The sequence below is a fragment of the Triticum aestivum genome, chromosome 6B (assembly GCF_018294505.1).
Source record: "Triticum aestivum cultivar Chinese Spring chromosome 6B, IWGSC CS RefSeq v2.1, whole genome shotgun sequence".
Lineage (NCBI taxonomy): Eukaryota > Viridiplantae > Streptophyta > Magnoliopsida > Poales > Poaceae > Triticum > Triticum aestivum.
Genome location: NC_057810.1, coordinates 709829371 through 709901459, shown reverse-complemented (window position 1 = coordinate 709901459; position 72089 = coordinate 709829371). Strand labels below are relative to the sequence as shown.

Here is a 72089-nt window from a genome sequence, read left to right as displayed (position 1 = left end):
GGACGTCGTTGCGTTTACAAATCCCCCCGAGGCAACCATCCATTGCAACCCGATTCCAGCGGGCTATGCTCGTGTCTTGGTTGATGAGGTGGTGGACCCATATTCGGAGCTACAGCTTGACATTCCTGGAGGTGACGACGAGCACTTTCTCGGAGAGGCCAAACATCGTATCATCCTATGGAAAAAGGATTGCATCATCTTTCGAAGGCCACTGACACCGCGTCAGCCGACTACTCGTCGAAGTCCGCCACCGAGTCAGCAGACTCCCGCTCCTGCAAGTCCACCAAGTCTGGCAAAGTGTCAGGCCACTCCTCCTCCAAGTCCGGCAAAGTGTCAGGCCACTCCTCCTCCAAGTCTGCCACAGCGTCAGACGTCCACTCCTCCTCCAAGTCCGGCACAACCTCAGGCCACTCCTCCTCCAAGTCCGGCACAGCTTCAGGCCACTCCTCCTTGTCCAACTCAGCCCCGTCAGCCGTCTCCGCCGCCTCAGCAATCGCAGAAGAGACACCCCGCAACTATGGTGCGTAGCGGTACGAGTCGGGGTAGTACAGGAAGTACAGGCGAAGGCAAGCGATATAAATATGGTCCAAGCCTCACGCCTCTTCCGCAGAGGCCTTATGACAAGTCCGAGGAGGAAACCGCAGCCATATCGAAGGCCGAGGTGGAAGCCCATTTTGCACTGAAACCGCCACCGCCGCCAAGGGAGAAAGTGCCTGAGGAAACGATTGACCACTTCATTCGTATGGCTCAACCACCAGCTCCCAAGCCTGTTGACACAGACTATGAGCGCCACATCAGGAAGTTAAATCGAGCACGTCTATGTAAGGAGGCGAGCTCGGGATCGAGCAAACAACAAGCAGCTGTCAAAAAATATGGAAAAACCATTCCCCAGCTGGGAGAACAGGCGGCGCAATCGATCCCCTCGCTTGTTGTGCCAACAACACGTGACATTACGCGCGCCCAATATTATTGTGGGCAAACAGTTTACGTTCCCGAGGTGGGCAATGTGGTAATAACCAAGGACCATATAATGCAGGCTGAAGTTCTCAACATCACTGTTGGATAACTCCTCGAGATCGAGCCCATGCCTGTGCTTACAGAGGATGAAATAAAACGGAAATATGTCCCGGGCCAACCTTTGGTCGAGCCAGACAAGGTCAAGAACCTCCCAACGAGAATGTATGAATTGCATCAATGGTACATGAACATTACCAAGATTTCCAATCGACTGTCCCTCATGGTGAATGTCAAGGAGGAGCATTACTTCCATGAGAAAGCTCTGTCCGTTGAGTATTCTGAACTGTTTCAGTTATACAATCAAGACGCACTCGACAAATCTATCGTCAGTTGCTATTGTCTGTAAGTGATTTCTTTCTGTAATTTAAGTCTCAAGCTAGCTGTAGTGATCCTTTTGATCAATCATTACCTGTAATTATCCTCACTATATTCTTTTCTGTGGTATTATGCAGGATGAAGATGTATGAAATGAGAAAAGGTGGACTCTTTGGCATTGGGTTCATTGACCCAAACACCGTTAATGAATACACATGGCTAATAAATCTACATCATGAAAAGGCCGTAGAGGACAACATGCTAGAGTTCTTGAAGCGCCTCAAATACAATGAAGATATACTACTTCCTTACAACTTCCAGTGAGTCACACTGTCTTGTACTACAAATTCTCTGTTTTTGCCTACTAGCTAGCTACATGTTTTTGCTTACATATGCCCGCTTAATTAAGACATGCAAACGTGTGTGCATGCAGATTTCACTGGATCTTGTGTATCATTAAAGTTGACGCCGGAACAGTTGAAATACTGGACTCACTACTCAAAGCAAATACTGACTATAACATCTTGTTTGGGATAGTCAACAGGTAATTTCAATCATTATTAACTATATATCTCGGCCTATTTAGTTCGTCATTTCATGATATGAACTATTTAATAACCCCTTTATTCATTTTCTTCGTCGGCGGGCAGGGCTTGGGCAAGGTTCATCAGCGTCACGGAAGGCGAATGGAAAAAGAAGCTTAAATGGTTTCGACCCAAGGTAAGTAAAGTAGTACTAGCTAGCTAGCTAGCTGCCATCTCTTTAATTATCATGCTTGATTAATTATTATCTGATCAAATTTCATTCTCGTAAAGGCCCTGAAGCAGACGCAGGGGACTGATCTGTGTGCATTCTGCGTTTGCGAGAACATTCGCATGATGGCGTTCGAAAGGAGCAGATCTCAAAGACAGGAATGGGTACGCTTGTCAGAACACTATTCATAATTTTTACACCATTATCGATATCTAGTCACACAACTAATACACATGCATATTGATCTTCTTCTTAACAGTTCAAAGAGGTGCGGGAGAAGCTCCTAGAAACGGAGTGCGTAGAAGCACTTTAAGAGGAAATAGCGGGATCTTTGCTCGACCAGGTCATAAATCCGAAGGGAGAATACTATTACCCGCTACCGCCCCCATCAAAACCACTTCCAATTGTCATCGTGCTCCAAAGGCACCAATTAGGCTAATGCCACTGGCTCCGAGGCAACATGGATATGTAGGAGAAATTGTATATAGCTATACATGTGTGTATGTGTGAATTAATTAATATGGTGGTTTGTGAGACATTGATGATATATATATGCATTATTGGTTCTACTAGAAATTCTATATATATATATATATATATATATATATATATATATATATATATATATATGTATGTATGTATGTATATATATATATGCATAACGTGTACAATGTGTAGTATCGTAAAATATCAGCAAACGAAAAAGAATTAAAATGGAAACATAAAATTAAATAAAAAAGAAATCATAAAACTAAAAAAAAAGAACCTTATAGTACCGGTTGGTCTTACCAACCGGTACTAAAGGGCGCCAGGCCCCCGGAGCTGGCTCGTGCCACGTGGTTGCCCTTTAGCACCGGTTCGTGCTGAACCGGTACTAAAGGGGGGGGGGGGCTTTAGTGCCCACACTTTAGTGTCGGTTATGGAACCGGCACTAAAGGGCCTTACGAACCGGTGCTATTGCCCGGTTCTGCACTAGCGAGTGTAACCTTCGTATGTAAATCTTCAAAAGGAACTTCTTGTGTGCTCTCATAAAGCATGATTATTTCTCTATATCAATTCTTCAATGGGTCTATCTTGCAGACCGTGCATATTCTGAATTAGGAGAACCTGAAACCTTTGTGAATCCGGATCAACTCATAAACCAGTGATTGTAAGGAACACTTGCATGCTTGCTAAGATATACCTCTATCTCTCTAAGGGTGGAGCCAGCTCATTGCCATTGGGTTCAAGTGATATACTCCTTTCATGATTCAAGTTTGTTCAAGCCAGCTCATTTGAACACTTGCACGATTCAAGTTTGTTCAAATATGAAACATAGTATAGCAACATAATCCTTTCAAGATTATGATAAAAACCATATAAAATTTGTCAATATCGATCCAAGTATCAATTACTTATGATTTTAACAAAGTATAGGGACCTATATGATTCTAACATACTCAAAAATAAAAACAAACTAGATATTCATAATCTATGGAAAATTCTACCTCAAATCGATGTATAATTTGTGTATGTTTAAGCTTAGAGCAGTAAGATGTACATTAATCAAATTTTAACTTAAAAAATAAAAACAATTTAAAATAAAAAAGAGATAACATTTATGCCTACGGCCATGCCATAGGCATAGTTCTGTGCTAGGGGCTACCAGGAAGCGTCACGTGGCGAGGCCGTAGGCATAGATGGAAAACTATGCCTACGGCTTTGTCGTCGGCATAGCTCTGTCACGCGGCAGCTCCTGGTAAAAAAATAGATAATATCTATGCTGACGGCTCCCGCCAGGACCGTCGGCATAGATTTCATAGCGTCACCCGGCCGTCTGTCAGGGGTTCTATACGAATCAAAGAGAGGGGGTGTGGTGAGTGCTCACGAAATGCACATGCACGCCGGGGTTGTCCAGTCCAGGTTCGAGCCGTCCACTGGACCTCGTCCTTGCATCGATCTCGCACCTCTCCTCGATCCAATTGAGCCCCTCGCATGGGGGGGGGGGGGGGGGGGGGCTGGACGAACGCTCCCGAACCGCACCACTGGACCCCCTTGACAGGAGCGCATAACCAGAGGTCGGCCTCTGGAGCAGCAGGCCATAGGACAGTTGGCCCACTATTTATCAGACGCCGGATAGATGGCTTAACACAGAGATCTGACGTCCGTAAATGCTCGGATCGTGAAAACGGACAGCCAAAACTCAAATTGTTGTGAGGGCTGGGTTTAGGCTCAGTTTTACTGTCCTTAATATATACTTGAACATCCCCTCTGCCTATCGGTATAAGTTTTGTTTGTATTTTTGTTCAAACATTTAATAATGAAAGTAGCAATAATACTGCACCAAAGAATAAAAAGAAAGTTGTGACAACAAAATACTGGTGGAGTCAATTAGGTCCATATGCCGTAAAAAATCTCCTAGTAAAGGATGTCGAACTTTCAGTAAGTGCGCAGCTGATGTTCCGATTGTGGAGCGCCGAGTATGAAAAACTGAAGACTAGTTAAGGATGTCTTGTTGACGTCCATTTACCAAATGCTCACACCGGCCCGTTTGTAGTCTATTTTTCAGTGCTTGGAACACGAATCGCTTATAGTGGCATGTTTGTGGCTGGACTAAGCAGTCAAGGAATTTTTACCCAACACAGATGGAGATCTGCAGATCGGACCTCCTCCATAAACCTTTTTTCCTTTGTCCTTCGTTGGCTATGTATTTCGCTTTCTTTTCTTGACTATGTTGTATGGTGGTGCTATGAATTAATGTGTAGAGACCGGATGTAAACTTGCTATGCTTGAATCTTGTGTTGATACAACGTTGTGAGCCAATAAAATGGGAAATTTTACGGTACATGATACTACTCAACATAATGGATAGTATTAAGTTAATCTAATGCACTCCTCCTAGCGCACCGTCGTCCAAACGCTGCCAAAAATCACAGCCTCCGCTGCTTGCATGCCGCCGGTGAGGCAGGAACTAACTTAGTTGAATACTTACCATGATATGGCCTCGTATTCTAATGTTTGCATGACGGGCTGTACAAGGTCGGGGTCAGGCGGCCCAAGCGAAGGCTGTCGTCTCTATGTTGGCGACCAGTTCCAGATCCCGGAGGCTCGATGAGAAGACCAAAAACCGTGTAATCTAGCCGCAGACGACGGCCGGCAAGGCGAGGAAGAGGGCATACAGCCGGGGCGACGAACTCGCCTTTGTCGTCTTTGTTGGGTGATCCGCTCCAAATTCTGTAGGTTCGACGGTAACACGAAAGGCATGACAACTCGCTGCTGCCGACGGTTAGCTAGGACGCGACAAGCGATGGCGTCGGCAAATGAATGAGTGTGGGATGGAGAATTACTGCGTGAGTTTTCAGGGGAAGGTGCCTACGGGATGGATACATGTGTGTTGACGTATAATGTGCTGCATAGTCTCTTCCACCAGATCGGTCTGTTGGTTGCATTGGCTAGAGCATGCACTTCTACATGGTATCGAAGCCAAGAGATCTCGAGTTGAAGACTGTTAGACCGTATAGCTCCTGTATATGTGTACGTATATGAATACGTACGATGTAACGTTGTACCCCCTTGTTATATATATATGAGATAGGCCACCCCTAGAGGGTTGAGCCAGTTCTCTAAACCTATTGTTTTACATGGTATCAAATTAGGTCTACGCTTCCGCTACACCCCAAGCCGCCGCCGCCCCACGTCGCGCCGTCGCCATCTTCGATCGCGCCGCCGCCACCATGTCGGGATCCGCCGCCTCGGGCTCCTCCACGGCCAGCTACCTGCCGGCCTCCCTGGCGGCCCTTCTCTCCCGGCCCCTCGACTCCGCCGTGGCTGCTTCACTCCCGATCGGGACGAGGAGCGTCGGCTCCTTCTTCTCCTCGTCGCCGGGAACCACGCTGGTGGTCCGCACTTCCAGCGCCACGACAGACGACTCCCTGCCCGCCTTCGCCAGCGCCAACGCTGCTGCCCCGATGGAGGCCTCTGCCTCGGCCTTGATGGCCGGTCTCGCCGCGTCGGGCGCGGCTCCTGCGCCATCGATCTCCGCGGTTGTGCCTGTCGCCACTGCCCCTATGGCGCCTTTGCCTCCGGCAGTCTCCACGGGTTCTCTACCGCCGCCGCCGTTTCACTTTGGAAACCTTATCACCATCAAGTTGTCGGCGGACAACTACATCTTCTGGCGTGCGCAGGTCCTCCCGCTTCTTGGGAGTCATTACCTGCTTGGCTACGTCGACGGTTCTCTCCCCTGTCCTGCTGCGCTTATTGACAGCGTGCACGACCCGGTCTACAATCCGGCGCACCGTGTTTGGATGGGGCAGGACCAAGCGAACCTCTCCTCCATCCAGGGGTCGCTCACTCCGGCCGTTGCCGGTCTTGTTGTCTTCGCCAAGACGTCTCATGAGGCTTGGACCATCCTTGAGCGCTCCTTTGCAGCACAGTCGCAGGCTCGTGTCTCTTCGCTCCGTCGTCAACTTGGGGAGTGTCAGAAACTTGACTCCACTGCTACCGAGTTCTACAACAAGGTCAAGGGCCTCGCCGACACGCTGGCTTCTATTGGACAGCCCCTTACTGACTCCGAGTTCAACTCGTTTATTGTCAATGGTCTTGATGAGGAGTATGATGCCTTAGTCGAGATCATTAACGAGCGGGACAACTCCACACCCATGATGGCGCACGAGGTCTTTTCCCGTCTCCTTCTCACTGAGCAACGGGTTGAGACGCGTCGCTCCAGGAGCAGTGGCTCCCTCTCGGCCAACACCGCCATGAAGGGTGGCCGCGCATCTTCATCATCTCGGGCCCCTTCGGGGCTGCCACCACCGCCCACTTCGGCCCCCCCTCCTACTGCAACATTACCGGGGGCTGGCGGTCCTCGTGTGTGTCAGCTTTGTGGTCGTGATGGACACTGGGCCTCTAAGTGTCACAAGCGCTTTCAGAAGAGTTTTCTGGGCCTCGGCAATGATGGCAAGGACACACGCAACTTTGTGCGCCAAATGGCCATGGCAGAAAAACCGACGGCCACAAAGCAGCAAGGGCACACTCAGTCCTACTCTGTTGATCCTCACTGGTACATGGACTCCGGGGTAACGGAGCATCTGACGAGTGAGATGGGCAAGCTCCATACTCGCGAACCCTACCATGGCTCCGACAAAATCCACACCGCCAATGGAGCAGGTATGCATATATCTCATATTGGTCAAGCATCTATTCTTACTAGGCATGCAAATAGGAGTCTTCAGCTTCGTAATGTGCTTAGATTTCCCTCTGTGACACGTAATCTTCTTTCTGTTCCTAAACTCACACGTGATAATAATGTGCTTTGTGAATTTCATCCTTTTGATCTTTTTATTAAGGATCGGGGCACGAGGGACATTCTTCTTAGCGGGCGGTTGTGCCAGGGCCTCTATCGTTTAGAGCATCCTGGTGTCGCTCGCGTGTTCAGTGGAGTTCGGGTATCTCCGTCACAGTGGCATGCTCGTCTTGGTCACCCGGCCACACCTATCGTTCGTCATGTTTTGCGTCGTCATGAGCTTCCTAGCATGTCTAGTAATAAAGATGTAGCAGTGTGTGATGCTTGTCAGCAAGGGAAAAGTCATCAACTTCCTTTTTCAGAGTCCAGTCGTGAGGTTACACATCCTTTAGAACTTGTTTTCTCTGATGTATGGGGTCCTGCTCAGACTTCTGTCAGTGGTCACAATTATTATATCAGTTTCGTTGATGCTTATAGTCGCTTTACCTGGCTTTACCTTATTAAACGCAAATCTGATGTGTTTGACATTGTTGTTCAGTTCGAAAAACATGTTGAACGCCTTCTCAAGCACAAAATTGTTCATGTCCAGTCGGACTGGGGGGTGAGTATCGCAACCTCAACTCCTTCTTTCAGTCGCTTGGGATCGCTCACCGTTTAGCATGTCCACATACACATCAACAGAACGGTTCTGTGAAACGTAAGCATCGTCACATTGTTGAAACTGGTCTTACTCTTTTGGCCCATGCATCGGTTCCGTTTCGGTTCTGGAGTGATGCCCTTACCACTGCATGTTTTCTCATAAACCGCACTCCCACTCGTGTTTTGAATATGAAGACTCCACTCGAAGTTCTCCTTAACGAACAACCTGATTATACCTTCTTTAAGGTTTTTGGGTGTGCTTGTTGGCCACATCTCCGTCCTTATAACAAACGCAAGCTTGAGTTTCGTTCCAAGAAGTGTGTTTTTCTTGGTTATAGCTCTCTTCATAAAGGTTACAAATGTCTTCATGTTCCCACAAATCGTGTCTACATATCTCGGGATGTTGTGTTTGATGAGCAAGTCTTTCCTTTTGCGAAGCTTCCTATGTCCACTGCTGAACCATTGCCTTTGCATTCATCCTCCGTTGCATCTGACCAATTTGATGATATTGCATACTCTCCTATTTGGCTGCCTAACCATGGTGCAGGCACTGGTGGTGGGGCTCGGTTGGAGATTCTGGAGGAGCCATCGTCTCCTCCTGATGATCGTGAGGTGTCTCTGCATGGCCTCGGTGATCGTGCTCATGCACATCGGGCCGAACCTCCGCCTACGCTGACTGCTTCAGCGCCCCCGGCCTCTGGACCGGCGCCCTTGATCACCGGGCCATCTTCATCGCCCATGGGCCCGGAGTCAGCTTCTGCGCCGGCCTCGTTGTTTCGCCAGGAGGTTTCGTCGTCTCAGCCTGTCACCACGTCTGCTGAGCCGGCCTCGCCGCTTCGCCAGGAGGCCTCGCCGTTCTCTCGGCCCACCATCACGCCGACCTCGTCACCCACTCGGTCTGGTGCGGCTGGGCCGTGCTCGCCTGGGCCGTGCTCGCCTGGCCTGAGCTCACCTGCCCCTGGAGTCCAGTCGCCGTTGCTCCTTGAGGCATCCCCATCGGTGGTCGAGGCCTCTCCATCATCGTCATCGCCTGCTTCGCCGTCTGTACACTCTGAGGCGTCGCCATCACCGCCACCTGTGCCTCCTGTGGCTCCTCAACGACCACATACACGGAGTCACAGTGGAGTATTTCAGCCCAAACAGCGTACTGATGGTACGATTGCCTGGTTGGCTGCATGCCTGGCTGCCATCCGTGCGGATCCTACCTCTGAGCCTCGTACGTATCAAGCTGCTCTCGGCATACCTCATTGGCGAGAGGCTATGGAACAGGAGTATCATGCTCTTCTTCGTAACAAGACATGGACCCTTGTTCCTCCACCACCCCGAGTTAATGTCATCGATTCCAAATGGGTTTTCAAAGTGAAGAAGCATTCTGATGGTTCTATTGAGCGCTACAAGGCGCGGCTGGTTGCTCGAGGATTTCGGCAGCGTTATGGTCTTGATTATGATGACACCTTCAGCCCAGTTGTTAAACCGACTACCATCAGGCTTCTTCTCTCTCTTGCAGTTACTCGGGGATGGTTTCTTCGTCAGCTTGATGTGCAGAATGCTTTTCTGCATGGTGTCCTGGAGGAGGAGGTCTATATGCGGCAGCCACCAGGGTTCTCTGATCCTGATCGTCCTGATTATCTGTGTCGTCTTACGAAAGCACTCTATGGTCTGAAGCAGGCTCCCCGTGCTTGGCATGCTCGTCTTGCGACAGCTCTCCGTGCTCATGGTTTTGCATCCTCGGCTGCTGACTCTTCGTTATTTCTTCTCCAACGGCCCCAAGTTATCATGTATCTGCTGGTCTATGTGGATGATATTATACTTGTCAGTTCTTCTCAGTCGGCTGCTTCTGCTCTTGTTCGGTCCCTTGGTGCTGATTTTGCAGTCAAAGATCTTGGGAAGCTTCACTACTTTCTTGGTGTGGAAGTCGCTTCTCTCTCTGATGGTCTTGTTATGACACAAAAGAAGTACTGTTTGGACTTGCTGCAGCGAGCTGGAATGCTTAAGCGCAAACCAACTACTACACCTATGTCTGCTACTGACAGGATTACTGCTATAGATGGTGAGCTCCTTCCCTCTGCTGATGCGACACAGTACAGAAGTATTGTTGGTGGGTTGCAGTACTTGACGATCACCCGTCCAGATATTTCATTTGCTGTCAACAGAGTATGTCAGTATCTCCATGCACCACGTGATGCTCATTGGTCTGCAGTTAAGTGCATCTTGCGTTACATTCGTTTCACATTGTCCTATGGATTACACATTCGGCCGAATCCCTCTGGGATCATTTCAGCATATTCTGATGCGGATTGGGCTGGCAGTCCGGATGACAGGCGATCCACGGGGGGCTATGCTGTGTTCTTTGGCTCTACTTTGATCGCCTGGAGTGCTCGGAAACAAGCTACTGTTTCACGTAGCAGTACTGAAGCTGAGTATAAGGTTGTGGCTAATGCAACTGCAGAGATTATCTGGGTGCAGTCTTTACTTCAGGAGTTGGGTATATCTCAATCACAGTCTCCTATTCTTTGGTGTGATAACATCGGTGCTACATACCTATCTGCTAATCCAGTATTTCATGCCCGAACGAAACACATCGAAGTGGACTATCATTTTGTACGGGAACGGGTATCTCAGAAGCAACTACAGATCAAGTTCATCTCCTCCAAAGATCAACTTGCAGACATCTTCACCAAGTCGTTACCTCTTCCACAGTTTGAGCATTGTCGGCGCAATCTTACCCTTCTAGATTCTTTAGGAAGTGGCTAAGATTGAGGGAGGGTGTTAGACTGTATAGCTCCTGTATATGTGTACGTATATGAATACATACGATGTAACGTTGTACCCCCTTGTTATATATATATGAGATAGGCCACCCCTAGAGGGTTGAGCCAGTTCCCTAAACCTATTGTTTTACAAAGACCAGGCTGGCGCAATTAAATTGCAGCCCACTTTCGGTCCACGTTTAGGGCTGAGGGAGCCACACGTGAGGGGGAGTGTTGACGTATAATGTGCTGCATAGTCTCTTCCATCAGATCGGTCTTTTAGTTGCATTGGCTAGAGCATGCACTTCTACGATGTGAACTACTCAAAACGCCCTTAATTGCTTAATATACTACCAAAAATCTAGTATAGTATTGGCTTATGTGAGCTGTTGAACTAAAGAAATAAACAGTCTAAATTAAACGAAACCTACAAGGCTACAACCATGTCCTTTATTTAGTGCTGAACCTGTTGAGAGAACGGGCATCAATAAAAGCATGTCTTGTGTCTAAATTTCTTGTGTGTGGCAGGTCCCACCTTGGAGGGTGAAACGATGCATTCGAACTTGTCTTCCTCGCATAGATTGAAAATTAGTACCCTTTCCCTATGCCACGAGTGACGTGATGCCTTAGCTCGGCTGTTTTGTCTCCAAGCTGCAGCACGATCCTACATAAACTCGCTGAAACAACAGCCCTGGGAGAAAGTAAATCACACAGGGATGCAAGCAAAACTATACCTTTAAAACGCAAGCAAGAGCTCGCTCCATAATTACGATGGCGAACACCACCAAGGTGGTGGCAATCTTAGGCGTTCTTGTGTTCCTGCAGGTTGTATCATGCACCATCGCCCGACACCACGCTGTTCCAGGGTCGTCTCTCGCCAGCGTCCATGCAGGAACGATGACGCTGGATGGGTACGAACAAGGAGCGGAGGGCGGCGGGCCAGCAGCGTGCGATGGCATATACTACAGCGACGGAGATTTCGTGGCAACGCTGCCTACGGAGTTGTACGCTGGCGGGAGCCTGTGCCACAAGTTTATAGGCATCCTGAGCACGCAAACCGGGCAGAGCGCGAGGGCCATGGTTGTGGACGTGTGCGATGACTGCAACGACGACGAGCTGGGGACATCAGCCGCCGTGTGGAATGCCCTGGGGATCGAAGCCAATGTCGGCGTCGCGCCCATCAAGTGGTCTGTGCAATGAAACATCATACGTATCAGTCCTTGCACGTATATCAGAATGATTGAGTGATAAAGATCAACCTAAAATACTTCCTCCGTTCCTAAGTATAAGTCTTTGTAGAGATTCTAGTAGATGGACTACATACGGAGCAAAATAAATAAATCTACACTTAAAATGTATCTATATACATCCGTATGTGGTTCATAGTGAAATCTCTACAAAGACTTATATTTAGGAACGGAGGGAGTTGTAATGAAGTGCTTGCATGCGTGTATGAGGTGTGAAGCATACATATGTAGTACAAATAATGTACTTATAAGGGTGAAAGTCAATGTAAAATGAGACTATTCTCCTGCACTGGCCAATGCATACCGGGCTTCAACATCCTCTTGCAAGCTTTGGTATTGGATTTGTTTAACACACATCTAGATGTGACATAATTATGTCATATCTAAGCTGATTTTCATTCTGTTTGTGGTCTAACTTTTTGTCTTATATTTTTTTGTTTTTTGTTGCTGCATTATAGATTTGTGGGAGCTTAGATGTGACATCCTTAAAAACGTCTAGATGTGAATTAGACAAAATGTTTGGTATTTTGTCTTATTCTCCGAGCTACGCACGGGATGTGCATCAAGCCATCAAAAGGTACAGTGGCCGGTGATTAACCTCGATCGTGTTAAAAAAGATGCTCTATATGTGTCAAGGAAATATTCTTTTCTTAAAGTTGCATTCAGTGTAAGTTTCTAAGTGTGTAACTCACTACTCCCTCCTTTCCTATTTGTTAGGCTTTTTTCAAAAATAAGAAAATGAACGATGTAAGTTGGTATAAGTACCTGCATACATGCATAAGATTTTTCTAGGATGCTTCTATTTCAATCTCTATCCTAGAAAGCATCATCACTCTAGACACGCTTCTTACGACGATGTGCATAGCATCACAAATTCCATTTTTATTGGTATATTATTTTAACCAAAGTCTTGTTGTTTTTAGTGAATTTGAAAAAAAAATTAAACTCATCACCAAAGGAACTATAGTGAGTAGAGATAAAACATATATTGTCGAGGGAACATGCTTGGAGAGCTCCACATGGTCCATGTGATAAGCAAACAAAAAAATTGCTTGGAGAGCAATATGTTGCAGTTTCTGTCCGCTGGGTTACAAATCTTGTAGATGAGAGACTAGCTAGACCATATGAAAAAATCCAAACAGTAAGGGATGATATTGGCTATGTTAGTGGTTAGCGTCGTTCACATGCAAGCTTCTAAAAATACAAGCATTCAGTATGCTTCATACTTAAGGTCTATTAGTTTCAAGAATCGTAGTGATATTTAGGTAAATAAAATAACTAAGACAACCACTACACACAACTACAAAACAGCGATACATTTTTTCTGATAGGTTCATCAACTTTTCATCATGTACATGTTCTAAAGTTTTATGGTCATGTAATTTTTTCTTTGTTAACTTTCTTATCAGGGTAGTTGAGGGTTTAAAAAGAAGTGCATTCAAGGAGTTAGGAGCAGCTGATGAACCATTCTCTAAATGAACAATAATACGGATTTTAGCTCCAGTATATTGGCTCTTTTCTTAATTTCTTTGCATCCTGCATATGAATGTTCCATTTGGTTCAATTGTGAACTACACATACTTGCAGAAGATGTACTTGTTCCTGCTAATTACTCTACTAGAGGCTACAATGGATGTTGTTTTATGAAAACTAGATGATACCCCGCACGTTGTTGCGGGTATACATGTGTATATATCTAAATAATTCATAAATGACACCCTTTATTGAAAAAATTGTTACTCCATTCAAGTCAAGTTCAGTATGATGCTAGTTCTTACTGGTACACTTGGACCTAAATGACTCCACAAATTTCCTAGCATATTTTTAGTTGTTATTGTTTTGATGAAATAGGAATGTTCCTTTCACTACATTATGCTTTGAAGGAAAACGAACCACATAATTTGGGCTAATTTGTAGCTATGCGGCGAAAAATACAACGGAACTTATTAGAGGATGGTGAAGTATATTTCTCATTGAGTAGAAAACTTAGATTGTCTTACATATAATCACTTATACTGTAACAAACAAACATACATGATCGACACCACCATGGGTTTGTGTGTTTTTTTCGCCTATGAACGAGATGGCCGAAATTGGGCTATTTCAGAAGTTCCCGTAAAATATGGGATGGAATAGTAAAACCAAAATTTGAATGTTGGAATGAAATTTGACGGAAAATTGGAAATCAAAACAGAACAAAAGTTTAACAGTCTACCGTAACCTTGAGGAGTACAAATACATTGTTTGGCCTTAGGCAAACCGTGATGGGAAGGCTCCAGTTGAAAAGACATATATCAGGCCCGGCCGAGATGGCAGAATTTTGGACAAAATTTATTTATCTCGGCCAAAATTCAATACTTTGTCACTTACATATAAGCAGATTATACGCTCACATCATCCATATGTATGCACACATCTAGTTTGGCTTTTTATCAACTAGCGTCGAATCTACCAGGGGGGCTTCGACGGGCTCGAGCCCCACGTCCAAAAAATTGAATGTTTTTTACTAGTATTTGTATCAAAACTTTAAACTTATTTGGACTAAAGAATTGGGAGTTTTTGACTTTTTTTCTACACACCGTTACTTTGAGCCCGCTTCATTTTCTTCCAAGATTATCAACTATACTCTCCGTTGTGTGTGGTATATCCCACCATCGCTTTTTGGTTAAGTCTGCCTACGCTAAACATATATCCGGCTCCCCTACGTCCAAGTTCAAGTGTATTTGGAAGGCCCGTATTCCTTCGAAGATAAAAAATTTCATGTGGCAAGCTTTTCGTGGGAAACTTCCCGCGGCCGATCAAATCCGGAAAAGGAATGGCCCGGGCTCTGATAGATGCGCTTTATGTGGGGCCAAAAATACTGAGAATATCTTCTTGCACTGCTCTTTGGCTAAGTTTGTTTGGTGCTGTATACGTTATTGGCTTCAAGTGAATTGGAATCCCTCATCCTTCGAGGACTTGCGGCGTCTGTCCAGTGGCTTATCCGGGGTAGCTAAAAGGGTTTTCTGGGTTGGGTTTGCAGTGATCTCTTGGTCGTTGTGGATTACTAGAAACAAGTTTACTATTGAACATACCTTTCAGGCTAACCCTGTGAGCTGCTTATTTAAATCTGGTGTCTTCCTGCAGCGGTGGAGATTATTGATTAAGGAGGCGGACCACGAGGCTTTTGACGCTATGGTATCCAAGATTCGGTCTACGGCTTCATCTCTGTTGCGACGATCTCGGGCGGCGCCTTAATGTTCCCTCTTTCTTGTCCTCTGAGAGCTAGCCTGCGTGCCCTGATTGGCTAGGTAGCCATGTATGCAAACCTTCTTAGCCGTTGCTGTGATACTATGTTGGCTTGGTGGTGGTTCTGTTACTCTGCCTGGTTGCTTTATTTAAAAAGGCGAGCATATGCCTTTTCTCTAAAAATGTCCCACCTTGAGCCAGAAACAATGAATCTGACTTATCCTTTTCGCATGGATTGAAAATCCATACCAGGTTCCCTATGCCACGAGTAACCAGTTCCCTTACCTCGGCAGTTTTGTCTCCAGACTGCACCAGGAGCATACATAACTCATCTTTGGGAGAAAGCTAGCACATTGGGCAAGCTAGCTAGCTTATAAACGCAAGCGGGAGGTCGCTGAATTACCATGGCGAACGCGGCCAAGGTGGTGGCAATCTTATTTGTTTCTGTGCAGGTGGCGTGCGCCATCGCCCGGCACAACGCTGATCGAGGGACGTTTCTCACCATCGTCCAGGCTCCAGGGGAGATGACAGTGAGCGGGGTTTGACAAAGGAGAGCAACGCGGGCCATCGTCATGCGTTGGCATATACCACGACAACCGGGAATCAGTGATGTCGGTGTCTATGAAGCAGTTCACGAGGGGCTCGTGCGGCATCTTGTTCCGCATCACTAGCACGCAAACCAGGCTCAGTGCGATGGCAGAGGTCGTGGACGAGTGCCATGACTGCCGCGATGACGAGGTGGCAGCGTCGGCCGGTGTGTGGGGATTTCTCGGGCTCGACACCAATGCCGGTGTGGTGCCCGTCATACTGACATGGTGATGGTGAGAGCCTGAGAGGTCGGCAGGTGCACAGGCCTGCCGACGAGATAAATTGTCCATGGTAGATCAAGTTGGGGTTAATTATGTGCAGTCTGAGTTGGGGTTAATTGTTCATGATAAAGTAGTAAAATACCGCCGTACATGACGCATGCATGGTGTCTGAGCAAGTCTACCATGGACAATTTGTGCAAGTCTCTATTACATTATCAATTTTTTAACTAGTAAAGCCATGCAATACACATCTCCTCTTCTCTCTTAAAGAAAGAAAGGAGAACCCGTCTGAATCGTCCCCGTTGGAAAGGCCATAGTCTCCTCCTCTGAGGGAGCGCCAATCTTGGATCTGTGTTGTAGTGATGTAGTTAGAGCATCTTCAACAAATGCGCAAAAGCTGCTCCGCTCACTAAAAACCGTTCGTTTTGGGCGTGGACACACTCCAGCAGATGCTGCAAAGTAGTGTGCGCGCTAAAAAGCGCTATCGCACGCTGCAAATTTGAGGTGCCGGACCGCGTACGCTTCATAATTTGCACTGTGTATTTTTTGGGCGCACGTTTTCTGGCAGCTGAAAAACCAATGTTGGCCGCGGGGCGCTAAAAGTGCTATAGTGACGCTGTAAAACTATTTTAGCGCTCGATATTTTTACACGCCTGTTGAAGATGCTCTTAGGTCTCTTAACAATAAGGTATCACTCTCCAAAGGCGGTGTTGTGGTGGTGACGACAGCGCCTTGTAGATTACAAATAATGCCCCATAATCTTCTTGTCCACCTGGCTGCTCTACTTCTCGTCCACGATATTGATGAAGACGACCGTGGGGTGAGGGGAGGGGAGTTTTAGCTGCTAGAGCGGGAGATCTATGGAGGTTGTCCAGCCCTCTTTGGCGGGGCGGCTACTTATTTCTCATATTTTTTGTCGCTGCTGCCTTCTGGCTCCGACCGTTGAGTTCTTGGCCATTGTGTCATTATTCCCATGGCTATGATTGTACTTCAGAAGTCGAGAGGTGGCCTTGAGCGAATATGACGTCGATTTTCCACGTATATGTGTGTCATTTTATGTTTCTTTAAGGATGAACCTGTAAAGGTTGGTTGACTTTAATATGTGGCCTTTGTCCTTTTAATATAATGACTTATGTGTAATTCCATTTTTATGGTGCATATTGTATTAATATCGAGTTGATATCAAGTATATTAAGCCTATGCAACAACATGATATCAAGAGATTGTAGAAGCACTGAAAATATACACGCCTAAATGAAAGTATCTCAGTTCACTCCTCCTCTTGTAGGCAATTTATATACTTGAACATGCCCTCTGCTTGCCGATGTATGTTTTGTCTGTGTTTTTCTCTGTGCAACATATTATACACCCAAACATTGTATTTTTCTTTTTGTTCAAAGATTTAATATTCAAAGTAGCATTAATGCCTCATCAAAATAATAAATAAAAGTTATGCCAATAAATTACTCATGTGGTCAATTAGGTCCTTGTGCACTAGTAAACGATGCCATTTTTGGAGAACAACTTTCGGCAAGGCCGCTGATGCTCTGATTGTGGACTAGAGCGAGTATAAAAATCCAGGTCTAGTTAAGGATGCCATCTCAACCTCAAATTTACCAATGTTCGCACTTGTTTTCGGACACCGAAAACAAATCGCTTACACTGCCATGTGTGTGGTTGGACCAAGTAGTCAAGGAAGTGGCATGTGTGTGGTTGGAAGAAGCAGTCAATGAAGTTTTTATTCAACACGGATGATGGTGTTCAGGAGATCAGCCCTCCTCCATAGGCCTTCTTTTTATCCTTAAGTGCTATGTATAGCCCACCTTCTTTTCTTGACAATGTTGCTACTTAGATGTATAGAGACCGGATGTAAACTTGTTATGCATACAAACGTGTCCATTTTTTAGTGCTGAACCTGATGGTCATTGACGGGACGTATCAAAGACTCTTTGTCGCTGAAAGAACAGGACCTTGCCAGCCGCCAGCTCCCCCAAAAAGCTAGGGTTTCTCTGCCTCTCGCCGGCCCCGCCGCATGTCCTCCTCATCTTCGGTGGCCTTAGGCCCATGTTGGCAGAGTGGATCCTGGCACAGCGAGACGAGATAATGGCGTCTCCCTGAAGATGGAATAATGTTCTCCCCGCCTAGCCCCCGTCGTGGTGGTGCGTCTAGTATCGACGGTGGGCGTATGGAGTTATGTCTCCGTCGGATCTGTCCTTGGTGGGTTTGCTCGGATTTGGTCATAGTTCGTCTATGTTCATGTGTTTTCAGGTTGTATCCTTATGATCTACACTACTCTTCAATGGCGGAGGTTGCCGTTCTGGTGCATTTGTCCTATATACAGAGTCTTAGCACGATGATTTCTCGACCACGTAGGAACGCCTTCAGCTCGCTTCAGTGCTTGATTTATTTTCACCAAGTGTTGCATTTTTCTAGAGATGGTCTCTTGCATGGAAATGACCTATGTTTGAATCAGATGCTAACTATGTACTTTTGGGTAATGTAGGATGTTCCTCCTGTCTTAGTTGTGCGACTTGAGGGTGCATTGCTCGCAATGGGTTGATCCTGGCATGCGATCCTGGTAAACATCACCAGCGAGTCCGTCGGCCTGCTCCGACGCCTCACTCAGGTGGCCGCTTGTTCTTCTACTCCAACACAGGTAAGCTACCAGTTCCTCTCCTCTCCTCTCTCATGATGTGTGTGCTGACAATTGATAACTAAAAGTTTCGTCTTTTTGGCGAACTGAAGAGTTTGCAAAGGAGCCGGGCGTGCAGGGGCATCCCGGTGAGCATCACAAGCGTGTCTATTGGCCTGCTCTGACGCTCACTCCGGTGCCGCTTCTTCTACTCCAGCATACGTTAGCTAGCAATTCCTCCCTTTGCTCTCCTTCTCTGTCCTTTAATCATGCTAAATTTTAAGAACATAGTACTACACGTCAAGGGATGTGTGATGCATGCATATTATTATTTTTCCATTTTGATCTTGTTGCGGACATGTGGATAAATCCGGTATGGTGGTTTCGTTGGTGATGATCAGCCATAATTATTAGCTTAGCAGACCTCTAATCAGAGTATGCTTTCTTTTATCTCATATTATCTGCCATGGTGGTGTGGCCATGAGACATACAATCAAAGCAATGCATATGTTTGAGTAAACTTTTCTCTTGTTTGTCAATGGCAAATGCTTCGGCAGTGTAGCCCTCGTCGTGGCCATTTTCTGTTGTGGCGGTCCTCTTCACGGATATTGTTATTTTTTGAAATAGTGATGTAGTTGTCTTGTAGGCACATAGATAGACCATGAAGTAATACAGGGGAGCTTGACTGGTCAGAGTTAAGTACATCTGTTATTTTTAGATTGATGTGCTGGGAACTTATCCAAACTAGTCCTTTCAAGATTCAAGATGTATCTCATTAAGTATAACCTTTGTAAGTTCTAGGATTTCTGATGTATGCATTGTGCTTTCAGATGCATGGCAGTGCCGGTCTGGCACCATTGAGATTGAAGACGCATGATGATGCCGCCAGGTGCCGAGGAGGGAAGCACCTCCTAGATCCGAGATTTGCAGGCACCAAGATGAAATGGCAAGCAAGGCGAGTTGGCCGGCCAGACGTGTTAATCGGTTCATTGTTTTTTCTTTTCTGGCGGAGTGCTGCTAATTTTTGACATGGGTGGTGATGTAGTGTTGTGTACATACATAAAATAAAATTCCTGGGTTGTTGCCTGCTGCTCTCTTTGTCAGCTGGCTGGTGGTGTTGCTCATAGTTTTGGGATGCTGGTGGTATTGAACTCCTCATGTCCTAGCTAAGCTAGTGCTGAAAGAAAATCAAATATCATTGTTTTATGTATGACTGCCATGCAATTAATTCTTCAGCGGAAGGTTTGGATAGCTGCTGCAAATTTGCAGTAACACATTGTGTGGCTGAATCTGTTTAGTGGGGACTTTGGAATTATAGGGTTTATCCGCAAGTGGTTGGCTCAATCAGAATCAGGATGAACCGATGAGATGAGCCACTATATTTCAAACGGAGTGTGCATAATATTATTTAGATGACTCATGAACTACTCCCTCCGTCCCATAATGTAATATGTTTTTGACACTACAATAGTGTCGAAAACCGTCTTGCATTATGAGACTGAGGGAGTAGTTACGTTTGAAAATCAACATGCATATCATATCAGATAGTGTGTGCTTGTATGAGCAAATATTGATGGAAGTAGGTTACTGTCTTGATGAAATAGTCTTGATTATCATCTATGTCGAAACAATAAACACAAGGCTAAAATTTACGAGTTTTTTGGACACCGGCGGGTGGGAGATTAGCCAAAGAAATGAACAACCTTGTAAGTAAGAACCGAATTATTGGGAAAATCGCCTTAGTCATTGACCTTTATTTATTTATTTATTGTCTTTCATGTGCCTCTCATTTTATTTATTTAGTTATCATCAGTCTGTGGTATTGGGCTAGCAAGCAGAGTGCAGCCGCGAGGAGTGCCAACCAATCTAGGAGAAAGTCACCAGGAACAACGCGTACCAATCTAGGTAACAGGCACCGGGAAGAATTAATGCCAGCCAGCCGTGAGAAATCTGTGCCTCGTAATTCCTCTTTCAAGTAAAACAATGAATGCCCGCCTGTAGGGATGCCCAACAAGCAGGCAGACTGGCTTGGGCCAGCTCACCGATCCGCGGCATCGCGGCCTCCTCGTTCTCTTTCTTCCTCATGCCTTGTAGAGAGAGACGACCGACCATCTCTATAAATACTAGAGAGAGACATACATCCGCATGCGGGGTGCGCGTGCGACTTAGGACTTGGGACTTGGACGACGGCCGGCCGGCGAGAGGCGATGTTCTTCCTTTCCTAACACTTGTGAGGCGGTTCTCCTCCAAGCTCCTCACCCCATGCATCATTGGTGGTCGCCGGTGAGTGCTTTGTCGTTGTCCTAAGGAGCCATTCATGCCATGGTTGAATCTCTCACATCACAGTATGGGAGGAGAGATGTTGTACTAGACTGCAGTCTTTTGTAGCTCCCTGGACGGTGTCTTATCTTGGAAGAAGTCAGTGGTGGGAGGAGGTCGTCGGCGGATGGAAGGCCGGCGAGAGGCGATGTTCTCCTTTCCTTCTGCGGTGTGGTTGTCCTCCGAGCTCCTCACCCCATGCATCATTGCTCTCTCGCCGGTGAGTGCTCTCTTGAGCCAAGGAACCATGTGATGGTTGAGTCTTGTCTTGGAAGAAGTCAGTGGTGGAAGATATATGCCGCCTGATGGGAGGTCGTCGGCGGGCAGCAGCGGGCCGGGTAGATCGCACTCATAGGCTAGGTAGGTAGGTTAGATCAATGGGGCGTAGTGCGAGGGCCATGGTCGTGGACATGTGCGAAGACTGGCGACGACGAGGTGGGGACATCGGCTGCCGCGTGGAATGCCCTCGGGCTCGACACCGATGCTGGCGTGGCACCCGTCAGGTGGTCGTCCGAGTAAAATGTCATATGTATATCAGTAAGTGTAAGTATATATGCAATCATGAAAATAGATGCAACATAATACTAAAGTGCCTGCATACGTGCATGGTGTGTATGAGCATATACGTAAGTGTGGAGTAATAATCTGCTTAATCAATGTAAATATATTGTCGATGAGAGTGGAAGTCTATGTAATAGGATCATAGCCTAGACAACAAAACAACTATGTAAGGACGATTTTTTCTAGGATGCTTTTCTTCCCATCTCTATCCTAGAAAGCATCATGAATACTAGAAACGCTTCTCAGGACCATGTGCATAGTGTCACAAATTCCATTTTTACAGGTACATAGTTTTAACCGAAGTCTTGTTTGTTTTTGGTGAATTCGAGAAACAAAAGTAAGGTCATAGACAAATGAACTTTCGTGAGTAAAAGTAAAACATGTGTTGTTCAGGAAACATATATACTTAGGAGCAATATGTTGCGGTTTGTGTTCGCATGTTACAAATCTAGTAGATGAGAGACTGGCGTTGTTGGTAGGGGATGCTAATGCATATGATATGGCTTGGCGTGTTCACAAGTAATCCTGTAAAATACAAGCATTGAGTATGCTCCATACTTCAGCTATATTACTTTCAACAATCGTTGTGATGTTTACGTAAAAGAAAAAAAATAAGCCAATCACTACAGCACAACTACAAAAAGCTGGTGCGTTACATTTTTTCTTATAAATGTCAACTTTGATCTTGCACTTGTCTAAACGATTGTAGCCATGTAAACATAATTTTCTTTGTTACCATTCTTTTCTGGTTGGTTGAAAATTTAAAAAGAAGTGACTTGAAGGAGCCAGGAGCAGATGATGAACTATTCTCTTAATGAACAAATATTATGGATTATGTGTATATATAGTAACATCTAGTTCCAATATGTTTACGCCTTAATTTGTTTGCATCTTTCGTATGTTTGTTTGATTTGATTCAACTGTGCCTGCACATACTTCCAGAAGAGGTATTTGTTCCTGCTAATTAATCCACTAAAAGTTTCAAAGGTTTCTGCTATTTCTCCTCCAGAGGTATCCAGCTATGGAGGCGTCGGTAAACGGATAAGGCAGATGGTACAAACAACTACAATGATGAGCTTATGCACTCCGGTGAAAACACAAGATCTCTGATCGGGCTATGTCGTCGTGCGCCTGCGTCATGTCCTTGCTGAAGGTGGTGGATTGAAGCTTTGCTTTGGGGACGAGAATCCAAAGTTAAACCTTATGATAGACTCACCATCATCGGCGCACGTGCGTCGATTCCTTCTTGAATGGGTAGCCTCGGAGTTGTGTATTTTCCGTTTATGTTGTGTCTTGTATCATAGGGTTAGTGGTTATCTGGAGGAGTTACTATCGCGAGGTACAGGGCCTCAGGGTTTGTTTTTCTCTTCTTTTTTCCGGGTCGATGGTGTTCGGCTGCTGGATGTTGCTCTGTTAATAACATAAGATTGCATGCATCGTCCTAGTGCAGAGGCCGGGGGTTATCCTCCGCTTTCAAAAAAATAAAATATAAATTATGTGAACTATATGATACCCCACACATTCTTTTCTTTTCTTTTTTGCGAAATGATACCCCACACATTCTTGCTGGTATACATGTGTACATATATCTATAGAATTAATAAATTTACCCTTGATCGAAGAAAAAATTGTTAACTCAAGTTTAGTACAATGATATTCTTTACCGGCCTACTTGGACCTAAATGAGTCCACAAATATTTTTTCTAGCATAACTTTAGTTTTTATTGTTTTGACGTAGTAGGAATGTTGCTTTCAATATATTATGCTTTAAAGGAAAACAACAACATGGAATTTGTAGCTTTTTTCTTACGCGGAGAAAATACAAACCGAACTTGCTGCTCATCGAGGACTAGCAAACTGAGACCGTGTTACATCCACTGATGGTATACGTCACAAACAAACTTACATTGATTGACACTTACATATAAGCATATTATCCCCTCCCGTCATGCATATCAAAATGGCGAACACTTACATATCAAAACGCGGAGGGAGTACATAACTTTGCCGAGATTGGCATCTTCGCTTAGTCTCATTCTTATTTTATCAACTACTTACTCTGCCGTGAAGGCGAGCGAGTAGTAACGACTATGCTGACACACTAACACTGCTGAGAAGTCGAAAGCGGATTGCTCGATTTACGGTGAAAATTTTCCCTTTTAATCCGAGCACCATGTTGCACTTAGACGTCCGACCAGAGGACGGGAACCTCGCCGATGCTGGTGTCAATCCCCAAGGCCTTCCACACAGCGGCCGCTGTACTGATTCCGTTATCTCCGTAGCCGTCCCCGCAGTCATCCACGACCATGGTTTGCACGGAGATCCCGATCAATCTCTTGATGCTGATCATCTTGCCGCACAGGAGGCCAGGCCCGTACCACTTTGAAGCCATCGACACTAGGAAGAGGTCGTCGCTGTGGTACTGGCCGTCGCAGCTCGTTGGCCCTTCCTCCTCTCCATTCTGGAAGCCGTTTACCAACATCACCACCGGGAGGTCGCGGACCTGACTGGCGGTGCATGACACCTGCAGTAAAACAAGAATGCCAATGTAAGACAATAGGTTTTGGGGGGAACCGGCACAACCCTCTAGGGGTGGTCTATCACATATATATATAATGAGGTGGTATACAACGTTACAGTATACACATGTAAATACAGAAACTATACAGTCTAACACCCTCCCTCAATCTTAGCCACTTCCTAAAGAATCTAGAAGGGTAAGATTGTGCCTGCAAGTGTCAAACTGTGGTAAAGGCAATGGCTTGGTGAAGATGTCAGCAAGTTGATCCTTGGAAGAAATAAACTTGATCTGTAGTTGCTTCTGAGAGACACGTTCACGCACAAAGTGATAGTCAACTTCAATGTGTTTCGTTCGGGCATGGAATACCGGATTTGCAGAAAGGTATGTAGCACCAATGTTATCACACCAAAGAACAGGAGGCTGTGATTGGGATATGCCCAATTCTCAAAGCAAGGACTGTACCCAGATAATCTCCGAAGTGGCATTGGCCACAGCCTTATACTCAGCCTCAGTACTGCTACGTGAGACAGTAGCCTGTTTCCGAGCACTCCAGGCAATCAGGTTAGAGTCAAAGAATACAGCATAACCCCCCGTGGATCGTCTGTCATCTAGATTGCCAGCCCAGTCTGCATCAGAATATGCTGAAAGACAACCAGAGTCAGACGGCCGAATATGCAATCCATGAGCCACCGTGAAACGAATGTAGCGCAAAATACGCTTAACAGTAGACCAATGAGTATCACGGGGTGACTGCAGATACTGGCAAACTTGGTTAACAGCAAAGGAAATGTCCGGTCGCGTGATCGTCAAGTACTGAAGCCCACCAACAATACTCTTGTACTCTGTCGCATCAGACGAAGAGAGAAGCACACCATCAACAGCAATGAGCTTATCAGTGGTAGACATGGGTGTAGTCGTCGGTTTGCACTTAAGCATCCCAGCTCGCTGCAACAAATCGAGAGAGTACTTCTTCTGCGTCATAACAAGGCCAGCAGCCCGAGAAGTAACCTCCACACCAAGAAAGTAATGAAGCTTCCCAAGGTCCTTGACCGCAAAATCAGCACCAAGCGAGCGAACAAGCGCAGTAGCAGCCGACTGAGAGGAGATGACCAAAATGATATCATCTACATAGACCAACAAGTACATAGTAACCTCAGGCCTTTGAAGAAGAAACAGTGAGGAGTCAGCAGTTGATGATGCAAAACCATGAGCACAAAGAGCCATTGCAAGATGAGCATGCCAAGCACGAGGAGCCTGCTTCAGACCATAAATTGCCTTGGACAGACGACAGAGATGATCAGGGCGATCCGGATAAGAGAAACCCGGAGGCTGGTGCATATAAACCTCCTCCTCCAACACACCATGAAGAAAAGCATTTTGAACATCAAGCTGACGAAGAAACCAACCTCGAGTAACGGCAGGAGAGAGAAGAAGTCTGGTGGTAGTAGGCTTGACCACTGGACTGAAGGTGTCTTCATAGTCAAGACCAAAACGCTGTCGAAAACCACGAGCAACCAGACGAGCTTTGTAGCGCTCAATGGACCCATCAGAATGCCTCTTCACTTTGAAAACCCATTTTGAATCAATGACATTAACCCGTGATGGTGGAGGAACAAGAGTCCATGTCTGATTGCGAATAAGCGCTTGATACTCCTGCTTCATAGCCTCTCTCCAATGAGGAATGCGCATAGCAGCTTGATACGCGTGTGGCTCAGAGGATGGATCTGCAAGAGCAGCAGACATGCACGCCGCTAACCAAGCAACTGTTCCATCGTGACGCTGCTTAGGCTGAAAAATGCCACTCCGACTGCGCGTATGTGGACGTAGAGTAGCAGCAGGAGCCGGCGGAGGCGAGGGTGATGGAGACGTCACGGTCGACGGAGATGCCGTCGTCGCCTCGGGAGAGCCCGGGACGGACGGCTCCGGGCTGAATAGCGAGGCCGGACCCGACGACAGTGGCCCAGAGGCCATGGGCGAACCGAGCATGGGCAGGGCCAGCTCCGGTGACAACGGCCCAGACGGCCTTGGCGAGGCGAGAGCAGGCGAGGCCGGCGAGGCGAGAGCAGGCGAGGCCGGCCCTGGTGACAACGGCCCAGACGCCCTGGGCGAGACGGGGACCGGCGAGGCCGGCCCAGTCGCCGGGGTCGCATGGCGCGACGGTGGCGAAGGCAGCCCAGAAGCTATAGGCGACCGGACCGGGACATCGATCGGCCGTGCATGGGCACGGGAACCGAGGCCATGCAGGGGCGCCATGTGCTCCTCATGCACAACAGAAGGTGCCGACGAGGAAGGCGATGGCGACGAAGAGGACGATGGCACCTCCAAGATCTCCAAACGAGCCCCACGACCAGTGCCTGCACCATGGTTAGGCAACAACAGAGGAGAATATGCAACATCATCAAATTGGTCAGAAGCAACAGAGGATGAATGCATGGTTGGTGGCTCGGTAGTGGACACAGGGAGTTTGGCAAAGGGAAATACATGTTCATCAAACACAACATCCCGAGAGATGTAGACACGATTAGTGGGCACATGAAGACATTTGTATCCTTTATGAAGAGAGCTATAACCAAGAAAAACACACTTCTTGGAACGAAACTCGAGCTTGCGCTTGTTATATGAACGGAGATGGGGCCAGCAAGCACACCCAAACACCTTGAGAAAGGTGTAGTCCGGTTGTTCATTAAGGAGAACTTCAATGGGAGTCTTCATGTTCAAAACACGAGTGGGAGTACGATTGATGAGAAAACATGCAGTGGTGAAAGCATCACTCCAAAACCGAAACGGAACAGATGCATGGGCCAAAAGAGTCAGACCAGCTTCAACAATGTGACGATGCTTACGTTCTACTGAACCATTCTGCTGATGTGTATGTGGACATGCTAAACGGTGAGCGATCCCAAGCGACTGAAAGAAGGAGTTGAGCTTGCGATACTCGCCGCCCCAGTCTGACTGAACATGAACCATTTTGTGCTTGAGAAGGCGTTCAACATGTTTTTGAAACTGAACAAAAATGTCAAACACATCAGATTTACGTTTGATAAGATAAAGCCAGGTAAAACGACTTTAAGCATCAACGAAACTGATATAATAATTATGACCACTGAAAGAAGTCTGAGCAGGACCCCATACATCTGAAAACACAAGTTCTAAAGGATGTTTCACCTCACGACTGGACTCCAAAAAAGGAAGTTGATGACTCTTCCCCTGCTGACAAGCATCACACACTGCTACATCTTTATTGCTAGACACACTAGGAAGCTCATGACGACGCAAAACATGCCGGACAATAGGTGTGGTCGGGTGACCAAGACGAGCATGCCACTGTGACGGAGATACCCGAACTCCACTGAAGACGCGAGCGACGCCAGGATGCTTCAGACGATAGAGGCCCTGGCAGAGCCGCCCACTAAGAAGAATGTCCCTCGTGCCCCGATCCTTAATAAAAAGATCAAAAGGGTGAAATTCACAAAGCACATTATTATCACGTGTGAGTTTAGGAACTGAAAGAAGATTACGTGTCACAGATGGAACTCGAAGAACATTGCGAAGCTCAAGACTCCTATTGGCATGTCTAGTGAGAAGTGATGCTTGACCAATATGAGAGATGTGCATACCTGCACCATTGGCGGTGTGGATCTTGTCGGAGCCATGATAGGGTTCCCGAGTGTGAAGCTTCCCCATCTCGCTGGTCAGGTGCTCTGTCGCCCCAGAGTCCATGTACCAGTGGGGATCGATGGAGTAGGACTGAGTGTGTCCCTGTTGCTTCTGCGGCGGCGGATGATCAGCCATGGCGACCTGACGGGCAAGGTTGCGTGTATCCTTGCCGTCATTGCCGAGACCAAGGAAACTCCGCTGGAAGCGCTTGTGACACTTCGAGGCCCAGTGCCCATCGCGGCCACAAAGCTGACACACACGCGGACAGCCAGCCCCCGGTAATGTCGTAGTAGGAGGGGGGGCCGAGGCGGCGGGCGGTAGTGGCTGCCCCGAAGGAGCCCGTGATGATGAATAGGAGCGGCCACCCTTGGTGGCGGCGTTGGCCGAGAGGGAACCGTTGCCCCTGGAGCGGCGCGTCTCGACCCGTTGCTCAGTGAGGAGGAGGCGAGAAAAGACCTCGTGTGCCAGCATGGGTGTCGAGTTGCCCCGCTCGTTGATGATCTCGACTAAGGCGTCATACTCCTCATCAAGACCATTGACAATAAACGAGTTGAACTCGGAGTCGGTGAGGGGCTGTCCAATGGAGGCCAACATGTCGGCGAGGCCCTTGACCTTGTTGTAGAACTCAGTGGCAGTGGAGTCAAGCTTCTGACACTCCCCAAGTTGACGATGGAGCGCAGATACACGAGCCTGCGACTGTGCCGCAAACGAGCGCTCAAGAATAGTCCACGCCTCATGGGACGTCTTGGCGAAGACAACAAGACCAGCAACGGCCGGAGAGAGCGACCCCTGGATGGAGGAGAGGTTCGCCTGGTCCTGCCCTGTCCAAACACGGTGAGCCGGATTATAGAACGGACCGTGCACGTTGTCCACCAGCGCAGGAGGGCAAGGGAGAGATCCGTCGACATAGCCAAGCAGGTAATGACTCCCAAGAAGCGGAAGAACCTGCGCGGGCCAGAAGATGTAGTTGTCCGACGACAGCTTGATGGTGATGAGATGGCCGAAGTGAAACGGCGGCGGCGGCTGCGATCCCATCGAAGAGACTGGCTGAGGTGCAACCACCGTGGAGACAGTCGGAGAGGCAACCGACGCGGTGACAGAGGGCGCGACAGCCGCGGTTGATGCCGCGAAGCCCGCCATCACGACGTCCTCCGCCACCAGCGGCGCGGTTGCCGAGGGCGCGGCGAGCGCGGTTGACAGGGCGGCGGCGGTGTGGGCCGCAAGCGCCTGGCCAAGCGAGGAGGCAGCCGGTGGTAGCGCGAACAGGGAGCCGACGCTCCTCGTCCCGATCGGCGCCTGAAGAGAGGCGGCGTCCAGCGGCCGCGATAGAAGCGCCGCGAGGGAGGCCGGCAGGAACCCGGCAGCGGTGGAACCGGACGCAGCGGTGGACGACATAGCGGCGATTGCAGCGGTTGGGCGACGGCGGCGGCGGTTGCGGCGGCGGCGGCGGCGGCGGTGGTGGCGGTTTAGGGTTTTAGGCGGAAGCGGACGTAACCTAGCGTGATACCATGTAAGGCAATAGGTTTTGGGGGGGAACCGGCACAACCCTCTAGGGGTGGCCTATCACATATATATATATATATATATATATATATATATATATATAATGAGGTGGTATACAACGTTACAGTATACACATGTAAATACAGAAACTATACAGTCTAACAGCCAAAGATCACCACGACCTTGGTAGTTCTCGCCATGGTAAATATGAGAGAGTTCCTCGTAGGGTTTATAAGCTACGCCCTCTGTCCCATAATGTAAAAACGTTTTTTTAGCTTTGTTAGTTTGAAAATCGTTATGGGATGAAGGAAGTAGCTTGCAGTTGGGTTGCCCTGACTGTGTTTTCTCTCGGAGTATATATATACGGCCTTGTGTTGCAGCCTGCAGACAAAGTGAGGGACGTACCTACACATGTGCATGCCGGCCGGCCTCGTGTGTCTCGTCAGAGAACTCGTGGTCCAGGCCGGCAGACAAAGTAATGATTCTCTCCTATCCATGCTTTAGCAAACTCTTGCATCGTTGAGACCACGCTTGTTCTTGGATTTCATGCACGGACCTTACTGACGTAATCCAAACTTGAGCAAGTTTTAGTCTGGAAGTGATCAGTGTTGCCGGGTAATTAGTGTTGGAAAGTCTACCAGTAATACAGGACATGAATGCGGGAGGCCACCATCCAACCGTAGCCATCTACATTTCAAACTCTTTTTTTGAAAAACCGGATGAAATTGATGCAAACATGGCCGGATTTCACACAAACATGGCGCATTTTCCTTAAATTTTGAACATCTGTCTATTATATAATAAAAGGAAAATACAGATATTAGCTACGAAATCTCAGGTTAATAAGAAAATACCGGCACTTCATCTGGTGGACCATGAGATATTAAGGTATTGTAGCCGTTCGATCTTCGTAACATGTGTAAACTAAAGAAAGTTACCCACCTCTGCCATCTGACGTGAACACATCTTCCCTATATGCGAAAAAAAAACCGCATGAGCGTACCAATATCCGGCGGGCTCTAATGAGGTGAACTAAAAACGTTTGATTCCTAGGACACCTGCTGAATAGTCCATCGGCAAACTAGTCCGGCCTCCGCCCGCCATATCAGTCCACATCATTAGAATTATTTTGACAGTTGAATTTAGAATCTACAGCCAAGATTAGATTTTTTTTTTGAAAAGGGGGGGTTCCCCGGCCTCTGCATCAAGAATGATGCATACGGCCATCTTATTAAGCAAAAATTAAATTGTGCCAACAAAGTTTCAAAGTCTCAACCTTAAAGAAAGAAAAAGCAGCTCACACAGAGCGCAAAAGGCTAGATACACAAACTAGCCAGGATAAGATGCCACAACCGGCTGGCTAAAAAAGGTAGGTAAACTAATTGCCTATCCTATTACATGACCGTCATCCAAACCGATTGAAGATATCCCGAGCTACCATCTCCCAACGGATAGACCCAGTAACCAAATGCTCCCTTGCCTCCATCGGAGTGAGTAGCGATCACGAACGGATCACTGCCGTAGCTCGGAAAATAACCTGCAAAAAATGAATCCGTGATGTTCTGTTAAAAACCAAATCATTTCTGCAAAGCCAGACGGTCCACAGCAAAGCGCAGACTCCAACCCGAATATGTCTTGCTAAGGTAGACTCAATCCCATTAAGCCAAGTCCCAAATAAAGCATTAACAGTAGTCGATGGAGTTATGTTAAAAGCAATGTGGACCGTCCGCCAAAGGATCCCGATCACAGAAACTACACCTAGTAGGTCCTGTCCAATTACGCTTTATTAAATTGTCCTTTGTTAGAATAACTTGTTTATGGAGAAACCACATAAACACTTTTATTTTTAAAGGAACTTTGACATCCCAGACATTCTTGGAAGTTGGAATGGAGTTCGAATTAATAATATCAATATACATTGATTTAACTGTAAATACTTCAGACCTAGTCAACTTCCAGCGTAATTCATCAGGTTGGTCAGAAAGTTGAACCTCCATTAGTCTCCTAACTAAATGGAGCCAAACTTCCCAACGATTGCCCGCTAGCGACCGTCTAAACTGAATATTAAGGGGGATAGATTGAAATACCGTGGCAACGAACACCTCACGTCGTTGAGCAATACGATATAAAGACGGATATTGAATGGCCAAGGGTGAGTCGCCAAGCCAAGTATCCTCCCAGAAACGTGTAGTAGCACCATTTCCAATAACAACTCTTGTCCTATTGAACAGTAATTGTTTAACTTTCATGAGTCCTTTTCAGAAAGGCAAGTCAGTCGGCCTAACTGTTACCTGGGACAGTGTTCTAGTCTGGAGGTACTTGCTGCGAAGGATCTGCGCCCACATGGCTTCAGTCCCGGAAGCGAGCTTCCACAACCACTTACTAAGAATGCATCTGTTCTTAAGTTCAAGATTCTCAATACCAAGCCCTCCTTGGTCTTTGGGTCGACAGATAATATCCCATTTAGCAAGCCGGTATTTTCTTTTAAATTCATCACCCTGCCAAAAGAAGCGTGATCGATAGAAGTCCAGTCTTAACCGGCCTCCGTATGACATGAGCTTACCCCTGCAGCAACTCAGTTTCCTTTCAAATCGGTCCTCGATACACTTTCACTCTCTGTTTTTATATACGTACAAGTATGTGCAGTTTGTGTGTTTCGTCACGTGTATGAAATACTAATCCAAAAGCTGCCTAGAAAAACTAATCCAAAAGCTAGCCTACCATTGATAGACTTTGTGGCCTATACGGATCTCCAATATTTTACTATTAAACAATCCAACAAGAATTTTCTTACGTGCACCCCACAATTACCCCAGAAAACCGGACGACCCATTCAGCACCGTTAGATTAGCCCGGCTAAATAAGATCTAATGGTTATAATTAATTAATCCCCAGTCAGATGTGCAATTAGCAATTTAAGTACGACTGAACGCACTCCACCGCGGAGGAATATTCCACCCGCTGCGTCCCGCTGATCCAAGTAATCGCGCTAATCCCTCCGTCAATTTCTCCCTTGCCAAAATTCCCTATCCCCGCGCCCACCGGAGGCACGCACACTCACGCCGTCCAATGGAGTTATCGCCAACCGCTCCTCCGCTCCGCTTGCCCTCCACGGCCGCGCAACGCCATCTTGACTTCCGTTCAGGAGCTCACCGGAAGCACCTCGCCGATTCTCGAGATCTTTGAATGGAGCCGAAACAACATGCACCGGCAGCCTCTAGGCATAACCAGCAGCACGCGGCTGCCGCCCCGCAGCTGGCAACCAATGGTGAGCCACATGTCCGCCTACCCGTCGAGTCTATTTTTTCTCGCCGCCCCGTTGTACGGGTTCCCGATTTGGTCCTGACTGCGGCGTTGAGTTTCTCTCTCGATCTGCTGTTCATTTGATTTTTATCTACGTTTCCAACCAGGACAATCTGATGCGAGCGAGTTTGTTTCTCGATCCGTGCGTCAACCAAGTATCGTTACTCATGTTTCTTTTTGGTGATGTCCAGGTGCCGCAGTACCGGCTGGGAAGCTGAAGGCCGTCGCTGCCGCCACCGGCCGCCTCGGTGCGGGAGGAAACTAGCGGGTGCTCGGGGTCATCAGCAACGTCGCCCACGCCCACTTCCACATCGGCAACGTCGTTCACCAGGACAGTCTGAAAATTAGCACAAGGGTCGAATCCATGTCCTGATTTTCTTTCTTCAGTTCGTTGTCCTAAACTGAATCCATTCTTGTTCGCCCAATCACCAGGAGCTTCGGCGCTCAACTCTTGAATAAGGCCCGGGCCGATCCATGCAAGGCACGGACGCGACCCCCCTTTCTTCTTGCATGACTTCTTAAGAAATTTCTTGATGGATTGTAATTCGCTCTGGTGGTTTGCAGTGCGGGCCACCTGAAGCCAGTGAACAATAAGGTCCCTGTCAAGGCCGCTACCCCTCGCTGCTACTCGATGGTCGACCGGCACCGGCTGCACTCTAATGCTGGGGATGGTGAAGCAATGCAATTTTTCCTATTCTTTCTTACACAAATGAAGCAATGCAGTTGGCATCAACATCTGCTACTCGCTGGCCTCTCCTGGAGCGCAGGAGGCCATTGCCGTCCACCGCTTCGACGCTCGGCTGCTGCCCAACGGACGCATTTGAGACACCCCTACAGCCGATGCTCCTGCACTTGGCTCTTGCCCTCCGCTGCATAATTTTGACGCCCCATCGATGCTGGCACCACTACAGGGCTTCGCTGGGATAGTACAGCCTAGCCTCTCCGGTAGGTGCAATGGCAATAAAGCTTATGCGTTCATTTTTAACATGTACGTGAGGGGTTGACACGCAAGTGGGAAGCAGGTATGGCAATTCCATTTGCTCTGGTTAAACAGGTATGTTCCTTGCTTATAAATAAAGCCTTACATGATTTGTTCCTTTACTGATTACTGATGGACTGACGAGGTCAGAGATATGTAACAGCCATCTTGATCCAAAATGACAAGTATGATAGTGCTAAGCTGCGTACCTAGAATTTTACCACAGCCTAAGACTTGCAAATGTCTACAATAAATACGAATAGCTAGCTGTTTTGTGGTCTACAACCGTGACATGTAGCAGCGTCTCTCATCATGTCTGCACAGAGTGTTCAGGTATGATTCTTGCTAGGGTAAATGAGTCGTCGATTTGCTAATTAAATTTGTTTCCTATTCTATGCATAGATGCAGTTGCGACAATTAACTGAAGCAACTATTTTTTTTCTTTTGTAGTTATATATACTTATGCATAGATGCAGTTGTGACAATTAATTGGCTTTGGTCTTCCTAAATTTCTGTAGCTTTTTTTCTTTCCCAATTAGGTTTGTGAAACAATGATTATTCTAGTCATGTGATCTGGCCATTCTAGAACACTAGACGTTTCTCCACAGCGTGGATATTGAGATGACAAGTTTAATTCCTGTTTAATCTGCGCAGAACTAATTTTGCATACCATGTATTTCATACACAAATGTTAAATTCCCTTCATTTTTGTTCATGAACGTCGCAACTCAGAATGAGGGCAAAATGGTCGTGACTGCCGGCGGACCCAAGAGCGAACGAGTTCAATTTCTCACTGTGACTCCCACGGGAGTTGTAATTGAGTCCAATTCAATTTCTGGAGTTGTAGTTGAGCCCGGCAACTCGATTTTTGAAAAGATAAGATGTAGGTCGAACCCAAGAGCGAACGAATTAAACTTGACCACGAGAGACATCTTGCATTTGGGTACCCGAACCAGCTACCCGAACCAAACTGTATTAACCTAATTGTCGGTTATTTCGGTTATCAGGTAAGGGTTCGGTTTTTGTTTTCCATCAGTTTGGCCTTCAGGTTAGGGTTCGATTTTCGCTTCTAGAAACCTGGAATAACGAAATTGACCGATATTTACGAAACTTAAGCAGGCCAGCAAAAAAGCAGGCCCAAGTCGCACCGAGACAATGGCTCGCAGCCTCGCACAGCACAGCCTCGCACTGCAATCTTTGTTCCCCAATTCATCTCGCCCGTAACCCTAGAGGCGGCGGCGGCCAGCGGCACCTAGACGACTACACTACTGCATCTGCTTGTCCGCTCGCGCGTCTTGACGTCGGATGCCTCAGGGAGACGACACTGTCGACGCGTGACCACGCGGCCAGCGGCGCCGGATGACACAAAGAAACGTCTCTGGTCGCTGGAGGCACGCGCGCAACGATGCCGGTTGCCGGATACGAAGGTGAAAAGACGAGCCGACAGCTATACAAGGTTCTTGCAGCGTATTGAGTATTGACAGTTCCCTGTATGTATTGCTGCGTGTATGCACATCTGAATTTGAAAACTTGTGTGCCCTCTATATGCACTGCTGAATCGCAAACGTGCTCCTTTGTCATGTGTGTATGCATTGCTGAATTTGCAAACGTGCTGCTTTGTACTGTGTGTATGCACTATATGCGCTATCTGAAATTGCAAGCATTTGTCTTGTGTGTTCTGAACATTTCGGTTATTTGGATACCCGAATTACCCGGACCAAAAATTACAGGTAATTTGGGTTCGGCCATTTTTCTAGCAGACAAAATTTCAGTTCCTGTTTTTACAATCCGAATTACCCATAAACCGAATTAACCGGAATAACCGAATGCCCAGGCTATCTTGTGCACTAGAATTCCACATGACATTATCAAAAGATAAGTGATGGAGTTTGTATTAAACGTGGCCACGATAGACGTGGGGATCATTAGGCACTACATATATTCTATCCCCACCGCCACCCCACATCAAATTTCGCGAATATGAATACATAATTCAATAATCACATGTACTTCTCCATTCACAAATATAAGAGACTTTGTGAATCTGATGTATTTAGACACATTTTAGCTTGTTTGTTCGCTTATTTCAGTATGTATGTAGTCCATATTGAAATATCTGAAACATCTTATATTTATGGCTGGAGGGAGTTGAGAACAGTAAGCCTCATTTCACCCAAGAGAGCTTCCAATACATGAAAGTTAATTAATATCAATATGAATTCAGAATTCAATACCCACATGAATTTCATAGGTTGCTTTGATCGAAACGTGCGTTGCACATGCATGCTTACTAGTGTGTTTAAATTAGTGGCTTGGATCCCCTCAAAAGAAAAATTAGTTGCTTGGATCTATGCCAGGTTGGCCTAGATCAGTTTTAAAGCGAATGATGCATGGCTGGGTGTACAGGCAGGGTAATCAAAGTTGGGCACAGAAGGCTCTAGAAAAAAAGTTGGCCACATGGCCCCAGTGGAAAAGCGGGTACAGCTTGCAACAAATACTTTTTCATTCTGAAACTACCATATTAAGCTATACAGAAGAGATATTGTCATATGCGGGCATGACAAGAAATTCTATTTGATACGTACAAAACTATTCACGTGGCATGGAAGAAAAAGGACGGCTAGACTTCTTTTTCTTTAGGAAAACGATCGTTAGACTTTGCGTCGCGCTAACTGCCAGACGTGTGGCAGGAAGGGAGACGCATCACACGTCTCTAATGTAAACAGATTGCCACGTCATCGCATGCATGCATGCAGGAATCTTTTTGGATTTTCAGTTTTTAAAATGTTTTATCTCTTAAACGAAAAATCCGATTGAAAATCCGTTTTCACCATTAAATCCCTCGCGATGAGATTTTCGAAACTAGATCCCATGTTGATATGTTTTGATGAAATTTTTTTGAATTAAAAGTTGCCATGTCTATTGCATATGAATTACCATGATGTTTACACTGAAGTTGCCATGATATGTTTCAGCTATTTTCTTCTACATTTAAAAGTAAATTTTGACATTTATAAAATGGAGAATTAAGAAACTAGACTTGCCATGAACCATAAACTAAAATTGCCATGATACATGCACGTAAAATTGCCATGGTTCATACAAAAAATAATTTTCATGGTCAAAGTACTGGAGTTTTCATCATCAAAATACTAAAATTGCCATGATCTACAAACTAAAATTGCCACATGGCAACTTTAGTTTAAGCCCGATGGCAATTGCAGTGTAAACATCGTGGCAACTTTTGGCAAAAAAAAATTTCATCGAAACATATCAACATGGTGTCTAGTTTTAAAGATCTCGTCGAGACGGATTTAATGGTGAAAACGGATTTTTAGTTCGTTTTTTTATTTAGGAGATACAATATTTTTAAGCCGAAAACCAAAAAAAATTCTGCTGATGTCATCTATTCATACGTGGCAAAATGAGTGGTGATGGAGGCGTGTGGGCGATGTGCAAACCCCCACACGTGTGGGCGTTAACATTTCCGTAGACTTTCGGCCTGATATAAGGATGTGTGCTTTGTTTTCCTTATGGAGGCATATAAAAACGAAACTAGAACTGTAATAAAGACATAAAAACCAAAAATACACATAAAAGGTATAACATTTTAGGATTAGCTTATCAAGAAAACAATATTTGAATCTCGATTTGATTCTCAATAAGTCATAATGCTCTAATAGCTTACCTTCTGAGCCTTCTTTAATATTTATAAATAAACCAAGCAATCAGATGCTATATATATTCCAACCAAACAACATGTTACCAATGATTTATTATTAAGTAAAAAGATTTGAATTATCTATAAGAAACAATTCTTCTTTTCTCCTTATATAATATAATAGTTTTGTACATTTTTAGCATCATATAGATTAACGACCGCCTACCACAACAACGGACAACCTAAAATTTTATTCAATGTGTCCATGTAGTGTATCTATAATTTCGTATTGTCTTTTTCTAGGTGAGATAGCAAACTTTCCCTCAAAAAAGAAAGGGTGAGATAGCAAACTGCTCTTGCCAAGAGGTTCTATAATTTCTTATTAATTTGATATATGAAGTAATACTACGACATATAATTTTTCCCTGGGGAAGAACTACTATATCGCCATGTATAAATACTCATAATTTTATTTATCCTTCCACAAAAAAAATATTCTACTCTTTGTAGTCACCAAAGCATGACAAATATATCTTACTTCATAATTGTATCTAAACATAATATAGCCCTTAGATCTTCATAATTATTTATAACTGACATCCGACCATGGATTTACAAAATCTGTAGTCAGTGTATTAGGTATCCGCCCAAACTATTACTTTTCTCGCATCTCACAATAGTCGCCATAATGTGTCATGCTCTTGCGTTTCATGTACCGTAACAATGGCAGAGTTGCCTGTATAGATTTTGACCAATCTTTTTTATTTGTTCCATCTATTTATTATTATTTTGTGAATCAAGTTAATATATTATTTTGTATTGCTTTCATACCACATAAAATGACAACCAATTGTCGAGACAAGTTACAATACATATAAAATCCTTGGCACGACTCCTAGCACGAAATGAATAAATACTTACAAATTGCAGTGCAATAAGGATAGACCCTCACAAAATAAACCTTTCAAAATGTATCAACGTCTAAAATATCATGTATAATGCAATAAAGAGGATAAATAGGAGTAAAAAATTCAGCTCATGATAAAAATATTACTTAAGATATACTCACAAAATAAGGCTTTACAAATATATCAACATTTAAAGTATTGTGTCACTAGTAGAAAAACACCTAATAGTGCCGGTTCGTAAGGGGGACTAATGGGTCGTTACTAATACCTCCACCCATTAGTCCCGGTTCAAACACGAACCGGGACCAATGTGCCTCCACGTGGCCCCGTGCGCCGAGCCCAGTCAGGGGGCCTTTGGTCTCGGTTGGTGGCTCCAACCGGGACCAAAAGGCATCCACGCGTCAGCATTCCAGTAGCTGGGATTTTTGTTTTTTTTTAAAGGAGGGGGGGTTGGGGGTTTTGGGGGGTTAATTTAGGTGTTTCATATATTGTGTTAGCTAGCTAATTAATAGAGAGAAGTGTCCTCTCTTATGTCCGTACTTGGTCGACGCTACGTACTATATACACATAAGTGATCGAGAGAACCATTCAGTACATAAGTTCGTCATGCATACCGAGAGAAGTGATCGATCGACCTCTCCTTCTTCGAGAGATTGGTCGAACAACGAGTTTTCGTATCATGTATCCGACGCTACTGACTACATACATGTACAATATGTATAAGATCTCTTAATTACAAACCCCTAGCATTTGAAATCAATTTCCACATGGTATTCTCCGGATTTACTGATGACGTGGTCAAGAAAGAGTCCCGCCAATTCCTCTTGAATTGCTTTCGTGCGATCTGGTTCTAGGAGTTCATTCCGCATCTGCCACGTCTAATTTGAAGAAGGGGGTTAATTAATACATATATATGAATGAAACTTAACAGAAATGATAGTGTAATAAAATGTAATTGTGAATATTATTGCTTACACACTTCATATTATCTTTTAGAGTAGCCCCGCTTGTTTTTCAAAGTCACGGTGTGGATGAACTCGCACACGTAGTATCCACAGAAATCATTCCCTTCCTCCTGCCACAAGCACTTTACGAGAAACAGAGGTCAATCAAACTGATAATGAAGCATAGCCAGTATAGCTGTAGAATCAACGGGAGATGCGCGCAACTAGCTAGCCAGTAGTACTTACTTTCGGGTATGTATATCGCAGCTCTTTCGGCAGTCTTGGAGCTTCTGCGGTGAACAGTTTTCAAACCCTACAAGACAAAGAAAATAATTATTATTACTTGAGATATCAGGAAATGAACAAAAAGTTGCCGATATGGTGCGATAGTGATCGATTGAACTTACTTGCTGAGCATTTCAGTCATGTCCACATAGGTTTCGGGATCTTTCCGTCTCGAGTCTAAGACGGTTACTAGTCCCCGCTCAAGCTTAATCTCCAGAAGAATATAGTGGTACATGCGCACGCATGCATAACTCATCAATTACATTATTATAACCTTGCTCGAGTAATAAGGGAAACCGAATATGCACACGACAGTAACACTCACTTGCCGTTGTAAGGAAAGAGTATGGTATCTTTGTTTTGATTTTTGATCAACGATCGTAACAAGTTGTCCCCGGCCTCTTTGACGTTCTTTTCAACCAGAAATACATCTATAATATTTGTGTTAATGAACCCAATATCATAAATTTCTTGTTTTTTGCACTCGACGATCTTCAATCTGCATAATATATTGAGGATAATTAATTATAAATACATGCAGTGAAAGAGCCGAGCTATATATAGAGACTTAATGACAGAAATAGTACTTACAGGCAGTAACAAAAGACCATTAATTTATCAAGGGCCTTTTGATTGAAGAACGCGAAGAACTCATCAAATGGAAAACACAACAAATCACTTGAAACGAGGTCGTGCTCCTCTTTAATGTTCAGATACAAACTGTTCGTCTCCTCAGACTCTCTGCAGGTTTTCATGTACCAACTATGGAATCTTCGCATCATTATTGTCAGAGATTTTTCATCTTTGATGAGAGGCTTCCCATACTCGTATCTGTGTTCGTCGGCCTTCATAAAATCAGGAAGTGCATCGTCAGGCAGGTAATCTTCAAGATTGCCATAACCGGCCACCGTCCCCGGAGCATTAGACACATTGAACGGGGGGCACGATTGCTGTGCTTGTTCGCCGAGCTGGGCAATTTTTCCCCTTTGCTCGTTCTTTTAACCTTTTATCACTGACAGTAGTTCCCGACCGCTGGGCTTGGAGATATGTCTGTTCAGTAATGCGCTCATAGTTGGTTCTTGGCGGAGACTTTGGTGGTTTCCTCAGGGCATCGATAGTGCATTTTGCTTTCACCGGATCTACCTTCTCCTCCGGAGATGGATGTCTCTTTGCTTTCACCCCTTCAAAGAACTCCTTCACGTGGGTCCGCACAATCGTATCGTTTTCCTCCTCGGACCTCTCGTACGGTAACTTCTCTACAGGCTTGAGAGGTGGACCGTATTTGTATTGCCTTTCGCCTCTGGTTGTGCTGCTAGACGCCGGAGCAGACGGAGCGGCTGCGGTGTCTGTCTTCTTTCGCGCTTGCTTACGAGGCGGAGGAGAAGGAGTACGACGCGCCGGAGCAGCCGGGGCGGCGGCGGGTCTCTTCCGCCCTTGCTGGCGAGGCGGAGAAGGAGGAGGCTGCTGGCTGCTCGGGAGCGCCGGCGCAGGTGGAGAAGAAGGCGGAGTGCCGCCACGCGCCGGAGAAGGAGGCGGAGTGCCGCCATGCGTGCCCTGATCGTCACTCGCCGGAGGAGGAGGCAGTGGAGGAGGCAGAGTTCCCTGACTCGCCGGAGGAGGAGGAGAAGGCAGAGTGCCCTGACTCACCGGAGGAGGAGGAGGAGGCAGAGGCGTCCAGTTCGGAAGGTTGATGAGCTTCTTCCGCCATAGGCATGGAGTCTTCAGAGCAGAACCCAGCCTAGTCTCCCCTTCACCGGTAGGGTGCTCAAGCGGGAGGTCCTCAAATCCCTCCGTTGTTTCATCCACCATCACCTTAGCATATCCTTCTGGAATCGGCTGGCAGTGATAAGTTTTGTCGGGTCCACTAGGATAAACTTGGCCAACAGCTGCCTTGACCTTCAAATTCATCCATCGCACCATAATGTGGCAATGTTGAGACTCCGTGATACCATCCACGGGATAGCTGGCAGGAGCCATCAAGACATGCTCCGGCTGAAGCAGCTTGGTGGAAGCCATGCTGCTTCTCCGCTGAGATGGCGGGGTAGCTTCGAGGGAAGCTTCGGCAGGTCGTTTGCTGCGATCTGCTGCTTCTCGTTCCTCTTCTCGTTCCTCTAGACCCATTACCCTTTTGTGCAGTGCCTACAGTTGGTCCTGCTCCAGTTTCTTCCTCCTCTCGTGGGTTTTGTAACCCCCTGCGTCCGGAAAACCAACCTTCCACGGAATGGAGCCTGGCGTGCCTCGTGTCCGTCCAGGGTGCTCAGGATTCCCAAGGGCCATTGTGCGCTTGTCCTTCTCCCTGTTTGGAAGGAACGTCCCTCGCTGCGCTGCATCGATATAGTGTTGAAGGTTCTTGACTGGTATTTGCAGTTGCTCATCCGTCCACTTGCACTTCTTTGTTACAGGGTCCAAGGTTCCGCCAGCCCTGAAGAACCAAGTCCGGCAACGGTCTGGCCAGTACATTGTCTCTGGTTCGATCCCTTTTTCAAGCAGATCATGCTCAGCCTTGGACCACTTAGGCCGGGCTTTGAGGTAGCCACCTGACCCCGTGCGATGGTGAAGCTTCTTCTTCGCAGCATTTTTCTTGTTTATCGCCGACATCTTCTTACTCTTTTCTGATGTCTTGTGGGCCACAAATGCGGGCCAGTGATCTTTGATCTTCTCATATTTGCCGATGAATTCTGGTGTCTTTTTTTTTCGACAAACTGGTTCAGCTCTTTCTTCCACCTCCTCATTAGGGTTGCCATCTTCTTAAGAGCACAAGACTTGATTAATTGCTATTTAACTGGCTTCTCCGGATCCTCCTTTGGCGGTAGGGTGAAATTTGCCTTTAGCTCAGTCCAAAGATCTTCTTTCTGCATATCATTGACATAAGACACCTCAGGGTCTTCCTCCTTAGGCTTATACCATTGCTGGATGCTGATCGGGATCTTGTCCCTAACAAGAACCCCGCACTGAGCAGAAAATGCCTTCCTTGTCCGGATGGGTTCACTCGGTTCGCCGTCGGGCGCGATTTCTATGATCTCAAACTTTTCATCCGAGCTCAAATTTTTCTTCGGGCCTCGTCTCCTTACCGAAGTTGTGCTTGATCCGGAGGGCTAGAAATTATAAGGAAGAAAGACGAGAGTAATTAATATGTGTACATATACCAAAACAATGGAAGCATCAATTAACTAGTCAGCACGGGCTTAACTAATATATATATACCTGGCCGGACTCGGTTCGGTCACCGGAGCAGTCAGCACGGTCTCCTTCTTGTACCTCCATTGTGTCACCGGAGCCATCATGAACATAGTCCTCTTCTTGTACCGGCATTAATGGGCCGAAGCCATCATGAACATAGCCCTCTTCTTCACCCAGTTCTTCCAGCGAATCATCGGTATCGAGGAGAAATGACGCAACTTCATCACTTCCATTTGCGATTATGTCCCCCAACATCGCTTCTGTTTCTTCGTCTCGGGAGTGTTCCATAGTTTCTGCAAATATTTACAACATGTCAATTATTATTCAAACGTAGAACTAGCTAGCTAATCACAATAAGGAATCATGTTAGTGGCCTCGACGCTGCTTCTCTAGAGTTTGGGGTCGCCTCGACACAACAACGCTTCAAGGGTTTGGGGTGGCCTCGACGACAACGCTCTTTTAACTTGGTAAATTTGGGTGGCCTCGAGAGAGTTAATTTCTCGGATAGGGGCGCGGCGGGAGGGGGTAGGAGACCAACATCGTTTTCTCTCTAGGGTTTGGGTGGCCTCGAGAGTTTTGGTCGAGCGAGAGGGCCGAGGGGGGTGCTGCCGTTGTATAGGTTATCACGGTCGAGAGGGGGTATATATATCGACCGCCCCTCATGTCGAAGTTATCTCGAGGGGGTTATATCGACAACGACGCGACATTCATATACATGGGAAAATAATGTTATCAGGGAGGGGGTATCGGTACCCCCCTCGTGTTGAAGTTTCTTCTTTCTCCTCTATTCGGAAAATAATGTTATCGGGGAGGGGGTATCGGGCAGGGGCGGCGGCGTGGTGGCCGCGCAGGGGCGCGGGACGGGAGGGGCGCGGGAGCAGGCTGTGCTCACAGGGGGCGGCGGCGAGGGCGAAGGCGAGCAACCTGACGGCGAAGAAGAAGAAAAGAGGAGGAGGAAGAAGAAGAAGAAGAAGAAGAAAAAAGAGGAGAAGAAGAAAGGAATAGAGGACAAGGAGAAAAAATAGAATTTTTTTTCTATTTTTTCTTCTTCTCCTCTATTCCTTTCTTCTTCTCCTCTTCTTTTTCTTCTTTTTTCTTCTTCTTATTTATTTCTCCTCTTCTTTTCCTCTCCTCTTCTTCTTTCTTTCCTCTTTCTTATTTTCTTCTTTCCTATCCATCTTTTTCTAAAATTGTAACTTTTGCATATATAAAACTTTTCTAAAATTGTAACTTTCTATATATGAATAAAAAAACATTTTTAACATATATTATTTAGCAAATTCTAGCCACATACACACATATATATACACATACACATATACATATACATCACATACACATATACATTATAGCCACATACACATATACATCACATATGAACAAAAAAATAAACTAATAAAAATAAAAAAACATATAGCAACATATGAACAAAAACATATAGCCACATACATACACATACATTATATATATATATGAAAAAAAAAACTAATAAAAAAACAGATGCAGGAGCGAGGCGCCGGCGGGGCGGGGCAGGGGTGCAGGAGCAGGCAAGGTAGGGGCGCGAGGCAGGTGCTCACAGGCGGGTGGCGGGGCACGGCGGGCGGCATCGGGGCGCGGGGAGCGGCGCCGGCGTCGGGGCAGATGGCGTCAAGGGCGGCAGCGACGATGAGGTGGACCAGCCTGACTACGGCGTCGGAGGCGGCGGCGACGACGAGGTGGAGCAACCTGACGGCGTCGGAGGCGGCGGCGACGACGAGGTGGAGCATCCTGACGGCGTCGGAGGCGGCGGCGACGACGAGGCAGAGCAGCGGCCGGGCGTCGCGTATCAGGCGGAGAAGAAAGGGATGGATTTTGGAGAAACTACTAAGTGCTAGTTATATATGAAGAGAATTGGTCCCGGTTCATGAAACCAACCGGGACTAATGCCCCCTTTAGTCCCGGTTGGTGCCACCAACCGGGACCAAAGGGAAGCGGCGACCTTTGGTCCCGGTTGGTGGCACCAACCGGGACTAACGCCCCCCCTTTAGTCCCGGTTGGTGCCACCAACTGGGACCAAAGGCCCCTGTGCTGCCCGCCTCGGGGCCAAAGTTTAGTCCCACCTTGCTAGTTGAGAGGGGCGTGCAGTGGTTTATAAGCCCCACTACCGCACCCCTCTCGAGCTCCTCTCCACCGCAGGCTTTCAGGCCTACTTGCTATAGCTTTGCCTGATGGGCCTTCTGGGCCTTCTGCGGGACTGAATCCTGGCCCATAGTAGGGTTTCATGTCGTATTCAGGCCGTGGGGGCCCAGTAGGAGGCATTTTTTTGTTTTTTGTTTTCTTTACTTATTGTTGCTATTTTTATTTTTTTCCAGTTTTTTTGTTTTGTTTTCTGCATTATTTATTTTCTTTTATTTTTTGCTTTATTTTTTAATTGTTTTTGCTTTTAGTTTTAGGAAAATTATAAACTTTCTGTTAGTGCCATTAGTTTTCAAATTTGAAAACACTTTTTTTGTTTTTTGTTTTCTTTCTTGCTTTATTTATTTTATTTTGTTTCTACTTACAACAAAATACTTATTGTTGTTTTTTTGTTTTGTTTTCTGCATTATTTATTTTCTTTTGTTTTTTGCTTTATTTTTAATTCTTTTTGCTTTTAGTTTTAGGAAAATTATAAACTTTCTGTTAGTGCCATTAGTTTTCAAATGTGAAAACACTTTTTTTGTTTTTTGTTTTCTTTCTTGCTTTATTTATTTTATTTTGTTTCTACTTACAACAAAATACTTATTGTTGTTTCTTTGTTTTGTTTTCTGCATTATTTATTTTCTTTTTTTTTGCTTTATTTTTCAATTCTTTTTGCTTTTAGTTTTAGGAAAATTATAAACTTTCTGTTAGTGCCATTAGTTTTCAAATTTGAAAACATTTTTTTTGTTTTTTTGTTTTCTTTCTTGCTTTATTTATTTTATTTTGTTTTGTACTTACAACAAAATACTTATTGTTGCTATTTTTAATTATTACGAGGGCAGAACCATAAGACCTTAAAGCATTTCAAATGAACTCTGAAAAAGTTAAAAGTTGGCATGGTATCATAAATTGACCCACATAGCATGTGCATGTACAAAACGGACAATGGTATCATACTCGTCAGTTACAAAGTTGGCATGATATCATCATAATAGTTGCGGGAGAAAGTCTTCACTTTTTCTTCGCTTGTGTCATTTGCTTATTGCGCAGTAACCATGGATAATCTTCATCGTTTATCAGGATGCTAGGGTCAGCCTTGACTTTGAAGGGAAGAATTTCATGAAACTTTTCATAATCTTCAGACATGTCTGTCTTGTCCTCCACTTCCACAATGTCCCTTTTTCCTGAAAGAACTATGTGGCGCTTTGGCTCATCGTATGATGTATTTGCTTTCTTATCTTTTTTATTTCTCGGTCTAGTAGACATGTCCTTCACATAGATAACCTGTGCCACATCATTGGCTAGGACGAACGGTTCGTCAGTGTACCCAAGATTTTTCAGATCCACTGTTGTCATTCCGTATTGTGGGTCTACCTGTACCCCGCCTCCTGACAGATTGACCCATTTACACTTAAACAAAGGGACCTTAAAATCATGTCCGTAGTCAAGTTCCCATATATCCACTATGTAACCATAATATGTGTCCTTTCCCCTTTCGGTTGTTGCATCAAAGCGGACACCGCTGTTTTGGTTGGTGCTCTTTTGATCTTTGGTCAATTGTGTAAAATGTATTCCCGTTTATCTCCTATCCTTTCCAAATCAATACAGTCAAAGATGGTCCCCTGGACAACAAGTACAGCTCATCAAAAACAGTGTTGTCACATCTGATACGTGCTTCCAACCAACTATTGAAAGTCCTGATGTGTTCACATGTAATCCAGTCGTCGCACTGCTCCGGGTGTTTGGAGCGCAGACTGTTTTTGTGTTCATCGACATACGGGGTCACCAAGGTAGAGTTCTGTAGAACTGTGTAATGTGCTTGAGACCAAGAATATTCGTCCCTGCATATTATTGAGTCCCTTCCAAGCGTGCCTTTTCCAGTTAGTCTCCCCTCATACCGCGATTTAGAGAGACCTATCTTCTTAAGGCCAGGAATGAAGTCAACACAAAACCCGATGACATCCTCTGTTTGATAGCCCATGGAGATGCTTCCTTCTGGCCTAGCGCGATTATGGACATATTTCTTTAGGACTCCCATGAACGTCTCAAAGGGGTACATATTGTGTAGAAATACGGGGCCCAGAATGACAATCTCATCAACTAGATGAACTCGGACGTGCGTCATTATATTGAAGAAGGATGGTGGAAACACCAGCTCAAAACTGACAAGACATTGCACCACATCACTCCTTAGCCTTGGTATGATTTCTGGATCGATCACCTTCTGAGAGATCGCATTGAGGAATGCACATAGCTTCACAATGGCTAATCGGACGTTTTCCGGTAGAAGCCCCCTCAATGCAACCGGAAGCAGTTGCATCATAATCATGTGGCAATCATGAGACTTTAGGTTCTGAAACTTTTTCTTTGCCATATTTATTATTCCTTTTATATTCAACGAGAAGCCAGTCGGGACCTTCATACTAAGCAGGCATTCAAAGAAGATTTCCTTCTCTTCTTTGGTAAGAGCATAGCTGGCAGGACCTTCATACTGCTTTGGAGGCATGCCATCTTTTTGTGCAAACATTGTAGGTCCTAACGTGCCTCAGTTGTATCTTTTGTCTTCCCATACATGCCCAAGAAGCCTAGCAGGTTCACGCAAAGGTTCTTCATCACGTGCATCACGTCGATCGAAGAGCGGACCTCTAGGTCTTTCCAGTAGGGTAGGTCCCAAAATATAGATTTCTTCTTCCACATGGGTGAGTGTCCCCCAGCGTCACTCGGAACAGCTAGTCCGCCGGTACCCTTTCCAAAGATTACGTGTAAATCATTGACCATAGCAAGTACGTGATCACCGGTACGCATGGCGGGCTTCTTCCGGTGATCTGCCTCGCCTTTGAAATGCTTGCCTTTCTTTCGACATTGATGGTTGGTCGGAAGAAATCGACGATGACCCAGGTACACATTCTTCCTGCACATTGCCAGGTATATACTATCGGTGTCAAGTAAATAGTGCGTGCATGCATGGTATCCCTTGTTTGTCTGTCCGAAAAGGTTACTGAGAGCGGGCCAATCGTTGATGGTCACGAATAGCAACGCCTTTAGGTTAAATTCCTCATGTTTGTGCTCATCCCACGTACGTACACCATTTCCATTCCACAGCTGTAAAAGTTCTTCAACTAATGGCCTTAGGTACACATCAATGTTGTTGCCGGGTTGCTTAGGGCCTTGGATGAGAACTGGCATCATAATGAACTTCCGCTTCATGCACATCCAAGGAGGAAAGTTATACATACATAGAGTCACGGGCTAGGTGCTGTGATTGCTGCTCTGCTCCCCGAAAGGATTAATGCCATCCGCACTTAAAGCAAACCATACGTTCCTTGAATCACTTGCAAACTCATCCCAGTACTTTCTCTCAATTTTTCTCCACTACGACCCGTCAGCGGGTGCTCTCAACTTCTCGTCTTTCTTACGGTCCTCACTGTGCCATCGCATCAACTTGGCATGCTCTCCGTTTCTGAACAGACGTTTCAAACGTGGTATTATAGGAGCATACCACATCACCTTCGCAGGAACCCTCTTCCTGGGGGGCTCGCCATCAACATCACCAGGGTCATCTCATCTGATCTTATACCGTAATGCACCGCATACCGGGCATGCGTTCAGATCCTTGTATGCATCGCGGAAGAGGATGCAGTCATTAGGGCATGCATGTATCTTCTGCACCTCCAATCCTAGAGGGCATACAACCTTCTTTGTTGCGTATGTACTGTCGGGCAATTCGTTATCCTTTGGAAGCTTCTTCTTCAATATTTTCAGTAGCTTCTCAAATCCTTTGTCAGGCACAGCATTCTCTGCCTTCCACTGCAGCAATTCCAGTATGGTACCGAGCTTTGTGTTGCCATCTTCGCAATTGGGGTACAACCCTTTTTTGTGGTCCTTTAACGTGCGATCGAACTCCAGCTTCTCCTTTTGACTTTCGCATTGCGTCCTTGCATCGACAATGACCCGGCGAAGATCATCATCATCGGGCACATCGTTTGGTTCCTCTTGATCTTCAGCAGCTTCGCCCGTTGCAGCATCATCGTGCACATCGTCTGGTTTCTCTTGATGTTCAGTAGCATCACCGTATTCAGGGGGCACATAGTTGTCATCGTACTCTTCTTCTTCGCCGTCTTCCATCATAACCCCTATTTCTCCATGCCTCGTCCAAACATTATAGTGTGGCATGAAACCCTTGTAAAGCAGGTGGGTGTGGAGGACTTTCCGGTCAGAGTAAGACTTCGTATTCCCACATATAGGGCATGGACAACACATAAAACCATTCTGCTTGTTTGCCTCAGCCACTTCGAGAAAATCATGCACGCCCTTAATGTACTCGGAGGTGTGTCTTGAACCATACATCCATTATCGGTTCATCTGCGTGCATTATATATAATTAAGTGTGTCAAAAATCATTACAGAACATCATGAATAGATAATTAAGTGACCAAATTAATAGAAGTTCATCAACACATTAAAACTAAAGTACATACATAGTTCTCATCTAACAACATAAAGCTCTGCAGAGCATCTAAATTAATTAAACCATACACTGAAACTATGTAAAACATTTCAATGCGAAAACAAATGCGATCATAATCGCAACCAATGTAACAACTGATCCAACGGCATAATGATACCAAGCCTCGGTATGAATGGCATATTTTCTAATCTTTCTAATCTTCAAGCGCATTGCATCCATCTTGATCTTGTGATCATCGACGACATCCGCAACATGCAACTCCAATATCATCTTCTCCTCCTCAATTTTTCTAATTTTTTCCTTCAACAAATTGTTTTCTTCTTCAACTAAATTTAACCTCTCGACAATAGGGTCGGTTGGAATTTCCGGTTCAACAACCTCATAGATAAATAAAATCTATGTCACGTTGGTCGGAATAATTGTCATAAACAATAAATGAACCAATAGTTATGAAAAGATAATATATACCACATCCGAATCATAGACAGGACGAGGGCCGACGGGGGCGGATACCAAAACCATCGCACTATATAAGATGCAATAATAAAAGTAAGAAAATTATACAAGTACCTATATAAACATATAAGTAAGAATTTTTTTCCTTTTAGAAAGAAGATAAGAACAAGAGGCTCACCACGGTGGTGCCAGCAACGAGATCGGCGCGGGCGATCGACGGCGGTGAAGACGGGGACGGGATGTGATGGACCGCTAACCCTAGACAAATATTAAGGAAAATGGAGCTTGGAGGTCGAGCTTGGAGAGGAGAAAGCTTAAGTAGTGTGGCTCGGGCATTACATCGAACACCTCTTGTGCATAGGAGGTGAGCTAGAGCACCACAAAGCTCTCCCCTCGCCGGCCACGAAAAACAGAGCACTCCCGGGCGAGGGGTATATATAGGCAACTAATTGGTCCCGGTTCGTGCCACCAACCGGGACTAAAGGGCAGCCTTTGATCCCGGTTCACGCCACCAACCGGGACCAATGGTGGTGGGCCAGGAGCGAGGCCCATTGGTCCCGGTTCGTCCCACCAACCGGGACCAATAGGTCCAGTCGAACCGGGACCAATGGCCCACGTGGCCCGGCCGGCCCCCGGGGCTCACGAACCGGGTCCAATGCCCCCATTGGTCCCGGTTCTGGATTGAACCGGGACTAATGGGCTGACCCGGCCTGGACCATTGCCCCCTTTTCTACTAGTGTGTACCCTAAACCTATCCTACGGCGGCGGCATACGGCGTCCAAGCCCGTGTCTTCCTCCATCTGCCGTCTCCATGAGCACCGTCGATAAGACCAGTGAAGTGAAGGTGTGGTCTCTGGCGAGGAAGAGTAGAACACGGGTGACGGACATGCCCACATGGGATACAAGGCCCTGGTGCCTCCCGTGCCCTACACATCCTCGGAGGAGTCCGTGACCTATCGGTCTGCGGTGGACGTGACGTCCACGATGAAAATGGTGGTGCCCATGCTGTCATCGTCCTACCGGACCACATGATGGTTCGTCGGCGGCGCATAGGAGGCGCAGCTAGCGTTGTTCTACTCCGCGATCACCTGCGGCTGTGCCTCCGCGGCTGTCGCTTCCTGGCGAGCAGCGGCTTGAGCGCGGACGGCATCGTAGATGGCACGCTGCTCTGTGACGAAGTTCGTGTTCGCCGTGGCCATGGCCGCCACGTCCTCCTCGCTTACACTAGCATGTGAGTGGTTGCAACAAGCAGTCAAGGATGTGGCATGTGTGTGGTTGGAACAAGTAGTCAAGGAAGTTTTTTACTTACCACAAATGGTGGTGTTCAGGAGACCAGCCCTCGTCCATAGGCCTTCTTTTTATCCTCTGTTGACTATATTACACCTTCTTTTCTTGAATATGTTGCTCCTTAGATGTGTGGGGACCGGATGTAAACAATTCATGGTTGTACCGTCATGATATGATGTTGTGAGACAATAAAAACACTCGTTATCGGGATTTTTTTTAAACACAATCTACAGCCATGTCCTATTTTTAGTGCTAAACCTGATGGTCAATTAGAGAGCGGGCATCATTAGAAGTATGTCTTCTGTCTTGTCTGTGGGCAGGTCCCACCTTGGAGGGTGAAACAATGAATTTGATCTTGTCCTCCTCGCATGGAGTCAAAATCAGTACCCAGTTCCCTATGCCACGAGTGACCACATCCATTAGCTCGCTGTTTTGTCTCCACACTGCAGTAGGACCGCTATATGAACTCCCAAAATGAACCAACGCCATTGAGAGAGCAAACAGGGCAGCAAGGTAAGCTAGTATAGAAACGCAAGCAGGAACTCCTTGATAATTACCATGGTAAACACCGCCAAGGTCGTGGCAATCTTTGGCGTTCTTGTGTTCCTGCAGGTCGTATCATGTGCTCTCGCCCGGCACCATGCTGATCTAGGGAATTCTCTCGCCAGCATACATACAGGAACGATGACGGTGGACGGGTACGAAGAAGAAGAGGAGGGCGGCGGGCCGGCAGCGTGCGACGGCATATACCACAGCGACGGGGATTTGCTGACAACGCTGCCTACAGAGCTGTACGCGGGCGGGGGGCGGTGTCACAGTTTTATAGGCGTCTCCAGCACGCAAACCGGGCGTAGCACGTTGGCCATGGTCGTGGACGTGTGCGATGACTGCGCCGAGGATGAGTTGGGGACGTCAGCCGCCGTGTGGAAGGCCCTGGGGCTCGACACCAATGCCGGCGTCGCACCCATCAGGTGGACTGTCCCATGAAACATCATAGTATGTATCGGTCGGTGCAAGACTATCAGACTGATAGAGTGAAAAAGATCAATCTAAAATACCAGTAATAAAGTACTTGCATACGTGCATGGTTTGTGAAGCATACATATGTAGTGCAAATAAGGGTGAAAGTCAATGTAAAATGAGATCTCAGCTCGCTAGTCTCCCGCACTGACCATGCATGCATAACGGGCTTGAACATCCTCTTTCATGTTTTGGTATTTTGTCTGCGGAAATTTTCTCCGAGCTACGCGCGGGATGTGCATCAAGCCATCAAGAGGTACAGTGTTAAAAAAAATGCACTATACGTCCAGGAAATATACTTTTCTGAAAGTGGCACTCGGTGTAAGTTTGTCTAGAGTGATGATGATTTCTACGATTTTTTTCTAGGAGCTTTTATTTCAGTTTCTATCCTAGAAATCATCACCACACTAGACACGCTTCTTAGAACGATGTGCATAGCCTTGAAAATTCAATTTTTATAGGTACATTATTTTAACCGAAGTCTTTTTGTTTTCGGTAAATTCGAGAATCAAAATTAAAAGTCGTCGCGAAAGGTTGTAATCTCTTGAAAGGTTGAAACAACCAAAAGTTTAAAATTTTGGAAACTTCAAAACATTTTAGAAATTTGGATACTTTTTTGGAAATTTCAAAAGGTTGATATTTGAAAAGTATGGCTTTTCTAAAAGCTTGAAATCCCAAAAGTTCAAAACTTCAAAAGTTTGCACAAAGCATTGAAACAGTCGGTATAACATTGATAAGGACTCTACCAAGCGTTGCAATAGTTTTTAGGAAAAGGAGGAAGACCCCCGGCCTCTGCATCTGGGTGATGCATGCAACCACTTTATTAATTATTTAGAAAATACCTTACAAAGAAATACAACAGTAAGTCTGAAGCCACCGTCTAGGCAACATCTGTCGCAACTCCTATCCAGTTGTTGAAGGGATGCTGATAGTCCGGGCCTAATACCACAGACCTCGCAGCCAAGCCTAACAAAATATGAGTTGCCCAAGATGAAAAAAGATACTCCGTCCATCTCAAAATGTTAAGTGATATTTCGACCAAGTTTTCAGAAAAATATATATGACACCAAACCAGTACCAATAGATATGTAATAAAATATATTTTTAAGTGTTTGCAGGTCCAGTTTTAGAGGTTATATTTTTTCTATAAATCTGCCAAGCTTTAAAAAGTTAGACTTGAAGACAATCCAAATATGAGTTACATTTTAGGATGGAATAAGTAACCAACACCGATGGAAACCAGATTAATGCAGCCCTTTGACTCGGTTTGGGCCCGTTTGGTTTTAAACTAACTTTGCCATAGTTACCACACAACATTTGCCAAGTTTTCCTAACCTTAAGTGCACAATTATTAGTTACGCTTTGGCCTACGTAAGGGATCTATCAGCACACTTTTTGTGTGGATGACGTACATGGCTGGTTTTTATAAAGAGAATCTTGCCTAAGGTGTGGTTATAACAAACACCCACCTAACTTGATCAAACTTGCCCAACATGAGATGTGCCTATGAACCATGCAATTCGTTAACATGGAACTTCTAGTGCTTCACCCTTGTAGTTAGCCTGCAACATGAAAGAAAATGTCATACCATTATCAGGGAATGGAAACGAAAAATAAGATGAAAAAAATATAGGACGGGCAACACTTGAGCTTATTTTTTGGGGTTTGAAACAGTAGAAGGAAAGAACCGTTTAGCTAGAATAGTCACCTTTGGATTAGTCATTCTTTCCATTCACATTGTAAGTGCACATGTTTTTCTTGGCACAGTTGATCAAAATGTCAGCAGAGTCAATACCTAGGTAAAACCCGTCACATGTGAATATCTTAAGAGTTCACAAAAACTGAAAAGGAAAAACAAAACAAACTTAACAATGCAGAGCATGAGAAGAACATCTGAATTTACCTGCAAGATACGCTCCATGGACATAGCCATTGTACTTTTTGCTTGTGTGCTCACCAGTGAAGTAAACCCTCCCAACGGGAGCCTGGGAAAAAGGAAATTACAAATAATCGTGTTAATAGAAGTGTAGAACGAGTGAAATGCAGGAAATATGTAATATATATTTGTACCCGGATGAGGTCGTATTCGTGACGGTTAACGCCGATGGGCCAGTTGGAGAACGTGCCTTTGAAGAACCTGTTTGACCACCACCTTGGCACGAGGATCTCGGTGGCGTCTGGCACATCTTTCCCGGGGAACATCTTTCTCAGTACCTCCATCGCCTCCGCCATGGTCTGGTTGTCTGATTGTTGCTCGATCCTCCTCGACTCTTCGTCGGTAACCGTCATGAGCAGCACATCCGACCCTGGGTATTCCTTCTCGAACTGTTGCCATACCGGGTAGTACCCTCGCCTGTCACTAGCGTAGAGGAAGAATTCCTTGCCGGGCCCTTCTGGCCAGAACCTCCTAGGGAACTTGAGGAAGATCTTGGTGTACACGGCCATGTTGAACTGGTAGATGGACATTATCTTCCACCAAGGCAGCTCCGGGTTGAACTGTATGAGGTTGGTCTACAGAACGCCGAGGCTAGCCGAGACGATAACATAGTCGGCCTGGTATACCTCCTTGTTGTCCTCAGTCTTCACCATGACACTGTTTGGTAAGTAGGTGATCTCCCGCACCACCGTGTTTAGTTTGAGCCTTGGGTCGACGATGACGCCGGACTTGCTGTCTGTCTTGAGGTACTGCTCAGCAATGTGGTACACGACGGACTCGTAACCCCGATGGTCGGCCACAAAGTAGACATCGTTGCCGAAGTTGTTGAACGTCGCCAGTGGCTGTGTGTTCAACAGGCTCGTCACACGCGGTGGCTCAGCGAACTCAAAGTCGTGGTGGTAGTAATCGATCGCCATGTCTACCGGCGACGCGGGACCTGAAGGCATACTGCAATAATACTTTCTTCAATAAAACAAAACCAATAATTCCGTACAAAAGTGGTCGTCGAACAACAGTATATTTTTTAATATTACATCGCGGGGACAAACCAGGGTGATTCACATGTGTGTAAATAATATTACCAATTTCTTAAAGAAAAAACTTGTGGTGCTTTTATAACTCTTACATATATATAATTTGGGTCTTGGAGGCTGCAGTGGTTACCATTTGCTAAAACATACGGATTTCATGATTTACTAGTGCAGATCGCATAATTGTGGCCATTTGATGGAATGCACTTTTTTTTGCACTTGCTGGACTAAAATATAATGGAATGGAAGGTATAACTACGGCGTCTAGATCACTAATACAGAGGAAGTATGTGATTAGTTTTTTTCAGACTTTGGTGGAAACATGTACACAGAGGGGAGGGGCAAGTGGAAAGGGTGAGCATGAGACATCACCTGACTTTTTGGTGTATAAGTAAGACTTTCAATCCTACGCTCCCTCCTCCAGTTTTTTCGAAGTATTTTGCGTGGTGCGTTTCAAAATGTCAACGGTGCAAGTTCAGACTGGTTAAAAGAAGATGAACTGTATACGTACTGGTTGTTGAGGCGTTGCATGGCCATGACAGACATGTCCGGCTGGCCACTGTGGTGCAAAGCACCAGAGAGCCTGCTGCCGCTCTCCGCCACTTCATCCACCCTCTCGATTATCTTCTCGACGAGTTTCTCATCGTAGAGACCACCGCTGCATTCATCCAGAATTAATCAATCAGTTATATGGAATATATCGCACGTATTGGAACATATTCGGACGCAAGCACATACTCTTGCTTGTAGGTGTTGCCTGCGAGGTGACTGAAGTCAGAGCGGAAGGTCCTAAGGTTGAGGCCTCCGGTGCCATTTGCCATGGTCCAGATGGGGTTCACCTCGTCGCCGTTCACCCCTTCCACCCAGTTGGCCCCCATCTCCACGTTCACCCCAGCGAACTTTGTCTTGTGGATGCGCCCGCCCATGCGGTCCGTTGCCTCCAGGATCACAAGGTCGGTGATCCCGGCCTCTGACAGCCTCTTCCCAGCCGAGATCCCTAAAGGGCATATATATGAAGGTTAATATTATATATGTAGTAAGCACAAGAACTTGCATCTGTACATTACGTACGTGCCCTCAAAACAGCTCACTCACTATGATTTCTCTTTTTTCTTTCTATGAGATAACATTTATTTTACCGTACTACGGTGGGCTTAGGTGGTCTGAAACCATTCAGATAACATAAAATGTAAACATTGGAGGTCAACAACATTTTAGTACTACAGTGTTTATAATTTTTAGGATTTTTTGTTGCATCATAATTAATACTTCATTTTTTTGCAAAATACTCGTTAATATGTTAAACCATAGAGCATATTTGAAAAATTCCCATTTCGGAATTTAGAACCATATAGTGAAGCCAAAAATCTGAAAGGAATTATATAGTACATTTTAGTACAAACGTGTACCATGTGTTGTTTCAGATATATAGAAAAGGGAGTGGGGGGAGGGAAGGAAATAATAATTTGTAGGCACAAGCTCCTACAAAAACAGTAATTAATGGCTAAACAGAATGTCCACGCATGATGCATGCCTGTATTGTACTCCTATAAGTGGAAAAAACAAAAACAAATACACGTACATGGGAGCCAAGTTACAACTTTGTCCAATGCATATGTGTAGTACTGTATAGCTATAGGGTCTTACCGGACATGCCAGCACCAACGATGATGACTCTGGGACCGGCGGCGGTGCCCAGGGAGGCATCCTGTGCTAGTACGACGAGCACCAAAACCATGGCTGTGTGTGTCAAGCACAATAACTTGCATCCGTTACGTGCACCCAAACCGGCTCCATGCGGCTTCATCTCTAGCATCCTTCTCTCCCTCCCTCTGTTCTCTACTTCTCTTACACAGCTTAGATACTGGCTAGATTGCTACTAGCTTGTGTTGAACGATAGTGGTCCCTCGGGCATTGTGTTGTATATATATATATATATATATAAAGAGACACGGTGCAAGACGCGGTGAGACTGGGGTCTTTTAATTTGGTTTCTAGCGTTGGTATATTAGTGTATGCACAGGAACGATGACAGTGGACGGGTACGAAGAAGAAGAGGAGGGCGGCGGGCCGGCAGCGTGCGACGGCATATACCACAGCGACGGGGATTTGCTGACAACGCTGCCTACAGAGCTGTACGCGGGCGGGGGGCGGTGTCACAGTTTTATAGGCGTCTCCAGCACGCAAACCGGGCGTAGCATGTTGGCCATGGTCGTGGACGTGTGCGATGACTGCGCCGAGGATGAGTTGGGGACGTCAGCCGCCGTGTGGAAGGCCCTGGGGCTCGACACCAATGCCGGCGTCGCACCCATCAGGTGGGCTGTCCCATGAAACATCATAGTATGTATCGGTCGGTGCAAGACTATCAGACTGATAGAGTGAAAAAGATGAATCTAAAATACTAGTAATAAAGTACTTGCATACGTGCATGGTGTGTGAAGCACACATATGAAGTGCAAATAAGGGTGAAAGTCAATGTAAAGTGAGATCTCAGCTCGCTAGTCTCCTGCACTGACCAATGCATAACGGGCTTGAACATCCTCTTTCATGTTTTGGTATTTTGTCCGTGGAAATATTCTCCGAGCTACGCGCGGGATGTGCATCAAGCCATCAAGAGGTGCAGTGGCCCGTGATTATCCTCGTCTTAAAAAAAAATGCACTATGCGTTCAGGAAATATACTTTTCTGAAAGTGGCACTCAGTGTAAGTTTGTCTAGAGTGATGATGATTTCTACAATTTTTTCTAGGAGCTTTTATTTCGATTTCTATCCTAGAAATGATCACCACACTAACACGCTTCTTAGGATGATGTGCATAATCTTGAAAATTCAATTTTTATAGGTATATTATTTTAACCGAAGTCTTTTTGTTTTCGGTAAATTTGAGAATCAAAATTAAAAGCCGTCGCGAAAGGTTGCAATCTCTTGAAAGGTTTATACAACCAAAAGTTTAAAATTTTGGAAACTTCAAAACATTTTAGAAATTTTGGATTTTTTTTGGAAATTTCAAAATGTTGATATTTGAAAAGTATGACTTTTCTGAAAGCTTGAAATCCCAAATGTTCAAAATTTCAAAAGTTTGCACAAAGCATTGAACCAGTCAGTATAACATTGATAAGGACTCTACCAAGCGTTGCAATAGTTTTCAAGAAAAGGAGGAAGACCCCCGACCTCTGCATCTGGGCGATGCATGCAGCCACTTTATTATTTAGTCACAAAAGACCTTACAAAAAAATACAACAGTAAGTCTGAAGCCACCGTCTAGGCAACATCTGTCGCAACTCCTATCTAGTTGTTGAAGGGATGCTGATAGTCCTGGCCTAATACCACAGACCTCGCAACTAAGCCTAACATCGAAGACATGAGGCACCTAACATCGAAGATCATTGTGACTCTTTTTTTTTTCAATTGCAAGTCCATCTTTGACATATAACTAGGCTCCGTGGTTTTTTTTTTTGTCCTAGTTGCAAATCCACCTTTGATATGTAACCGGGCTGACTTTTTTTTCAGTTGCAAGTCCACCCTCGACACGCAACAGGCCTACTATTGTTCCATCATTTGGTCATATTAACATGTCAAGCATTGAGAATTCAATCTTTGTCACACCACATGTACCATAGGTTCGCATGGCTTGTGAAATAGCAACGATATGAACGAAGCCGCCTTTGGATTGGGGGGGGGGGGGGGGGCAGAGATATTTTGGTGTAGCTCGTTCAAACGGGTTGGTGGCCATCACTGGTGCATAGCGACCACTTGATGTACCTCAATTGCGCTGCGGCAACGACATGGCGGTCGTCGATGGGCGTCGCGTGCTGTGGTGCGCACATGAGAAGTCAAAAAAGAGGTTAATTTTGTGGAGAGAGATGGAATTGCCCCGCATGAAGATGTGCGCCTACATCTAGCTAGTTGTTGATGAATTAATTATTATATAGTAGTCGACGGAGTCAGAAATGTAGGTAATAATTGATATGTAGTACTCCCTTTGTAGAAAATATAAGAGCGTTAAATGATTAGTGATCTAAACACTCTTATATTTCTTTATAAAGGAAGTAATTAGTTAGGGGAGTAATTAGCTAGCAGTTGGCTCAAAAAAATTGGAAAGTAAGCTAGTATTCATGAACAAGAAAAAAAACTAGGTAAGTACTACTAGTACTAGATAGGTAGCTAGTGGCGAACCAACCTGTGGTTGGATGGTTAGAGGGACTGTGGTATCCCCAGCTCACCAGGATTTAAATCCTGGTACTTGCATTTATTTCTGGATTTATTTCAGGATTTCCGGCGATGCGTATTAGGTGGGAGGAGACATTCCCGTCGACGACGAGGTGCCTACAGTGACTTCGTAAATTTCAAGATGATATGCCGGCTCAGTCTTTCGGAGGTGCTCATAGGGGTAGGATGTGCGTGTGTGTCTGTACTGTGTTAAAGAGAAGCATGTACCCAAAATCCAAAAAAAAGGACCCGAACGCACGTACTAGATTGGTAATTAGCTACCAGGTCAGCAGCTGCTAGATCCCGGTGTGTATGTACTGTTTCATCTTATTTTGGCAAATGAAAAAAAATACTACCTTAATTTACTGTGGACAGGTGGCAAATAGAAAAACAAACAAACAAAGGGAGCTGAGCTTGTTTTTGTTGTGGTAAGGTGTTGATGACATCATCATTTAGATGCGATATAACTATATCATATTTAGATGTGTTGTAGACATACCCTATTTGAAAAGTGTGACTTTTCTGAAAGCATGAAATCCCAAAAATTAAAAACTTCAAAAGTTTGCAAAAAGCATTGAACCAATCAGTATAACATTGACAAGGACTCTACCAAGCGTTGCAACAGTGGAGTGCTTTTTTATATAGGGCACCTGATTGACTCATAATACGGGATCAAACGGATATGTACGAAACAAAATCACATCCGGGCTCTGAAAGATCAGGACGTGCACAACCTGCACAACCACACACACTGTGAAATAAATGCCGGGATAAAAAGTGCTGGACTTGGTAGAAGCTTTTACTAGTAAAACTAAAAAGCACATTATCTCCACATACCCACAATGAGAAAATCAAGCGGGCTATCACTCATACACTTATATGTATGCTGAACACGTGATCGATGCCACATAGCCAACTACGAAACATGTTGATGATAGTACATGACGGATAAAGATTAGACAGCACTTGGATGAACTCTTATTTGACCAGGTGTATTTCCCTGTTACTTAACACCTAGATTACTACACCCACACATCAAGTGCTTAGGGGAGGCAACTAGAGGGATTCACAATGTAGGGCTGTAATTTTTTCTGTCTCCTAATCTTCACGTTGTAATGTGGGATGCGACCTCCACACGATGGTCCATCCGTTTCTGTATGTCTTCTCTTCTATAATGCAAAGGCAGAGCTCCTGCTATTCCCGTCAAAAAAAAAGATTACTACACCCACTTGTGTGATCTTGCCCTTGATCATCTTTTTTCATTGTTTCTTGTGCAATATGAATTAGATTGAAGTTGGATTGTAATGCTCCATATTTTTTTAGCGATATATGAGTTCCAAAAACATGCGTGGTCTTAACAATGCAAGGATACATGAGGGGAGAATCCTTATTTTGTCTGCAGACTCTTTGACGAGCCACGCGAGGGCGGCATGCACATCACGTGTGTGAGTACGTACCTTACATTCTCTCTAGGCTGCAACACGAGCCTATATAAACTCTTACAAAGAACAGAGAAACCAAAGCACGGCAACAGCAAGATAAGCTAGCTTATAAACGCAAGCAGGAGCTCGATCGCTGAATCGCCATGGCAGGCACAAGCAAGGCGGTGGCAATCCTTGGGATCCTTGTTTTTGTGCAGGTGTCCGCACGGCAGGGCTGGCCATCAACGTCCCGGCGGTGATGTCATTGGACGGGTTCCCAGGAGAAGAGGGTGGGCCTGCGGCGTGTGACGACCAGCACCACAGCAATGGCCTCTTCCTGGTGTTGCTGACCACGGCGTGGTATGAGAACGGCCTCCGGTGCTGGAAGATGATCAACATCAAGAGCTCGATCGGGAGATCCCAGGAGGCTATGGTCGTCCACGAGTGCGGCACCGATAACGGTTGCCGCATCGATGAGATTAGCACGTCCGTCATTGTGGGAGGTACTTCTCGATACCAACCTTGGCGAGGTGTCCTTACCTGGTCGGATGTACTCTAAAATCTGGTGCCGGTCGATTGTAACATGCATGCGTGCATCCGATTTTGACTTCAATAATGTGCATGTGTGCATGCATGATGTGTGCGGGACTGCGGATAGTTTACTTTATGCAAGTGTCACTCAGTGTGAAGTTTTCACCCGCAAAAAAAAAAAAAAAAATCAGTGTGAAGTTCGTAATGGTACAATACTACTATAAGTCTGTAAAATGATCTCAGTTTGCTATAATGCGTTTCCTTTCGTAAGTTTGACCTGTGTCTATTTTTCTCCTTGTAATTATTCTTCCAAATTCGATACTTTACCTTTTCCTTTAAGCCTGAATAATAATGAAAGCAACATTCCTAGATCGTCAAACAACAACAAAAACTGCGCAACAGCAAAGAATAATATCATCTTACCACACTTGACATAAATAAAGTAGCACGACAAGAAAACGAGACACGTATCGGGAGAGCCCCATCCAAATTCAGTTGTCTAGATATGTGGATGGGCCATAACATACCCACATGACTACATGTGTCGCCAATAGAAGATTTTTTTATAAGTCCTCAAAAATTATAATTCAATTAGCTTTTTTTCCGGAAATAATTCAATTACCTATGCACAAGCTAATAATTCCTACACGTAGTTATTATATGATGATCCCCGTAAGGGGTCAATGCGGACCCACCTCACCTTTGTATGCTGATGGAGGTGCCCCGGCATGCCGCACTCTGCGCTAAGAAGCGGCGGATAGGCAGCTCGTTTGGCCATAAAGGGCAACCAGTGGTTGGTGGCTCACGCCATGGCAATGGGAAAGTTCCTTCTTCACCCATGCTATTGTCTGAATCGCTAGTATTGGACTTCTCGTATGTAAGGCAAGGAGTAATAGGACCCGGACCAGGAAAAGTCACTGAATCGAGGTCCAACGTGGCCGAGCTCTACATTCAATGCCAAACGATATTGAGGAAGTGTGGGATGAAGAACGATAGCATCATCTTAGGCAACAGTAGTGCAGGCGAGGAGTGGGGTGCACTACTGTTGCTTAAGATGATGCCCGCGGCGGTTGAAGTAGTGGGGCGGCGGTTGAGTCAGAGTCGATTGTGTTTTTTCCTTTTTTCTTTCTGAGCATATTGGGCAGGGGCATTTGTGTCCATGCAAATGTAGAAATCAAATACGGTCTTGCTCTTTTATCGTAAACTAGTAAATGTGCTCGTCATTTGCTATGGGTCATTGTCGACCATTAGCAAAGATGTTCAAGAAGCCACACTCTCACTCAAGATGCGCCTCCTCCAGCTACTACGCTCAGGTGGAAGAACGGTAGTTGGATAGGGAGAGTGCTCGGAGAAGTTTGAACGAGTGTCTTTTTTATTACTGCTAGTCCTGAATCATGCATCAGTGTAACCTTCGTATGTAAATCTTCAACATGAACTTCTTGTGTCCTCTCATAAAGCATGATTATTTCTCTGTATCAATTCTTGAATGGGTCTATCTTTCAGACCACGCATGTTCTGAAGTAGGAGAACCTGACACTTTTGTGAATCCGGATCAACTCATAAATCAGTGGACGTTTTAAGTTGTAAGCTAAAAAACTAATGCGACGTAGCCAGCCGCCGCCTCCCAAAAAGCTAGAGTTCTCTGCCTCCCGCCGGCGGCGGCGCCGGTCCGTCCCGTCTCTGGTGGCCTTGGCCCTTGCTTGTGGGAAGACTCTGTTTTTTCATCTTTTTTTGAGGTTTGTTAGGGTTTGTGTCCTGCTTAGGAAGGCAAGACGGCGGCGGCTCCCTGAAGAAGGAATAAAGGTTTCACCGTCTAGCCCCGTTCTGAAGATTCGTCTAGCATCATCGGTGGGCGTGTGAAGGTGTGTCTCTGGCGGATCTGTGTTTGGTGGATTTGCTCGGATCTGTTCGTCGTTCGCCTTCGTTCCTATGTCTTTAGCTTGGATCATTCTTATCTACTCTATTCATCCGCGGCGGTTGTTGTTCTCGTTTGTTGGTTTTATGGGGCCTTAGCACGATGAGTTCCCAACTGTCTACTACAACAAGGTTTGCCCGGCTCCGGTGATGAGAGCGGCGCACCTTCGGCTCGTTTCAGTGCTTGTAGTCGGCGCTAGGTGGTCTACGGATCTAGATGTAATCTTTATTATTTCTAGTGTTTGTTGTACTACCATGATTGAAGATGAATAGATTGGAAGTTTTGCCCGCAAAAAAAACTCATAAACAAATAATTGTAAGGGTGGAGCCAGCTCATTGCAATTGGGTTAACCATATGTTCATGTCCATTTGTGACCTCGTATTTCAGGATTAGGTTCCTAAAATCATGCCGTTTTTTCACCTATCATTTACTGTATATGAAAACAAAAAACTTTATAGATGGCATCCGGAGTCGAGGAAGACGTGGCCTCCTCACATATTCTCGGTTGCTGCTGTGCCATGTGTCCATTTGTTTTATTGTGATGCACATGATGATGTTATGTATCTAGGGTAGGGTCATGGACCTGTCTAAGCTATCCTACCCAAGGACATCTCTAGAAGAAACTACCTGTCAGTCGACCTAGAGGTGATCCACTCGACGGACTCGAGGACACTCGACGATGAAGATAACCACTCGACCATGAAGCTAACCACTCGACGGCCAGGAGATCTAAAGTCACTCTGCACGCAACGGTCTGTCATTAAGTAGCTTTTATGGTCTTCATAGCACTTTATGTGGGCGTTACCAGTAACCCCCTGTCTTAATGTACTTTAAACCCTGCATAACTGAGGGCCGGAGGGGTCTAGCGAACTCTATATAAGCCAGCCCCCTCCTCAGTGTAAAGGGTTCGCACCCCTGTAATTCATACTCATATAATCCAGTCGACCGCCTCCGGGCTCCGAGACGTAGGGCTGTTACTTCCTCCGAGAAGGGCCTGAACTCGTAAATCTCTCGCGTATACAACTACTCCATAGCTAGGATCTTGCCTCTCCATACCCACCCCCCATTCTACTGTCAGACTTAGAACCACGACAGTTGGCGCCCACCGTGGGGCAGGTGTCTTAGCAACTTATTGGAGAAGTTGCAATTTTTCCGGTCTCTTTCATCATGGTTTCAGGCGGAGTTTTGGTCGAGGGCCGCGAGATCCGTCTCGGCGCGCTCACGTTCATCGCCGACGACTCTGCTTGGCTTCAGGAGGCTCCACTCGACATCGGCGCGCTCCCGGTCCGCGGAGCGACACACTTTCGCGCGTGTGTCCGCGGTGTCCTCCTGCGGCAACCGTCGACCCAGTATCGGCCGGTCGTCGTGTCATCCTCCCTCCCTGCTTCCCGCCGGCGCAAGCACTCCGGTCGGTCGAGGCTTCAGCGGTGGGTGAGGAACGCGGTGGCTCGCCAGTCGACCACCCCCCAAGTTGCGGCAATCGAGCCCAACGAATCTCTCTACGGCCTGTTCGACCTGTCGACTGGCTCCGTAGAGACTGCATCCGAGTGCGACAACAGTGATCCAGCGGCGGAGGTTCTGATGGTCAATGGACCACGCAGTCCTCCCGGCTTCCCCCGTGCTGACGGAGGCGACGGTGGAGGCGACCCAGCGCAGGTCCACGAGGAGTATCAACCCGAGCCACTCACTTCGCTGCAAAGAGAAGATCTTCGCCGCCGGAACATGGATGCACTGCATACTCCTATCGTTGGAGAAACCCCCGAGGCTCGCGCCTTGGAGGACCCGCGTTTGGCCAACCTGGCTAAGCGCACTCGACTGGAGAACCTCCAGCGAGCACTCGACGAGCGTGCACGGCAACGGGTCCCGTACTCCAGTCGACGCCAGCTCTTTCCACCACCTACTCAGGTATATCGGACTCCGATCCAGAATTTAGCAGCTGCAACCCGTATAGCAGAGTCAATTCAGCCTTCCCAGTCACAGGCTGGCAGAGGCTTGATGCAGATCAAGGATTTGCTCTGGGCGGCACGAGATCAAAATTCAGCCGTATCACAGTCGCGGAACAGGATTCACAGCAGATCCGTCGCTGCGAATTCAGTCCAGTCGGCCCATAGCCCAAGACCGCCCCCGCGGCGTGAGGGACGTGGAGGTCGACGTAATCAGTATGATGACCGATTCGACCGCGATGATCGGCGTCGAGTGCCCACTCCTCCCCCAAGGGGTGGGTCGTACGCCCCTCGACAGCAAGATGACAGGCGCCAGCACAGTGTTGGACGAAGGGTTCCAGTCGACCCCAGAGAACCAGGCTTTGATGCGAGATCCATTATCGTTCAGGGTTTAGTCGATCGGAATAGAGCTCACCGAGAAGGTCATGATAGAGATGCGCCCACCAGCATCAGAGTTCATGTTTCAGGACTAGAGTGTTTTAGCAGAGCCATCAGGGCCGCGGTGATCCCTCCCAACTTCAGGTTGGCGACTAGGGTTAGTAAGTTCACTGGTGAGTCCAAGCCCGATACTTGGCTTGAGGACTACCGAGTGGCTGTTCAGATTGGCGGCGGCAATGATGAGGTGGCCATGAAACATCTATCTCTTATGTTGGAGGGCTCGGCCAGAGCATGGCTGAATCAGTTGGCACCAAGCAGCATTTACACTTGGGAAGATCTCGCCCGAGTGTTTCTCAGGACATTTGAAGGAACTTGCAAGCGACCAGCAGGTTTGACAGAGCTGCAGGTTTGCGTGCAAAAGTCGAATGAGACCCTAAGGGATTACATCCATAGGTGGATCACATTGCATCACATAGTGGAGAATGTATCTGATCACCAAGCAGTCTGTGCCTTCGAGGAAGGCGTTAAGAACAGGGAGTTAAGTTTTAAGTTCGGTCGGATTGGAGACATGACTCTGAGTCGAATGATGGAGATTGCCACCAAATATGCCAATGGTGAAGAAGAGGACCGACTCCGGAGTGGCAAGTACAAGCCGACTGCTCATGAAACCGGAGGAGGGAACTCCAGTCGGAAGCAGAAGCGGAAAGCCGAGCCAGCTGCTCCTGGAGAAGCCTTGGCCGTGACTCAGGGCAAGTTTAAAGGGAAGCCCAAAGGATCTTGGAATCCCAAGAAGGTGAAGGACAAGGAAGGAAACGACGTGATGGATTTACCATGCCACATCCACATGAAGAAAGACGAGGAGGGTAACTTCATTTACCCAAAACATACCACTCGCCAGTGCCGACTCTTAATCTAGCAGTTTCAGGGGAAACAACCCAAGAATAAGGAAAAGGAGTCGGACAAGGTTGAGGACAAAGAGGACAGTGATGGAGGATACCCCCAAGTCAATTCTACGCTGATGTTTTTTGCTGATGTTGAGAGCAAAAGTCGATTGAAAGTTATCAACCGTGAGGTGAATATGGTTGCTTCGGCGACACCCAGTTATCTGAAATGGTCCCAGACCGCCATCACGTTCGACCAGTCTGATCATTCGACACACATAGCCACCCCTGGGAGGCAAGCTTTGGTGGTCGACCCAGTCGTCGAAGGCACTCGACTGACTAAGGTTCTGATGGATGGTGGCAGCGGCCTGAATATATTGTATGCGGAGACGCTGAAAGGAATGGGCATTCCGATGTCCAGACTCAGTTCCAGCAACATGAGTTTCCATGGAGTCATTCCTGGGAAGAAGGCTGAGTCACTCGGCCAAATTGCTCTTGATGTGGTTTTCGGCGATTCAAAGCATTTCCGCAAGGAAAAGCTGACATTTGAGGTTGTGGATTTCAAGAGTGCCTATCACGCTATTCTGGGCAGGCCAGCTTACGCACGTTTTATGGCTCGACCATGTTACGTCACTAGTGCAGAACCGGCCTTTAGTGCCGATTCGTGACGGGCTTTAGTGACGGTTTGCCAACCGGCACTAAAGAGTGGGGACTAAAGCCCCCCCCTTTAGAACTGGTTCGTCACGAACCGGCGCTAAAGTGCCACCACGTGGCACGAGCCAGGCCCGGGTGTGCGTAGGGCATTAGTACCGGTTGGTAACACCAACCGGTACTAAATGTTTGGGTGTTTTTTTATTTTTCTTTAATTTTGTGTTTTCAATTTAATTTAGTGATTGTTTTACATTATAATGAGTTGTTAAATCATTAGGTGAAAGTACTGCGGATTAGTTTTGACTGGATGCATTATTGGATATCTCTAGCTACTAGCTAGCTAGCTAGCTAAGTGATCAAGTATATGCCATATCCATATTATACTTGATCAACTACAGTGATCTCTGGTTTGTTTCATTAAATGATATAATAATTAACTAGCTGATCACCACCAGCACTAGCTACTAGCTTAAAGAAGAAACATTCACTTGTACCAGAAGCAAAAATATCATCGATTTCAACATGATTGTCATGATATTATAAGCGTTCATATATAACACCACAAAAGCAAATCACTTAAGTTCAGAACGAAGAACACGGACATGAAAGGACAAGTACTAATTAAGAGCAGCATGAATAACTAGCTAAATCACTCCTGCTAGCTACTCTCTCTCTGGTAAAATAGCATAGAACATGTATAGCTCTCCTGATTGATCATACTGGAGCATGCCGATGAACCTGTCTCCTAATCGTGGGCTGCACTTCTCATTGCTGCCCCCTAGTACTTCTCTGCGATCATTAACAATTTTTCTCCAATCTTTCACTATTAAGCATTCATCGCTTCTAGAAATCCTGAATGCATTCATGTGCAATGCAGGATATCCTGGTCGTAAGCTAACAATTCACATCTGACCTTTAGTCTCGATCCCCTGAGGCACAACTGTCATCGGGAGTTCCTGTTGAAGAACATCGTATAGTACTTAATTAATATACTTAGCAATGAAAGTTTAGCAAAAAAATTATGTATGCAAAATATGCACTGAGGACAAATAGTAAATATCTTACCATCATTCCTAAATAGATGTGACCGTAGTTCAATACCATCACTATTGGTGGCACGTTTTGAGTACTAACGTTTCTAAGTGCAGGAAGAAAATTTGTCTTGACAGTATGAAGATCCTTAAGCCATGAAACATAATGACTTATCTCCTCGCAGTTTAGTTCAGCTCTGGGACAGTAGTAGGTCCTGTCTACCAAGCGCAGGACATGTTTGGTTGAATGGAGATAAGCTGTCAATAGAAATTAGTTGTCAGTTATTTTTGAATAAGCAATATCAAAGACAAAAATATAGTTGAGAAGAACTAACATAATGGTAGAACTGGAGGCGTCTGCACATCGACCCATATGTCTCTATTACCTTCAATATTATCTTCCGGACGAATATCAAAGGTGATAACCATACCAGGCTCAAATGCATAAGCCTTGCATAGTGCTTGCCAAGTTTTGCATTCAAAATAGGTGTACATGTGTGCATTGTATACTTTGACGTTAAAAGTATAACCATCATGCTCAGTTTTCAGGTAAGCTCTCTTTACCTGCATAGTTTCCATATCTTTGAAACCTATCTTATCCAAGACAAAAATTCTTGCATGGCAGGGGATGCGCTAGTAGAATAGTGAAAATTAGAAATTATAAGTCAGGCAAATGAAGCATATATAAGTCATGCTTAATTACGAAAACAGACTTGTCATTGTGACTTACTGTATCGAATTCGAAAGTCTCATCAAACTTGATGCTGAATCGCCTACCATCAACAAGGAAATTTCTGTCGCACTGGCCGCGCTGATCTTCACAGTATTCGCACATAATGAAATTTTTTCCATCGTCAGACGACATTTTCTATGTTCATATTAGGCGAAACATTAAACACTTACTAATTCAATTAATTCAACTACGTCTATTAATTCAACTAAGCATTTACTAAAAATAAACTAGTTATATTAATTCAACTAGTTCAACTAAGCATTTACTAAAAATAAACTAGTTCTATATATTAATTCAACTAGTTCAACTAAACATTTACTAAAAATAAACTAGTTATATTAATTCAATTAGTTCAACTAAGCATTACTAAAAATGAACTAGTTCTATATATTAATTCAACTAGTTCAACTAAACATTTACTAAAAATAAACTAGTTATATTAATTCAACTAGTTCAACTAAGCATTTACTAAAAATAAACTAGTTCTATATATTAAATCAACAAGTTCAACTAAACATTTACTAAAAATAAACTAGTTCTATATATTAATTCAACTAGTTCAACTAAGCATTACATTACTAAAAATAAACTAGTTATTATATTAATTCAACTAGTTCAACTAAGCATTTACTAAAAATAAACTAGTTCTATATATTAATTCAACTAGTTCAACTAAGCATTTAATAAAAATAAATTAGTTATATGTAATTCAATTAGTTCAACTAAGCATTTACTAAAAATAAACTAGTTCGATCTATATATTAATTCAACTGGTTCAACTAAACATTAACATATTTCTAATTCATCGATGATAACATTTCTAACATTCTAAAAATAAACTAGATAGTTCTAATTCATCTAAACATTAGAAAACAGAAAATAAGTAAAAAAAAAATATATATATGAGTGTGTAGTGTGTGTACGTACATGTGTAGTGTACGTGTAGTGTGTGTGTGTTTGTGTGTCTGCGTGTATGTGTGTGTGTGTATAGTGTGTGTGTGTGTGTATGTGTGTGTGTATCTGTGTGTATGTGTGTGTGTGTGTGTGTAGTGTGCGTGTGTGTGTGTATGGAGCGGGCCGGGCGCGTACGGGCGAGCGGCGACGACGGGCGGCGGGGGCCGGGGACGGCGACGAGACGGGCCGACGGCGGCCGGGCCGGGACGGCGACGAGACGGGCGCGGCGGGGGCGACGACGACGACGGGCGGCAAGGGCGCGCGGCGACGACAACGATGGGCGGCGGGGGCGGCGAGGGCGACGGCATGGCGGCGCGGCGGCGTCGGCGTCGTCGAGATCGAGACTCGCGCGCACGAGAAGTGAAACGAAGTGGCGACGATAACTAAATTTTCGTAAGTGACATATATATAGGAGGGGTCTTTAGTACCGGTTGGAGCCACCAACCGGTACTACAGGCCAAATTTGGCCAGCCCAAGCGGCGGGAAATGAGGACCTTTAGTACCGTTGGTGGCTTCAACCGGTACTAAAGGGCAACACATTAGTACCGGTTGTAGCCACCAACCGGTACTAATGGCCGTGCGCTGCCACCCGCGGTGCGCTATGTTTAGTCCCACCTCGCCGAGCGAAGGGCAGCCGCACTGGTTTATAAACCCAGCCGCGGCTGCCTTTTCGAACTCCTCTATATAGCAGGCTTCTGGGCCTAACTAGGGCGCGCTGTCCTGTGAGCCTGCTGGCCCTTCTGGGTCTGCATTTGCACACCCTAGGTCTAGCAGGCCCACCGGGCAGCGCCCCAACATTTTTTTATAAATTTTTTATTTTCTGCATTATTTATTTTCTTCTATTTATTTTTGAGTAATTTTTATATATAGTTATTTCTTTTCTGCTTTATTTTTTTTCTTCTATTTATTTCTAAGTAGTTTTTTTTGCTGTATTTAGTTTCTTTGTGAATATTTTTGCTTTATATGATTTTTTTCTTTTCTGCATTATTTATTTTCTTCTATTTATTTTTGAGTGCCCGGCCCCAAAGGTGTGATCACGATTACTGGTAATCGCAAGAAGGCGGAAGAGTGCTTTCAGAAAGGCTCTAAGATTGCCGATGCTCAGATGATAGCAGAAGAGTGGCAGGAACACCAGAAAAATGCTGACCCGAGTGATTTGTTGCGAGCTAAGAAGCCTGCTACAGAGTCGGCGTTTCAATTGTTCGGTGAGACAAAGCCAGTTCACATCCACCCGACCGACCCCAGCGCTGCTTCGACTCATATCTCCACATCACTCGACTCTAAATAGGAAGAAGCGCTCATCCAGTTCCTCCGTGAGAACTGGGACATCTTCGCATGGAAGCCTGCTGACATGCCGGGTGTTCCCAGGGGGCTGGCTGAGCATCGTCTACGAGTCGACTCAAAGGTGAAACCTATCAAAGAACATCTTCGACAGTCTGCCGTCCAGAAGAGAAAGGCCATTGGCGAGGAGGTGGCTCGGCTCCTGGCAGCAGAGTTTATCCGAGAAATTTACCACTCTGAGTGGCTCGCCAATGTTGTCATGGTCCCCAAGAAGGACAAGTCACTTCGCATGTGCATTGATTTCAAACATATCAATCGGGCCTGCCCGAAAGATCATTTTCCTCTCCCCCGCATCGACCAAATAGTCAACTCAACTGCGGGATGTGAGCGCCTGTCTTTTTTAGACGCTTATTCCGGTTACCATCAGATCCGTCTTATGGACCCGACGAAATCAAAACAGCTTTCATCACTCCATTCGGGTGCTTCTGCTCTGTCACCATGCCATTCGGCCTCAAGAATGCCGGAGCCATGTTCATGAGGATGATTCAGAAGTGTTTACTCACTCAAATCAGTCGGAACGTGGAAGTATACATGGATGATATGAAGGGTTCCGACCTGTTGACTGACCTCGCTGAAACATTTGCCAATCTCAGGAGGTATGATATCAAGCTTAATCCATCAAAGTGCACATTCGGAGTTCCTGGCGGAAAGTTACTCGGTTTTCTCGTTTTCAAACGAGGAATCGACGCCAACCCAGAAAAAGTTAGCACTATACTCCGAATGAAACGCCCCGTGCGTGTGCACGATGTCCAAAAGCTTACTGGATGCCTGGCCGCGTTAAGTCAATTCATCTCTCGCCTCAGTGAAAAGGCATTGCCTCTTTACTGACTGATGAAGAAGTCAGACAAGTTCGAGTGGACTCCAGAAGCCGACGCAGCGTTTGCAGAGCTAAAAGCTCTACTCTCCACCCAGCCGGTGCTTGCTGCTCCAATCAGCAAAGAGCCTTTGTTGCCTTACATTGCAGCCACAGGACAAGTCGTCAGCACAGTACTACGGTCGAGCGGGAAGAAGAAGGGACAACCATCAAAGTTCAGTGCCCAGTATATTATCTTTCCGAAGTGTTGACCCCATCGAAGCAAAGATACCCTCATTATCAGAAGCTTGTATATGGGATTTACATGACCACGAAGAAGGTTGCTCATTATTTCTTTGATCATTCTATTATAGTCGTCAGCGACGCCCCAATGTCAGAGATTCTGCACAACAGAGATGCTACTGTTCGAGTGGCAAAATGGGCGATTAAACTCCTTCCCCTTGATATCAAGTTTGAGGCAAAGAAAGCCATTAAGTCCCAAGCAGTAGCAGATTTCATAGCC

General features: G+C 45.8%; 1 long non-coding RNA gene and 1 pseudogene across 1 annotated transcript; one reads left to right on the top strand and one right to left on the bottom strand.

The window, feature by feature from the left end:
* Positions 1 to 32197: 32197 nt before the first annotated feature.
* LOC123135070 (uncharacterized) lies at positions 32198 to 34378 on the top strand. The gene is made up of 3 exons (XR_006465813.1): positions 32198 to 32440; positions 32667 to 32830; positions 32908 to 34378. It is a non-coding gene; the product is annotated as an uncharacterized lncRNA (long non-coding RNA).
* A 19157-nt stretch (positions 34379 to 53535) lies between these two features.
* LOC123139706 (polyamine oxidase 1-like) lies at positions 53536 to 56594 on the bottom strand (annotated as a pseudogene).
* Positions 56595 to 72089: the final 15495 nt, after the last annotated feature.